Below are 70871 nucleotides of genomic sequence, written 5' to 3' on the forward strand. Positions count from 1 at the left end.
GTGGGGGTGGGGAGAAACCAGGGTATGTCCCTCCCTTCTTTCTGCTCCCTGAGGCATCTCTAACAGTGACTACATCTCCTCCGTGAAGCCCCCTCCTTCTGGGCAGAAACCACCTTGGTTTTAGCTTCTGCTGATGGTGCTAACTCCCAGGATCTAATAATAATGCCTCCTCCTTTGTTCCTCAGGCCCTAAGGGCAGCAGCAGCTTCCTGCTCTCCACTTACGTGTGGGGTGCCTTCCTGTGTCTTCAGTCACCTATGTGACTAACTCCCTGTATTAAATTCCCTCGGTTGGGGAGGACCAAAAGCCATTCCCATTTCTTGGCTGGAAATTGACTAATACCAACCCATTTTACAGATGAACCCTGAAGCGAAGCTCAGAGAAGTTGAAGAAGGCATGGACATATCAGTAAAGGCAATACCAGCTCAGAGCCTGGAGCTAGGTCTGACCCCAACAGGTGCTGGATCTGACATCTGAGCTGTTTTCCCAGTGGCAAATGCGGACGGAGAAGGGTGTTGACCCCGAGCGTATGGAACTGTTGTGAAGAGGAAACCAGCCAATATCTACAATATTTCAAACAAGCAGAAAGACTGGCACGTGGTCAGAGGACTAAAAAGTGGCAGAAATGGGATCCAGATGTCCTATTCAGTGCTCACTTCCCCGTACCAAGTAGCTGGAATCATGCTGCTCCTGAGCTAGATTCCAATAAGGGACTTCACATCCCAACCTCGCCGACCGGATCCTTTCCCCAGAGATTTTCCCAGAGGTACTTCGTCCCCCTTCGTGTGTGATGAAGTCTGAGCTCCACTTCTCTCCTCTGGGAGAAATACTTCCCTGCCCATCTGTGCTGAAGCCCCTGTCATCCACCGTCAGCTCCAGGAATGACCCTCCGGAAACCAGCAGAGGCTTGGACCCAGGAAGGGAGAATGCGGGAACATACTCACTCCTCTACGGCCAGGGCGACCTAAAGGACACCCCGGAGTAGCTGCCCCCTCAAAACAGCCCATCCGGAGCTGTTGGTTTGCTCCCATGGAGGGGGGGACGTCCAGGTCCCGAGAGCAGCTTATGCATGTGGTGACTGACATGCTCGTTCATTCATCAAAACTGCCATGAGTTTTAAAAAAAATTGTCATGAGTCCCAACAGCACCTGACCTGTAACAGAAGAAACGTGTCCTGTATTCTGTTGTAAAAAAGAGAAAAAAAGCACTGCAGACTCAAATCCATCCTTTAATGAGCTGAATCATTTTCATCATTTTGGTGCCTCTTAATATTATTCTAAAAATCACATCCTCTGAAGTCACACAGGAATACTATTAAAAAGCTAATAATCTCCCTTAACTTTCAGAGTCCCTTTGTGTTAATAAGCTGCTAGAGTCGTATGTTCTTTTTACTATATTCATAAAACATGTACAGGGCTGGAGGTTTAGGGAAATGGTTTGTTTTGTTTTCTGCTTTGGTTTTACAAAACATGGGATCCTATTATGTAAATTACAAATTGCTTTTCCCAGCCAAGGGATCATACGTTGCACTCATACGTGATCCCTTCCAATAGCTGTATTCATACGCAGTATCACAACAGATTCAACCATTACCCTGTTAATGAGTGGGAAATACACGTCCACAGCGTTAAGTCACTGACATTTGTAAGCTAAAGCAGGTGGTGTTACTCAAACCTAAGTATGGCTTTCCAAGTATGGTTACCAGACCAACCAGCAGCATCAGGAGCATTTAAGAAATTTTTAGAAGTGCAAAATTTGGGCTCAGTTTCAGACCTACCATGTCAGGAACTCCAGGAGTGGGAGGCAGGGAGGAGGTGTCCCAGCAATCCGTGTTTTAACAAGCAGGTAATTCTGACGCGTGTTCCGGTCGGAGACCCACTGCTCTAACGTACACCATGTCACTCACAGCCTGCAAGGACCACGTCCATTTGTCCCCCACAATTGTGGCAATCCGGAAAGGGTTTTGTCGGGTATAAGGATCCAAGAAGTTTCTAGATATGTAAAGTTAGATGAGGTACGCTAGCAAGCCGCCCAACTGCCCATTAATGGGTTAACTCATTCACTTTTCCAAGATGCGTTGAACTCACAGTTACAGACTTAAAGCAAACATATGCCCCCATCTAACATATTGAGAAAAACAGACAAGCAAATTTTCCCTGAATGGCCTGGATGCCCGACGTAATTCTTCCTCAGGTGCAGAGATGGCAGTTGCTGAGTTCTGTCTGCAAGAGAGCAACCATCTGGAACATGCAGACATGGAAAAAATAACAGGGCCCAAAGTCCCACCACTTATCGGTACCTCTGAACCTCAGCTTTTGCTTCTCCAAAACTGGGGGACGATAAAACCTACCTACAGGGCTGTTGGTCCAAACTGTACTTTGTGGCCCCCAAGGGAAGTTTGTCTGACGGCTTGGTGTCCAACCCATCTCTGGGACAGTCGAGAGAATGAAGAAAGGAGAGGAATGGATGAGTTGTCTCCTGAGAATACCACTTTCCTGTGGCTGCCTTCATCTCAAGAGCCTGTGCCACTGCTGTGTTCTGTAACAGGTCCCTGGGAGGCAAGGTTGGGGTGGAGGTGAGGATGGGGGGGGGTGGGGGTGCGGTGTGCATGAAGCCACCTGGGGGATCCTAAGTCTGGCTCTCCATTCAGGAGTTATGAAAAAGGAAGGTGTATAGGTTGGGGCCGGGGGGTTCAAACTTTTACATGCCTCAGAATCCCCTGGGGGCTTATTAAAACACAGATGGCTGGGCACCACCCAAGAGTTTTCAGATTAAGGAAACCTAGGGTAGCATCTGAGAGTTTGCGTCGCTAACACGTTCCCTGGAGATGCTGGTGTTGCTGGCCCAGGGGCCACACTTCGAGAACCATTGCGTTACAGTGATGCCAGATGTTGTAATAAACAAACTCCAAAACATCCATGGCTTGTCGCCGTGAAAGTTCATATCCCACCGGGGAACTGTCCGATCCAGGTGTTCTTGGTTGGTGAGGCGGGAGGGGGGTGGGGGGTGGCTTCTCCACTCAGTCACACGCTGGAGGCTCTGTGTCGTCATCATTTCCTCTCAGACGCGCTTGGCAAGGACTTGTGGTCACCCCCGCCTTATGCAAAAGGACCCGGGAAATTCAGTCCTTGGACGGGCAGTTGCTTTTCCTTAATAATCCACTCCTTCCCTGGCTGTGCAAGGACAGAACGAGCCAATGGCCCCTGCTGCACAGTAGCAAGTTCTCTCCCATCTCCAGCCCTGGCCTGGCCACTGGCAAGTGGGTGAACCCAGCCACAGCCCCAGAGCTGAAAGCCTCCGGCCAGCAGAGCTACTGTGGCAGCAGAGGGACAGAGGAGCAGAGTCTACAGAGAGGTGGCTACCGGCCCTGCCCCTCTACGGGTCCCTTCCCAATGACAGGGGCATGAGCTCACCGATGTCTCCACCCCCTGCCCTGTCCTCTCAGGGTGCAGAGTGATGCAGCAGGACCACGGGCTTGTGGCCAGACGGAAGAACCATCACCGACCACTGTACGACCTTGGGTCTCTCCAGTCCTGGCATTCACCAAGCGCCCAGCACCCCGGCCCCATGTAAACTTCGCCACTCCCAGTCACTTCGCATGTGGACGCCTGGCTCCCACGCTCAGCTGCACATCACAAACACTTGGAGAGCTTTAAAAACACGTAAAGCAAAAGTTGATTTTAAAATATTGCATTTCGGGGCGCCCGTGTGGCCCAGTGGTTAAGCGTCCAACTCTCGATTTCGGCTCAGGTCACGATCTGACAGTTTGTGGGACGGAGCCCCCAAGTCAGGATCCGCACTGCCAGTGCAGAGCCTGCTTGGGATTCTCTCTCTCCTTCTCTCTCTGCCCTTCCCCAGCTAACTTGCACTCTCTCACTCTCTCTCTCTCTAAATAAAATGCACATTTAAAAAAAAATGTAATGTTACATTTATCCTGAAGTTCTAAATCACTTGGCAACAAAGGAAGCCATCTCTGGGCCCAAAACTCCACTAGGTGATTCAAACAAGAACAGATATTGGAAGCCAGTGATTTCATGGCTGGTGGCGGTGCTGTGGCAGATTTCCACCGAGTGAAATTTAGCTAAGCTGGGACTACATTTAACTCCTCCCCACATAGTTTGGAGTCAGTTCAGGCCCCAGGAGACATCTTGCATGAGGTAAGTGACGCAGTGACAGGCAGATCCCTTTTACACTCAGAAGGTCTGCAAGGGACCCGCAGGGCTGTAGGGCCTCAATGTCGTTGCTGGTCTGCAGGCTCACCTGGGAGATGTGACGTAACCCCCGGACCACACCTCCTCCAGCCCCCAACCAGCTCTCCTACCCCAGCTTCCCCAATTCTTTTTTTGTTAATGTTTATTTATTTTTGAGAGAGAGAGAGAGAGAGAGAGAGAGCAGGGGAGGGAGCAGAGAGAGAGGGAGACACAGAATCCCAAGCAGGCTCCAGGCTCCGAGCTGTCCGCACAGAGCCCAACGCGGGGCTCGAACCCATGAGCCGTGAGATATTGACCTGAGCCGACGACACCAGACGCTCAACCAACCGAGCCACCCAGGTGCCCCCCAGCTCCCCCAATCCGTAGGCTCAGAGCTGGTGGAGATGTTGAGCTCTGGGACACGGGGCCTCAGCTTCTGCAGGAGGTCACCTGCATCACTGAAGTTGGGGACCCACAAGTCCTTGTGTGTTCCAGCCTGGGTTCCATTTGCCCTTGCTCTCCGCTCACGTCTGTCTTTCCCTCTTGACCGCTTGCCCTATTGACTTCAAGCCCAAACACAGAGGCAACAATCTCCTGGAGGCTGTTTCCCCCTCCCCCGCCACCGGGTGGGACCAAATCCTCACACTCAATTCCTTGCTTCACATCCCCCTCAACGGTTCTGCTTCTCTGCTTGAAACTTGCCAGGTGCTTTTCTTTCCATGTGCTCATTTAATTTCCACAACAACCCATAAGGAAGGTCTTGTTCCCATTTTAGAGATGAGCAAAAGGAGGATGAGAGAGGCTAAGCCATTCGTCCAAGGTCCCACAGCCAGGGAGGGGGGAGGGGGATGGGACTTGAGCCTACGCCTCTCAAACTCCAAAGTGCTCTTCACCACTGTGTTATTTTGGGGCCCCACGAGATGGTCAACACTGGGTCCTAACCTACGTCTAGGCCAGGATCCCACCCCCATGGCGCTGGGGAAGGAGTCTTCTGGACCAGGGTCTGCTACCTGCAGAGAGCCAGTGGCCACTGTCTTCCCTTCCCTCTTGCCCCTCCAGCTCTGGCCAGAGTTCTGGGTGGGTCGATGACACCATTTGATCATAAATCAATAGGAGATAGAAAAAGGCTTTTTTGGAAGATCCTAAACATAACTCAAAGCCCAGGAGAGCACCTCTGCCAAAGCTGTTCTGCTGTCATGTGTGAGACGCATACCGACAAGGGATGGGGCCCCCGCGGGGAACAGGTGCAGAGGCCTGCCCCTGAGAGAAGAGCCAGAAGGTGGGCAGAAGGAGAGGCGGGAAGGCAACGGATCAGGCAGACAGCATGACAGACAGGAAAGGAACAAAAACAGCAAAGACAAGAAACAAAGAGACGGGGTGGGAGAGAGAGGGATAAGGCACAAGAGAAAACAGAGAAGGAGTCAGAGACAGTAGAAACAGAAAACAGAATAGAAGGGGAGCACTAGGCCCAGAGGAAGTGATAGAGCTGGAGGAAGGAAGGAAGCGAGAAGACAGAAGAGGAGACAGAGACAGAGAGATAAAGAGGGAGAGAGACAGAGGGACAGAGGGAGACATGCCTGTCAGGATCCTGCCTAATAACACTTCCTCTTGGTTCCAAGTTCCTGGGGGGAGGCTGGGGGGTCTCCAAGACACCGGGAGGGGAGGGAGGGGCTGCGGGGCTCCAGGCCGGGTGCTCTGGACACTGGCTGCACTGGGCACACCTCTCAAAGACAGCACCACTGAGTCAGCTTCTTTCTTCATAGCCCCACCTGCCCCACCTCTGGGGCTAATGTTCCAGGGATAATTACAGAAAGCCTGCCCGACTGGGGATTTATGAGCCCAGAGAGAGCCCGGCTGCTAGAGGGCTGGGCAGGCACGAGGGGGACCATGCTCACAGCCACCCACTGAGCTGGGCACTGAAAGTTTCTGGAATAGGCTTTCAAGCACCCACAGACAAAAAGGGTCTGAGGCCCCAAGAGATAAAGGGAGGCCTGTCCAGACCAAAGCCTGGGCCACAAAGCCAACGCCCCATCATTCTGACAATGGTCTGAACCTTCCACCAAGCCCTCCTTCTACCGACCCCTCGTCTTTCCACTGAATCCCTCGCCCATCTGCCATCTTTGCCACCTCTTTGCCGATCCTTCTTCCCATCTGCCAGTAGGAGACTTCCTATCTGTCGTCTCCTCCGCTGAGTCACCATCCTCCATTGACCTACCTCCACCCATCTGCCAAACCATCAATCCATCCAAAGCCCCATGATTCAGCCCATCCTCACCCATCCGCCAACTGCTCTACCCAACTGACGACCCTTCCTCCACACCCCCACCCTCCCTCATCGACCACCTTTTCCACCACTCCACCAATCGGTTTAGCCTCGCAAAACCTCCAGTCGCCATTTCTTCTACCACTCTGCCAACCCCTTCATCTTTGACTCAGTCCTTGTGTCTCCCAACCCATTCCCCATCTGATATTCCCTCCACCTATGCACCACTCTCCATTTACCTTCCAGACTCCTCTGTCTACCCACCCACCACCCCTCCACCCATCTGCCAGCTTCTCCATACATGTGCCAACCCTCCCCCTTCCTCCACCTTCCCAACTACTAGCCCCTCTATCCCTTTCCAAATCTTCTCTCTCTCCCCCCAAATCTCCAACCTCCCTGTATGCTTACTACCCACTCTTATCTATACCTACACCCACACATCCATTCAGGCACTGTCCCTCCCTTCATCTACGTGTACAATTCCTTGTCCAATACCTACCCTCATCCACCATCCCAGCCAGCCAGGAAGCCAGCAGCCCTTCTATTAATATGCCACTCTTCCTACGATGCTTACTCCTTCACCCACCAAGCCCGTAACACTTCAGCTACCTCTCAGTGCACCCACTAACTTCCCAAAGACCCCAACCCAGCCCTCAGGGCAGCTCAGTGAAAAGAAAAGGGTTCTGTGGAGCTGCACACCTGGCATATGATCTTGGTTTGGCACATGCTGGCAATGGGGCTCGGTCCAGGGCTCCCCCTTGGGAGCCTTGGGAGAGTCCTCAAGGCCACTAAAGAAGCTGGATGGAGTAGAAAGGGGGGTGGGAGAAAGACCCTCTCACCGCTCTTCGGGATGCTGGTAAAGTTAATTACAGCCATCGTCACACCCTCCCAGCTAACTGGACAGTACAGAGGAAGCCTCACCCCACTGATTTCTGCCCTGGCCTGTCCTGCCTGCCCTGATGGGACACATTCGGGCCACAGGCCCCTCCTCTGCCAGAGCTTGGGGCTCTGAACTGGGGCCAAAGACTCTGAATAGGAAAAGCCATGTTGGACCAAGACCTAGGGTTATAGGTGGCCCCAGCACCGCAGTGAGCCACTTAGACCTATATGGTACCATCCACCCTCTTGAATATGAGCCAGTCTTTTGATGACTTATAGACTGGGTTAGACCCAAGACAGATAGACTGCAGGTAACACAGAGTCAGCTACATCAAACCTAGATGCAGGCTAAGGAATCGGCAAGTCGTGCATTTGTATCCTGGTTGCTCTTCCCAGCTGTGTGATACTCCCATATCACTTAACCTCTCTGAGCCACAGCCTCCTCATCTGTAGAATGGGGGTCAGAAAGTCCCTACCTACTGCATGGGATTGTGATTAAAGGTATGCACACATCGGGGAGCGCCTGACACATAGTAGGCACCCATCAAAGATGGGGTTGCCTCCCCCCAACTTGCACTGGCCCTGGGAGCTGAGGCCTGAGCTTCCAGGCACAGAAGAGAAAACAGGACACATTTCCACCCCCAGCCAAGCCTGTTTTGACCACAAAGCTAAACCTTCCCTCCTAGAGCTTCCTGTATCATCATTTCCACTGAAAAACCTCTGTTTTCAGGGAATTTTAAATGCCTGGAAAAATTTCTTTGGGATGAACCATAGCCAGAGCCAGAAACAAATTTCTTTTGTAAATCCCCCCCCCCCACACACACACACACACTTTTGGCATGTGGCAGCTCCTCGCCAAAATGCCAGCTGACAGGTCAGTGTGTGAGTTTCTTTGACTTGAGTTTCCAAAGTGGAGTTCAGCAAGTGATCAGTCTAATTGCTTTTGATATCTAGAAAAGCTAATTAAGGTAATAATACTTGGCAGTTGTATAATAATAATAAATATAATGACCCTTTATATGTAAAGAGCGTCTTTCATCCAAGGATCACAAAGCCTTTACAAACATTAATTAATCCTCACAACTCACCTGTGAGGTAGGTATAATTAGCCCCATTTTATAGCTGGATGAATTGAGGCACAGATAGGGTAAGGGATGTGACCGAGATCACATACTGCATCTACTGCCAAGACTGGGATGGCTCTGAAGATTCCAGAAGCCACCCTGAGTTCCCCATGCTCTCTGATTGGATCCTTCCTCCTGCCTTTGGACTATCTTGGGGAGCTCCCCCAAGAGCCACAGCTTTCCCTGACCAATCACTGAGAAAAGCAGAATACCAGGACCACCTCTAGCTGGGTGGCCTTGAGTTGGCCTCTTCCCTTCTCTGAGGCTCTATTTTTTTCCCCATAAGCCAAGAGGTTGGGCTCCCAGACCCAGTGTCCAGTCCCATGGCTTGTTATCTCATTTCTAGCTTCACTGGCAAGTTTTCCCAGCCTTGAAGTCACCAACAAAGAGCCAGGCTCAGCCTACATCCCACAGTAGTTGGGGAGCCAGATTTCACAAATAAAAACGCAAGACACTGAGTTAGAGTATGCCCCACACAATATTGGGACATACTTACACGAACACATGATTTCTCATTTATCTGAAATTCACATTCAACTGGGCATCCCGTATTGTATCCAGCAGCAACCCTGTTTATTGTCACTGTGTGCCAGGCAACGGGGTGGATGTGTTCATATTCCCAATGTCATGTAACCCTTAGCCTAGCCCTGGGAGGCAGGCACTACTATTCCCTGGAGCCCCCCCTAGAGATTCCCCAGTACCCAGAAAACAAAGTGCAAAGCTCCTGATGGAAAGCTTCCAGGCCCTGCAAATGTTGCCCTCAAAACCTCTCCAGCTTCATGCTGGCCGCAGGGGTCCTCATGGCACGGTCATCTAAACTCAGAATAATTAGCAGGGTCCTGCACTCAGCATCCAACTTTGTGCCTCTTGGGTCTCTGACCTTTACCTCTGTCGCTCCCTCAACCTGACATGCCCTTCCTCTACCTTCTGGAAAATCTCTACACGTCTGCGAGACTCTGCTCTATATCACCATCTCAAGGAAGCCTTCCCTCACCCAAAACCCCCTCTGTTATATCCATCTCTGGGCCCTCCCACAGTCCCCACTGTGTGTGTGTGTGTGTGTGTGTGTGTGTGTGTGTGTGTGGTAGGGGGAGACGGAATATTCTCTGAACTCCAACCACTCCAAACACCCCCATCACCAGCACACCCTTTGCTATTTCTTGGTCCCATGTCTCGGGACATGCTCTTCTCTCTGCCTGGAGTTCCAAAACACCTTTCAAAACTGATCAGGTCATTCATTTATGTAACTAATATTTATTAAGCACTGGCTTTGCATCAGCCTTATAAGCCCCACCCTCATGAAGTTAACAGTATAGTACAGAGGTCAGCAAACATTTTCTAAAAACGTTAAATAGTAAATATTTTATGCTTTACAGGCCATCGGGTCTATGTCACAGCTATTCAGCTCTGCTGTTGTAGCACAGAAGCAGCCACAGAAAATATATAAACAAGTGGGTGTGGCTGTGTTCCAATAAAACTTTATTTACAAAATACATGTGGGCCGCATTTGGCCCACAGGCCATAGTTTACCAGCTCTGGGTCTAGTGTTAGAAACAGATATCACACAAATATATATCACACAGATCCCTAATAACTTTGTGATTTTTTTATGTTTATTTATTTTTGAGAGAGAGAGACAGGGCGCAAGTGGGGGAGGAGCAGAGAGAGAGGGAGACACAGAACCCAAAGCAGGCTCCAGGCTCCGAGCTGTCAGCACAGAGCCCGACGCGGGGCTCAAACTCACGAACGGTGAGATCATGACCTGAGCAGAAGTCAGATGCTCAACCGACTGAGCCACCCAAGCACCACAACAGATCCCTAGTAACTGTGAATAGTAAACTGTGTTCAATGTTGTAAAGGCAAAGATTCTACTGGAGCTCCTCCTCTCCATGAGGCCTTATGTCAATGGCCCTTCTGTTCTGCTCCCCCAGCTCTGGGTTTAGAGCACATATCTGTGGTCGTTCAAGGCAGGGACCTACATTTTCAGCCCAGAGGTCTTGGACCCACGGTTGATGCTGTGCCTAATCCTGCCTGAGATCAGCGCTCGCTGACAGCCGATGGGGCTGGGCTGCAGGTGGGGCCGGGCTGCGGGCCACCTCACTGCCAGGCCCAGGTCCCTCCCTAGCAGAGGGGAAGCTCGACTCGACTCGCGCCTCACCCTTAAAGACCATCCTATTGTCACACCTTCCAACTGCCCACCTCTGATTAATAACCGAGGCTGGGTGGGACCAGGAATCTTATTTTTTTTTTAAGTTTATTTTTTTATTGTGAGACAGAGAGAGAAGGAGCAGGGGAGCTGCAGAGGCACAATCCCAAGCAGGCTTCACCCTGTCAGCACAGACGCCAACGTGGGGCTTGATATCACGAAACGTGAGATCGTGACCTGGGCCGAAATCAAGAGTCGGACGCTTAACCGACCGAGCCACCCAGGCGCCCCTAGGAATCTTATTTAATAGAGAGTACGAGTGTTCATATATTTGAGTGTAAAGTATCACATTTATCCGCCAAGACAGGTGTATTTATAAGCACACACATGGACACACACGAATTCCTGCTTCACAAGTATGCCAAGAACACCCAAACTTGGCCACAAACACAGGCACAGGTAGAGACACACAAACCCTGAATTCTTGTCTCACACCCACACCCCCACATATATGTGTGTGTACCTGACCCACTAACACGTACGTGCAACTACACACATGTACACATACACGTGAACTATACACACGCTTGTGCACACATATGAATGCACTAGAGCATTGCACACACACACACACACACACACACACACTACATCCGCATATACCGTGAAATCCAGCCCCACCATGTGCCTTGCAGGGGGAACTGGCCATGAAAATCATCGCTTTGGCATCTCCAGGCTGCCAGCTCTGCTTAGGTTCCTGCTGCCAGCCTCAGCTCTGAGGAGGGCCGCGGGAAGTTCCCCATTTCCCTGGCTGCCAAATCCCAGCCACCTCTGACCCCCGGAGGGACGGAAACTCCTCCAGCTTCCTGCAAGCCCCCACAGCGCTCTGCGCCCACCGCCGCTAGCGGGCCCGGAGCGAGATGAAGCGCGGCTCGGTGTCCATGCTCCTGCCACCAAGGCAGCTTCCTTGGCCTCCCCTGGGTGTCAGGGCCTCGAGCGCCAGGGCCGACAGGGCCTCCAGGGAAGGACCTTGGGCTCAGCCCGAGGTCAGAACGTTCCCGTTATCTGAAGGACACCGACAACCTTCCTGCCCTGCTTTTCCCAACACATCCAGCAGCCTTGAGGAACTCGCCGCCCCCCCCGCCCCCCAACCATGCCACACGCCCATGCGGCCAACGCCTGCTGCCTCCTGAGCAACCCTCTTCCAGCCTCTGCCACCTGCCTGGCTGGGAGCTGGTGGCACGGAAGGCAGTGCTTAAGAAGTTGCTGAACTGACTCCCAGCCCCTCTGTTGAACCGGTCAGCAGGATTTGGGCTCCCGGTGGTGTTTTCACGCTGAACAATTCGCTCATTCGTTCTTTCATTCATTCAAAGCACATGTGTTGAGGCTGTGCCTGGTGCCGGGCTTCATGGAGAATAGGCGAGCGTCACTGGTTTCATTGAAGGGATCGAAACCTGGTACCAAGGGAACCCCCTAACATGGCCTGCTGCAGTCAAGAAGATTTCACAGAGGGGGTGACATTGGACTTGAGTCTAAAAAGCCAAAGAGAATGTGTGTGGAAGAGCAAGTTAGACAAAACCACCAGCAAGTGCAGAGGGTATAATGTGTATAATGTGTATAATAAGTGTATAATGGGTGCTCCAGAAAGGTCTGTCGGCTGAATGAATGCATGAATGGCCACGGGAGGCGTTCACGTAGCAAAGTGACAGCGACTCTTCTCGATAAATCATACTTTTTACCGTTTCTGGGGACCCCCAGGACTCTGCCTCTCACAGCAGGGCCTCTGCCCAGGGTGGATGGGCCATCTCCCAGGGGTTCACTACCCCACAGACTCCCTGTGCCCTCTACCCACCACACACCTAAGTATGAACCCACGCGGGTCACGTGGCTGAAGACGTACCTGTACACGTGGGCCCCCGACACACAGAGCTGTGCAACTGCGTGCAGTCTGTGTCCATGTGTCTACAAAGGATGCTAATAGCAAACGCTTTGATCACACATTTCCATGGGCCAGGAGACTGGGCACTGTTCTACATTCTCTGCATTTATCAACTCAGCCCTAAGGTAAGACGGGCTGTGGTCCCATTTTTCACAAAGTAAGTAAGGCACGGAGATGCAGGTCATTTGTTCAAGGTTCGCAAGCAGCAGGGGCTGCGATTTGAACGAAGCTGTCTGATCCCAGGGCCCACGGTCTTAGCAAAGCAAAGTGGTCCTGACCGCCACCCCCAGCCTCCCTCTACCCCTACCCCTCCACGCTCCACCCAGCCACGTGTTAGCGCAGCCACACGGCATCCATCCCCCAAACACCCGATTCCCTGACACACCCATCTCTGTCGCACGTTCCCTCCTGCGAGTCTCCAGCGGTATGTGCCTCCTTTCGAGATCTGTTTTTATTATTTGTTTATCAGACATTTGCAAAGCACAGATTATCGTCAGGGCTTAGTGCTAAACATTGTACATGCTTCCTCTTGTTCAATGCTCACTGCGACCTCATGAAGCTTCTATTATTACCTTCATTTTACCGGTGGCTAAAGTGGGGCACACAGTGGCTAGGTCATTTGCCCAAGGTCACAGATGGGCAGGGCTTGAAATAGACCCAAACTCTCTGGACTCACGAGCCTCAGCCGTTAATCTCATCTTGGGCTCCGTCCTGCTCAGTTTGCCTAAATCTAAGGCTCTTGGCCGTCACAAATCCTTGAGTGTGGACGAACGAGGTGGGTAGAGGAGTCTTGCACACTTGTCACATCTATTTTATTGTGAATAGTTTGGAAATACTCAGAAATATAGAAAAGTGGAAAGAACTGTGCCACAAACACTCGTAAAGGCACCACGTAAGTCTGGCGATCAGCATTTCACTCGGCTGGCTTTATGGCATATCTGTCCAACCTCCCGGCCGCTGATCCGCTTAAAACGGGGCCACACCTTGCAGACAAGGCTGAGCTCCCTTGGGAAAATCACTGCAGTGATTTGGGGTTTTTACTGCATCCAAGAGCCCTGCACAGTTCACCTGTATACACACAGGTGTCCACAGATGCACCGGTGTGTCCACGTGTAAGTGCAAGCGTGCACACAGAAAGAACAAGGACACGAAGCATAAGGAGAGCTCTGGGGCCACCTCAGTTGGTCACTTGGCCAGTTCCTTCCCACCCACCGCCCCCCACGGGGGACATCCAGGCCCACGTGGCCCCGTGGCCCCACCGAGGCTGCCAGGAGCCGCCAGAGCTGAGGCTGGGGGTAGGGTGTTTCCCTAATTGGCTCGTTCCCCCAGCAGAGGAAACAGCCGCTGGCTGCAGCCTCCAAATGACAGGAAACGCCACGGAGGGCTACTTGGGCAGTAATTACTACTTTGAGAAAGGAGGGAAAAAGCTGAGGGGGAAACGTTCCAACTCAAATAATCTGCTCATTGGGGGGATGGGAGGACATTTCAAGGAAAAGACATTTTGAAAAGCCTTCAATCAATCTGACAAGCAATTATCTGCTTAGCTGCTGGTACAAATCCCCCCCGTGAGGGGGGGAGGAGGCTGGTGCCCCTCCCAGGAAGACAAGAGCCCCCGACTGACACCCAGCCCCCCAACCCCCGCCGTGCCCCCCAGCAGCCGGGGCGGGTGTGTGGACACAGATCCTTCCCCGGGAAACCTCAGGCTCTGGGGGCAGCGAGTGGCTCGAGGGGAGTGGCCACCTGTGTCCCTCCACCTTTCACACCCACGTGTAAACACACACACACACACACACACACACACGCTCTACCCAGTGTGATGCATGCCCTGCCCCACGTGCTGTGGGATAAGCCTGATTCAGACGCTACTTCCCCGGGGAAGCCATAAGCATTGTCACACTTCGTTAATTCATTCAACAAACTTTTTTCTTACAAAGAAAATTCCCCAGGACATCCGATGAGAGGATGAGATGAACCCATGGCCTTCAGAATACAGTTGGGGAAGAGAGTCATTGTCACCGCTTTGTGGCTCCTAACCCGGTTTGGGGGAAGCCACAAGGGGGACTGGAGAGAGCCTGGCTGTGAGTGGGCAGGAGAGCTGAATTCAGACCAAAGTGTGCAGAGCAGGCCTGCACCGCCCTCCCCAACCCCCCGTCTAGAGCCCTAGGAAGCCAGGCTGCAGTGGGGGCGAGGGGAGGGCGGAGGGTGGTGAGAAGGGGAGTGGGGGTGGGGTAGATCTCCTTTCTTTTCTGCCTGCCCCAGCCCCAGCCCCAGCCCTCCTCCTCCTCTGACTGCCCCCTGGCCCTCCCTCTTGCTCAGAGAATTGTGGCACTTAGCTCTGGAACAAGCCATGCAAGATAGGGAGCAGCTGAGTTTGGCCACTGTCCTCCCAGGAAAGAGTCTTGCCCTTACCCTGCAGTCCTGAGCAGAGTCTAAGAATGGACCCCCAGCAGCATAGAGCCGGGGCCTGACAGGCTAATCCTCTTCCCTTCTGCCCTTCATGCCTCCTCACTCATGTCCCCTCCAGCCTTCCGTCTCCCTCCCTCTCTCTCTCTCTCCTCTCTCTGTTTCTCCCTGCCTCTGTCTCTGTCTCTCTCCAACAGTGTGCTGGGCATATGGTGCAAAAGCCTATGCAGGCTCCCCGTTAACCCCAGCCACCTGTGAGGTTCAAAGCCTGTGGCTACTCAGGTGAGGGGATGAAGCTCAGACAGGCGACATGCCCTGCCCATAGTCACCCGATATTAGCAGAAGGGTCAGAATCTGAACCCAAGCATTGCCAGCTCCCGTATCTATGCTGTGAACCACTTTGAAATACCAACAGCCTGAGTGAGATTCACATTGAACATGGAACCAACATCAACCGATTTTGGTCGTATCTCTCATTGGGCACCTCAGAACCCAGAGAAGGTCACATTGGCAAAGCCGGGCGCCCTGACAGGATATACGTGGAAACAGGGGCCCTGCGTTTTGTACTTGGACGTCAGGTACAGATCGGGAGCTGAGCTGAATGCCCAGCTGGTGGGGTCCATGAGACTTTACAGCAAACAACCCATTTCATTCCAGCCCCAGCCTTGGTGGGCCAGATCCGCCGGCCAGGCACTCTGGCCAGCGCTGGGCGGAGAGACAAATGTTGACCCCAGCAGGCCCTGTCTGATCTTGCAGACCCAGGACGGGGGCTCCTACTTCCCTCCACTGTCTACTGCCTAGAAAAGAGGCTGAGCCCACCCCTCCCCCAGACACGTGGGCCCTTGCAGCACCCGTCACACTCACTAGCTGCTCCCCTACGCTCTGGGACATACGCGGGACACGTTATCTCCCAAGGCCGTCACAGGGAGAGGAACGCATATGTATGTGCAGCAAAATGATCCTGCTCGCCTCGTGCGGGAGGGAGGTGGCTGCTCGCTCTCCCAGGACGTGTCATTTTTCGCCTTCGGTGTCTGGCAGGACGGATCTGATGTACTGGCAGGCACATTGCTCACTGTGTCCCCAATGAGGACACACCCTCGTGTTTTATGACCAGAACAACTCAAGTACAGGATCAGCCCCAAGTTAAACCCAGCTCCCATCGCCCAACTGCGCTGCACAAAAGCAGAAACTCCCTGCTTGCAACAGAGCTGGGGAGGACATCCAGCCATCTGTCCGTCCGTCTATCCATCCAGTCGGTCAGCATTTATTGATGCCTACCCGCACCCAGCCCTGTGCTAGACACGGGAGATGCAGGGGAAGGTAAGACGCTTTAGAACTTGACATCCAGACATGGAGACTGGGAACATGACGATGCCATTTGGAGGTATGGCCCTAGCGGAGCGGAAACTTCGGCAACACACAGAACTGGTTTCAGATTCCGGCTCTGTCCTGTCGTGGCAATGTGACCTGAGCAAGTTACTGTCCTCAGCAAGGCCCAGCCTTCACCCAGTGGAGTGGGGGTCACGGGCACTTGTTGCCAGAACCATTCGATAGGAAACCGCCCGTAAAATGCTGAGCACTGTCTGGGCACGCTGAGATGCTCCATTTGTCAGCTTGTGTCACATGTTACTGCCTTCCGTGAAATGCATGTAACAACTCTCAGGCTAGCTGCCTTTACAGTGTTCATATCAAACAGGTAACATGTGGGGAGAATGTCTTGTAAATGGGAGAGTGCTTATCACTCACTCCTGCGGCAGACGTCCCTTGAGCGTCTGTGATGTGTCCTGGCAGGTGCCAGGCATGGGTCAGAAGGCACAGATGTGGCCGCAGGTCCTGGCAGCTTCTGGGTAGGAGGGCCAACTTGTGAACAGGCGATCACGGGCCCGGTGTGACAAGAACAGCCGTCAAAGTCTCCACAAAGGCGGGCAAAGGAGGGGTCATTTGCTAACTGGAGAGGGCCAGCGGGCTTCCTGGGGGAGGGGGACCTAGCATGGGCACCGCAGGGGTGAACGCGCATTGAGTCTGAGTGAGGTGCTCATCCTCTAGTTAGAGAGTCGGCATGCCTTGGGTGACACAAGAGGGGTGACGAACATGGGTTTTGCTTGTGACCCATCGAGTGCACGGGAGCTCTGAGGACAGCAATCTGAGAAGCTTTCGTTTGAACCAAGAGGAAGAAAACTGTCCAAGGGAAGCCTTGTGAGTGTGACTAAAGAGAGCAGTGCAGGTAAGGACAGTGAGGACACCAGCCTGGGAGGGACAGGCCCAGCTGGGAAGCAGAGGGGGCAGGACATGTTGCCTGGGTTCCTTGACGTCCCTCAGTCCACCATGAACCTTGGTCTGGCTGTTCATATCTCTCTGTTTGTCGGGCCCAGGAGGGATGCTCAGTTCTGGGCTGGGCTATGGGACTCGGCCTGGGATGGCCAACCTGAGCACCAGTGACCCTGCTGCAAATCCTCCCGATGGACCTGTGTTCATGCATCTCATGCAGATTCCTCTCGCTGTGAAGTTCTTCCAGATTGGTCCTTTTCTGCTGTCTGTAGAAACCAGACTCCACCCACCCACTCCAAACTGCACCCCACTCCCTAGCCCCACAAGCATCCTGTCACCTCCCCAAGCCCGCAAACCACTTACATTTGTCACTAGGACCCAATGCAAGTCACAGGGGAAGCCCTTGGCTGACATCCACCCCAGGAAGCCACATTAGCAATTTCATTAATCAGGGTCAGGTTTGCGCTTCTATTGTCTGCTGTAATCATTTGTTTATTTCAAGTTCGGCAGCCCCAGTTTATTACAATTATTACTGTCAGGCGTGGAAGACAATACGGGCACCTAGGAACGGCATTCTTGCATTTTGTAGCAAGAGACTTGTCTTACTCAATACACCAAAAATATCAGATAATATTGAAAAGAGAATGTAAACCCATGAATACATATAACATATATGTGCATTTTTCATTCACAAAGAAGCATGAATTAAAATAAAACATAAAGGAGTCACAATATATCTCCTAGCAAACAAAATCGTCAACAATAACACCTAATGCTGGTGAGGTTGCCTTGAAACTGCTAAACAGACAAAGCAAATTAGAACAGGCTTTATGGAAAGTAAATTGGAAAATATGTATCACAAACCACAAAAATGTCCCTACCCTGAGACTTACTGATTCCACTTCGGGGAATGTATCCTAAGGAAATGAGACCAATAAAGAGAAACACTCTGTGGAAAAAGAAACCTGTTCATTAAAGCGTTATTTAGCATAGAGAGAAATTGAAAGCAAAATTCAACGTCAATTTCATGAAATAATAGGTGTCCACTGATATGATCATCTGTAAGGCCAGGAAGGCAGGCAAAGGTGCTTCGAGATGGGAGGTGAGAAAGCGGTGTTCACGGTTCCCGTTTATTATCAATTAGACCCGCACATACCCACTGTGGGTTAACATAGAAGTCACTGCACTTGCGATACTAGGCTGGTGACCTAATGGGAAGGATGGGTTTTTTTCCCCCTCGCTTTCTAAATTTTCAGTTGGGTCGTATATGGGTTTTATAGTTCCTTTTAACTGGAGCTAACAAATGATCGTGCTTCACAAAAGAACAGAAACAGAGCTTAATTAGACAGCACACGGCTTTCACAAGACCCTCTGCCTGTCTGGGCCCCATTTCCGTCTTCCTTAAGATCATCTGCCCCATAAATGTCATGTGGGCAGTAGGCAGACCTGGGAAGGCTTTTTAAATCTTTGAATCAAGTGCTATGAGGAAAATACTGGGGAAGGATTGTCAAACACTTAATACCAATCCACAGCCACCTCGCTAAGTGGATGGTATTATCCCCATTTTACAGATGGGATAACCGAGGCTCGGATGCCCTGGAGATCTAACCAAGAACAACACTGGCGGTGAGGAGTGGAGCAGGGACTCAAATCCACGTCCCTTTGTTCCACAGTCTCTGCTTTGTTATTGTCTTGTTTCCCAACCCATGTGGGTGACTTTTCTCAAGTGGATACATTTTAAAAGAAGCTGATTCTTTAAAAGAAGCCGGAAGTTGCAGCCTGAAGGGAACTCAAGGCGGCCCATTCAGTCTGCCAGGGAGGACTTGGAAGTAGGAAACAGGGGTTGGCTGGTTCTCTTGAAAGAGGACCAGCACAGCCAGTGGCTGCAAAACCCACTGGGTCCAAGCGTTCCGAAGGAAGGCAAACACGTTCCCAAAAACGTACGTTGACAACCGCAGAGAGAGGCCCTAGAGGAGACAAAAGGGCAGGGGGAGCCCCCAGCTGGCGCCCAGTGATGGCAGGCCCCCACCCAGAATGCCCGTAAGAGCGGCCTGCTCTGGAGTAACTTTATGGGGGCCCTGGTGTCTGCACCCTCTCTCCTTGGCAGCCAGGCCGGCGTGAGAGCTCCTGCTGGCCGGCACCCCACCCGCCCCCCTCACGTCCCCAGCCTCCCTGCCCTGGGCCTCTTGCAGCCTATAATTACCCGCAGGACTGGCTTTATGGGCTCCTGGAGATGGGGGACCAGACGGCAGGAGGAAGCTCCTTGAAAGGGACCCAGGAATCTTTTCAACGGGGCCCCTGTCCCAACCCCACTGTTGGGGGCTCTAGAAAAGCAGAGCTGGCGGCCCGCGACGCCAGACCCCCGCAGACCCTCTCCCAGCTCCCAGGCCCTCTAACTGGCCCCATCAGCACACATGCCCCGCCCCCCAACAACAGGCCTATGGGCTGGTCCCCAGGGACAACATCCAAGTCTCTGTGTGGTCTGGGGTCTGCCTCACCTCTCCCTGCTCCCCTGCCCGCCTCGGCCATTCCTGGCACACCATGTGCCTGCCCCAAACCTCCCCAATGCCAGTGCCTCTACCTGGAACAGTCCTCCCCTCCTGCCACCCTCCTTAGTTGCTCACTCCCTACTCTCCCTTGAGTTCTCAATGTCCATCTTTCTTCCTTCGGGGATCCTTTCTGGACCTCTGTCCCAGCTAGGCAATGTGCCCCTCTCCTGGGCTGGCAGAGTCCCCCAGGTTTATGCCATCACTTAGTTATGGAAGTAGGGAGTGAGACCGGGGATGAAGGCAGCCGGGAAAGGGTGTGCACCCGGGACATCACCCCTGCCGGCGCTGAGGGTTCAGTCGGCAGCGTCCTGGACCATCTGCCTCCCCTGGGGGAAGGAGCCCAGTGTCCACCCACCAGGCCTGTTGTTGTTTGGGCCTCTCCCCCTTTCCGGCCCTTCCACCTGCCCAGCCATTGCCTCTTCCCTGCTGTCCTGTCTGGTTTGTGGCTGAATTCCCGAGCCCAGCGCAGTACTGGGCAAGTCAAAGTTGTGTCCTGCTTAGGGAGAGTCCCCCAGCCCAGCAGTGGCTCAGGGGTCCTATCAATTGAACAACTTTCGTTATTATCAGCATTGGCCGGAGACTGCAAGGGTCATTCCTGCCCCTGTCAGGTCCTGAGGCAAGGACAATAGTGAGCAGAGCCAGAGGCCTGGGTTCAAATCCCAGCTCTACCAATGACTGTGTGGCCTTGGGCTTGTTGCTTAACCTCTCTGTGCTTCAGTTCTCTCAACTGTAATCATCCCATGAGGTATGCAAAAGGATTAGCACTGAGACCAGGTTCAAATGAAATGATGTATGTGAGATGCTTGGTCATCATGAAAATAATTCCTACCTCCTTGGCAATTGAGGGGTTACCTGGATCCAAACAACAATTCTTTTTTTTTTTTTTTAATTTGAGAGAGAGAGAGAGAGAGAGAGAAACAGCATGCACACGAGTGGGGGGCAAGAAGGGGCAGAGGGAAAGAGAGAGAGAACCCCAAGCAGGCTCCACACTCAGCACGGAGCCAGATGCAGGGCTTGATCCCACGTCCCTGGGATCACGACCTGAGCCAAAATCAAGAAGCAGACACTCAAACCACTGAGCCACCCAGGCGCCCCTAAGCAATGATTCTTACTGAGCAACCAAGAGAGCTCTGATCCTGAACGGCCCCCGAGTGTGAGCACCTGCTCAATGCCAAGCACAGCGCTGGAGGTGCTATGCACACCCGACCACTCATCTGCTACAGACCTGCTCTCAGCAGCACTTCTAGCCCTGTGCAGTTTGAATACCCCCCGTGTCAAGAAGCTCACTACTTCACAGGGGAACCAGATCAGCTTCCAGACGGCTCCAACTGGCTAATATCAGGTCAAGTTCTGCCTCTCGGTGAGCATGGAGCTCTCTTTGGCCCCCAAGTTCCCCTCGGAGATTGAGGGAGTAATCTGCCTCATTGGCCTCTGTCTCCCATAGAGTGCCCACCCCCATGCTTTGAGGTCCTATGTCTTCAAGGTCTTTCCCGTTCCCTCCCTTGGATGGACTCCGGCGAAACTCAGTGAGAACCACCCCTTCGAGGGATCTAATAGCCATGGAACACAACGAGTCTCTGCCATGCTCAGGACACTTCACTTCCGTTCATGCAGAGGCTGCATTAGCATTTCGGCAGCTCCATGCCATGTGGCCCTGGACGAACCACTGTGTGGTTTCTGTGAGTCTCAGGGTCTATCTATAGAAGTGGCACAATACAGGGCCCTACCTCATAAAGCTATCAGTTAAGTGCTGCATGAACAACCTAGCACAGTACTGGAGAAGCAGTAGGTAGCATGGGAAGCCAGCTAAGAGACATGGCTGTGCCTTATTCACAGGGGATCTTCTTGAACTGGCTTTCTCCCATCTTTGGTCATTCCCAATGACGTCAGCAAGCTGTCGGACTCTGATGAAATGGGTGATCAATACGTGGACTGAGACAGGACCAAAGGAGACCTCTGCCGTGACCCAGGGTCCACGGGTCCAGGGGCCACCGCGCTGTGGGAGTGCTCTGCACCACCTGCCCCCCATCTCCCCTGGGCCCTGGGTGTGGACGTCCCAAGCTCTGTTGCGGTCATCTCTGTATCTCCAGATCCTTGTGGAGCGGTCCGAGAACAGAAGTTGAATTCACCCCTAAGCGTGGATGGCAGGAAGCTTGTAAGGTATTATTCTTACTGTCATTTACATACAAAAGCATCCATGATACCAAAAGGTAGCCGTTGTTGACCACTGACCATGCATTAGACCCTCCTCTATTAGCTCACTAAATCCCTGCTGCAGCACCAGCCTGAGGAAGTGATGACACTCACCTCTGTTTTTCAGGTAGGAAAACTGAGACTCAGCCAAGTTAAGTGACAATCCCAGGATTTGAACTCTGGCCTATGTAGGTACAAGCCTCTCCCATCCTCTGCCCGGCAGAGTTCAAAGTCCTTCTCAGATGCAAAGTTTCGAGGGAGACATCACAGTCTGCTCGCCAGCCAGAGAGTCCCCCAGATCTGCAATTGCACTGTGGTTTTATTTTTTTAATGTTTATTTATTTATTTTGAGGCGGGGGGAGAGGCAGAGAGAAAGGGAGAGAGAGAATCCCAAGCAGGTTCCATCAGCATGGAGCCCAATGTGGGGCTCGATCCCATGAACTGTGACATCATGACCTGAACCGAAATCAAGTGTCGGATGCTTAGCCGACTGAGCCACCCAGGTGCCCCAAGGTGTTGTGGTTTTAAAACGCAGCCATAAATACTCTGACACAACTCCCACTGAGATGTGGGGCCCGGGCTCCCTCCCCTTGGAACAGGGACTTGTGACCACTTTTGACCAACAGAATATGGCAGAAGTGACACTATCTGACCTCCTAGGCTGTGTCATAACACTTCATTCAATTGCTCTGGGAGTCCTGCGACACCGTTAAGAAGTCAGACTGGCCTGCTATCCTGAGACCACACTGCTAGAAGCCACAGGCAGGTGATGGTCCCAGCTGAGCCCAGCCTCCGGCCAGCCCAGCCCCAGCACCAGACACGGAGTGAAGGAGCCATGTTGGAAATGGATGCCATTCAAGTCATCCAGGCTGAGGCCCCAGATGTCATGGAGCAGAAGAGAGCTGTTCACCCTGTGCCCTTCCAGAATTCCTGGCCCACAGAACCTGTGAGCCCACCGGTAGGTTTTGTGAGGGTTTATTCTGCAGCAATAGATAATCAGAACACCTTCTGGCAATGGTTCCTCATTTCTCTGTGCTCTGAGCTTGTCGGTGGAAATGCACGGTCATTTTCAAAGTCGCAAGCTCCACACGGACCACGCACAAAGACATGTCTGACCCAGGCGTTTGGGTCCAGCCAGAGGCCAGGCCTGCTGGAGACCTGGACTCCGGCGTCCTGAGGATTTGGGGGGCTCCTCCATTCATTCCTCGGTGGCTATTGCATCACTGCATTGTGTCTGGCCCTGTGCTAGGGATGAGGATACAGTGACAAACAGAATGAACACAGGTCCTGCTTTCAGGAGCTCACTGTCCAGGGCAGGAGACGGACCTCAGACAAGTAATTGTAGGTTAGAAACGGAGACACATAGCATCTAACCTTGTCTGGCGAAGGGAGCAGGGAACACCTACAAAGGTGACCATCTGGGGTCCAAGGCAGAGCCCATCTCAAGGAGAAGAGGAGGGGAAAGAGAGCTGCAGGTGGAAAAAACAGCCTGTGGGGAGATCGGGGTTGGGAGCAAGGGAGTGAGGGGGCATTCAAGGGTAACCCCCAAATTTTAAGAGACACTATATGAAGTCACAATACTTCTGAAGTCACAATACACGAGCATGTTTCACCTGAAAGAAACCCCAGCAACTTCAATAATTCAGCCTAATATGAGCCGATGTCTCTCTCAAGATACTTTGCACAAGGTGCAATTGGCAAATCGAGACTCCACACTCGTTACTCACTGGGGTTTGCAGTCTCAAGTAATCTTCCAAATACGAAGTTGTTTCACACTTTCAAATAAAATTCTATAATATGCACCTTCTGAATTCCACCTTGCCCCTCCAGTGACAGCTCCCAAGAGGGTGACACCCCGTCTCTCAGGGATGAGACTCACTGCTCTGCTTTGGAGCGGAAGTTCTCACTCCCGGCCCAAGCTTCCGACCCCACTTCTTCGAGGTGAGGGGCACGCATCCCGGGAGATCCCCCAGGTGCACGAGAAGTTCTGGAGGGGCCTGAGGAAGACAGCAGGCTGAGAAGGTTGGAACTCAAATGAGTTTGGGGGTGACCCCAAGAAAGGTGGGCAGAGATGAAATCTGAAAGAAACGCCCGTGTGTTCGTCTCCACCCCAAACACAAGAATTTGATTAAAGAATTAAGGGGCTAAAAAGACTCTAAGGTTTGCTCCTCCCGGCAGCCAGCCAGACCCTGGCACAGCCAGAGAAATTGAGGCCTAGAGGCAAGAAGGGATGTGCACCAGATCTGGCCTTAAGGTTAGGGCTGGGGTGAGAACCCATGCATCCAGGCGCTCCGTCTGTCCCTCCACCCACGCAGAATGGGGGTAGGAGTCCTGAGTGGCCAGCTGGCCGTGTCCACACCTGAGGCCAAACGCTGCTCACATGCGCGGCTGTTTGCTCAAGGGGGCAGGCCGGTGGCCCTCTGGCCACATGTCGGGCATCCAAGTGTGAATGGCCAGGCAGAGGCGCAGGGGTGGGGGTGGGAGGAGCTGCCCCCAGAGATTCTGAGAAATTGGGTGAAAGTGTACCACATCTTAGGCCGCAGCCACCACGGGGCAGAGACTGGGCACACCCCGCCCCAGGACAGCCCTGCGCCCTCCAAGGTCGGGGAGTCCTGGATTTCTGGCACTTGTGTTCGTCCCTAGCACCAGCCTGCTCAGAGATGGAGAATGGCACTGGGACTTGGAAGAGCCTGTGTGGTCAGGTCAGGCCAGCTCTGACCAGGTGTGTGTGTCAGAGAGAGCCACAGGGACAAGCACAAAGAGCCGCTCTGTCACCCTCAGTTTATTGTCGCCTTTCCTGTGCCCAAGGGAAGAGAGAGTAAATGGGAACCTCCTCTACGCCGAGAAGAAATTGACAGTCCAGTGAGGGAGCTGGGGCCTGGGCAACAGCTATAAGCACCTGCCGTGCACCGAGCGCCAAGATGAGACTTCTAGAAGAATCTGCCCAACAACACCCTGAGGGAGGGGGTGTTTCCCATGTCCCAGCTAGGGAAACTGAGGCTCAGGAAGGCTAACCGACGTGTCTATAGGAAATCCTCCAAGAAGCAGCCGCCGGTCTGCCTTTGCTCACCATTTAATTCCCGGCGGTCGGCACATCAAATGCAGATGCCCAGTGAATCTTTGTTGAGTGGATGAGGGAAGAGTCAACTCAAGATGAGAACCCAGGTGCCCAGGTTTGCTTCCTGCAAAGACCCAGGAGCTCTCTGACTTGCCAACGTGTCAAATGCTCTAAGAGAAGTCCGTGCAAAGGAGTATGGAAGCGTGGCTCCCAGGGGGACAGGGGTGGCGCAGAGAATAAGAACATTTGACTGAGGTTTTGAAGTGTAGATAGGCATTGCCCAGGCTGACCATTCATTCATTCCTCAAATATTTAATGAGCACCTATTGTGTGCCTGGCATTTCCATCAATGAAGGTCAAGAGGATCAGAGAGAGAGGAAACCGGAGGCAGAAGGAACCACACAGGTAGAAGTGGGAAGGCGTATCTTGGGGATGTAGAACATGGGGTTCACTGGGCGAGGTAGGTAGAACCGAGACTTGAGAAGACATGACTGGAGCCGTGGGCCCAGGGGCCAGAGCATTCTGGGTGCCTGACAGCAGACGGCAATGAAGGAAGGGTTTTTTCAACTCAATGGCCTGGTGTCTTTGACTGTGTCATTGGTTACCTTTGTATTCTTAGTTCATGTGTTTTTCCCCTAATTCAAGCCACGGATACCACCATGGAACCTCTAGGGTTCCAGAAGTTTTTAGTGCCATTTAAGAAAAAAGAAATTATTCATCTTTTCATAGTTTATATTGATTTCTGTATTGAAAAATATTTACTTCCACATTTAAAGCTGGAATCTGTATGTCAGGTACCCAGACTCCAGCACGGGCAGTTACGTTGCTTATAAAATATGTGACATGTTTTAATTTCTTTAAATCAATCAATCAATCAATCATTCGTGATGTCTTTGGCAGCAATAAGATAAAAAACAGGCTTTTATTTTATTAGGAAGCTGAGCTTGTCAACATTTCAAACGGGAGGTTGCCTGACCTCCGTTTCTGCAGATTGTTGGGGAAAAGTGAACATAGACAACTCGGGAGCTGAATTTGAATGCGGCTCTATGGAGGAGGGTGGGCAGGGGGTCTCGGGTGCAGGTGGGACCCACGGGCTCACTGGGGTGGGGGGACAAAACTTGGGACAACTCCTTGGCAGGTAAGCAGAAATCCGGAGCACATAATCCACCTCCACTGAATTCAGGTTGGTCGAGCTGCGCGGTCAGATCACGAAAACAATTCCAAGGATCCAGTGGCAAACAGGGAGGTAGAAGAAATGGAAGGAAAAGTAGGCAGGAACCATCAGGGTCTCTGTAATCCAGGAATGAGGAGTGTGGTGAGGGCGTTACAGACATGGGTGGGGTAGGGACCAGGGTATTCAGAGGCCAAGGAGCAGGCAGGAGCCAAATAATCAGGGACCAGCACAGAGCCTAATCCATAGCAAGTGTTCAGCAAAAATCTATTAAATGAGTGATCTTGAATACCAGGCTGATGGCTTTATTTATTTTTTAAGCTTTGATAAGGTGGCTTTTTATGTGCTCAGAGGTAACCTAGCTAAAGGCCTTCATTCGTTCATTCATTCATTCATTCATTATCTCATTTTACAGGTGAGGAAACTGAGGCTCAGTGACACTAAGTGGCTTAGCCAGGGTCCCAAAGCTGGCAGGTGCGAGAATCAGGACTTAAACCAGTTCTGTGTGAGTCCAGAGAACCCAAGTTCTTTGTCTCCTGGGACTTTGTCCTGCAGGAGAAGAAAGTGAAAAGACAAGGCTACATCATGACTTTCGTGTGACCTAGGAACCTTTGCTTCAATAGGATCCTACTTTCATAAAAATATACTAAAAATTATAATTTATGACTGTGTTGGCATAAAGGAAAATGTAATCCAGGCTGAATTATATTCATATTTTTCATCTGAGTTTAAAGAAATTAAAACACATCCATGGGGCTCCCAGGGGCACCTGGGTGGCTCAGTGGGTTAAGCCTCCGATTTTGGCTCAGGTCATGATCTCACGGTTCATGAGTTCAAGCCCTGCATCAGCACAGAGCCCACTTCAGATCCTCTGTCCCCCTCTCTGCATCTTGCCAGTTCATTCTCTCTCTCTCTCTCTCTCTCTCTCCCCCCTCCCTCTCTCTCTTTCTCTCTCTCAATAAATAAATAAACTTAAAAAAAAAAACATTATCTGCCGTCTCTGCAGGGCAGGGAGCAAGGTCTGTACCAGGATGTCTCAGGGATGTGATCTCTGCGCCTAAGAAACTGGTCCGTCCACTTTCAAACTAACCAAAGCCACTCTTTGGGGTGTAGACCTTGGAAGCTACCCAGAAGGTCAGAGGAATCCTCCCCTGGCACATGCCGGAGCCCTGCAGGGGTCTTCCCAGACCTTGAAACATGTTCACATCTTCAGCTGGACCGTTGAAAGGGAAAAGCTCAGTCAATGGTGGGGGCGGGGGTGGGGGTGGGGGGGCTCAGACCACGCCAATTTTATGCACACGGAGAAACAGAGGGAAAATCCAGGCTGCCCCAAGTCCCGGCCCTGCCCTTCCCCCAGCATTGCAGGTGGGGAGATGCTTGGGCTGCCCTCTGCCCTCCACCCTTGCCTGGCTTCCTGGAACTTCTTCCCTGGGAGGAGCTACAGGCCCATGGGTGACCTTCGGCATCTCTGACCTCTGTCTTCTGTACCTAGCCCCACCCCTATTCTTTAGAGCTCCTGGGCAAGAACAGGGGACACGGTGGGGAGGGGGATCCCAGAGCCTGCCCAACCCCCTCTCAACGTCCCCCTCAGTCTCCCTCAGCATCTGTACTTCTCTTCTAGAAATCAAAGCCACCCTTCCTGGGGCTTCCTGACAACTCCCCACCTCCCTACCAGCCCCAGTCCTTAGCTTTCTGAAAGAAAATGTGAATGATTTTCAATTTAATCTATGCCGGGCTCTGTGCTGAACACTATACTTCCTCAATGCCCCGAACAACTCCACAAAATTGGAGTTTTGCCGCACAAGGGAGTCCTATGGGTTAGGGGACTTGCTCAGGGTCACACAGCAGTAAGTCGCCTGGTCAGGGTTCAGACCCCCATGGCTGGCTCCAGAGTCCTGGGTGCTTCTTCAGTGTCTCCTTAGTCCCAATTCCCTAGCCTGACTCTCATGCCTGTCCTTACCTGGCCCTTGTCAAGCCCTATGAAGGCGCCTCACCACAGCCCCCGCCCCCACCCATCAGGCACCCTCCCAACATTCAGAGCCACCGATGATTCTTCAAACTCCCGTGTCAATTCATCCTCCTGTGCCTTTGGGCCCACTGTTCCCCCAGCCTGGGACACCCTTCCAGACAGAGGAAGTTCTCCAGTGGATTGAACGCGGCGTTTTGACAGTCTGGCCTGAGTCTGAATCCCACCTCTGCCCCTGGGTCCAACATGTGTGACTTTGGGGGAGTCACCTTCCCTCTCTAAACACTGATTTCCTTTAACTGTAAAATCGGAGCCACAAGGCCACCTCGTACTGTTTGCGTGAGAATTCACTGAGAAAGTATAGGTAGAGGTATAGGCACAGAGTGGGGATTCCAGGGACATTCTCTAGGCAACCACCCCTCCACCACCTGCCCCCCCATCACCATGACTACCTCCTACCCTTTAGGCACATCACCTCCTCTGAGATGCCTTTGGGGAGTCCCGCAGACAGTGGCAGTGGCTTGCCCTTTGGGCTGTGAGCTCTGGGAGGATCTGAGTCTCCTTTGGACCCCAGTCCAAAATGTGGGGCTGGCTGTGTGTGTTGTGATGTTTGTTGGAAGGAGGGAATTGTTGGAATGAGGAGACAGAGAAAGGAGGGAGGGAGGGAGGGAGGGAAGGAAGGAAGGGATGGAATAAGGAAAGAAGAGACAGGGAGGAGGGAGGGAGAAAGGAGAGAAAGAAGGAGGGGAGGGAGGGGGAAGGAAGGAAGGAAGGAAGGAAGGAAGGAAGGAAGGAAGGATGGAAGGAGACAGGGAGGAAGGAGGGAAGGAAGGGAGGGAGGAAGGAGGAAGGAAAGAGAAGAAGGAAGGAAGGAAGATAAGAGAGGAGGGAAGGAGGGAAGGAGGGAGGGAAAAGGAGGGGGAAGGGAGGACAAAGAATGAAATGCATCAGAAGAGGGCAGTTTGGGGTTGGTAATAGGTCCGGACATGGAGATTAATAGTAGAAACATGACTTGAGCCTTAATTATTTTGCTAATTAGGCCCAAAGTGTCTGGGGGCAGGAAGAAGGCAAGTGCACTTAACCTGATTACCCAATAGCCACCGGTCCCACTGCTGCTCAGGGTCCCCACTGAGTGGACCCCGTGCCCCCTTCACCCAAGGCGCCTCAGACTTGGAGCTCCCAACACCCCTCACTGGACCAAGGGGTGGCCTCAGGAAGCAGAGCTGGGCTCCCTGGGATGTGGGGGATTCTCGAAGTGGCCTTCCCCCTCGTGACAGACCAGACCCCGTGCTGAACCAGGGAACAAGATTTAATCCTTCTCCTGGGACTAGAGGTGGGGGAGGGGTGGGAAGTGGGGAAACCTGCAGGCCAGGTCACAAATGAGCCCAGGCAGAGCCCTGGCCCTCCTCCCCCTCCTCCTCCTCCCCACCCTCCTCCTCTGCATCCCCAGCCCCAATCCCCCGTCTCCCCCACTGCTCCCCATCCCCCATCCCTGTCCAGCCCTCCCCCTCACCCCTCCAGCTCTCCATCCCTTCCCAGGGAGCCCTGGTAATAACAGCCTCCAAACCAGCCAGACAGGTTCTGGGGGACCCAGCCCAGCCCCAGAGGCAGGTAAGGAGGTAGAGCGGTGATCCCCCCCACCCCCCCAGCTGCCGGCTGCCTGAAAACACCAATTATCTCTGCAGTCCGCTGGCCTGCTCTGCCGGCCCAGCTCCATGGCCTGGGGTGGGTGGGGGCGGGGTAGAGAGGAGGACACCCTGGATGCAGGCTCTGTGCTTCCAGACCCCGCGGTCCCCGAACCCGCCAACCACGGATGCAGCTTCAGAGAGCTCTCTTCTGAGACCTGACAGTCTGCGGAGTTCTGCCCGGCCAGACACACTGACTCACATTTAATTACACATGGAACCAATCATCTGGTTGAAATGAGTGAAGTCTCAGAAAGGAGGTGTGAAATTGGGGGGGGGGGGGGGATTAGCAACTTTTTTTCTTACAAATACCTTGTTTGAAGCTTGGACATGAAAACAACCCATGAAAATCCCTTTGATAGCCAGGGTTCCCAGACTCGATTGTCTCCACCTCATGCCCCTTAGCCAGTGATAGGAGAGGAGGAAAGGAGAAAGGTCAGAGCAGTGGCAAGTCACTGTGTATTTTGAGTGGGAATGCGATGGACGTGTGTGTGAGCATATAAACGTAAGCCACGTAGCCTAGGTTCAAATCCCACCTGCACCTCTTCTTAGCTGTGAGACCCTGGGCAAGTTAATGACCTCTCTGTCTCAGCTTCCCCATCTGTAAAATGGGCAAACGAAGTGTTACCTGTCTCCTGGAGTTGTCATGGGAACTGAAGGAATTCATAAATGCACTTGGCAGAGGACCCATGGTGGGCCTCATTTCAGTGCTTCCTGTCACTCCTCCCATTGGTATCATCAACCGGGCATGTTTGCGTGCGCGCGCACGCGTGTGTGTGTGTGTGTGTGTGTGTGTGTGTGTGTGTGTGTTTGTGTCATATGCCCAAGGAAGGACCCCGCAGATGAATAAATGGATCTTCATGGACAAATGGAGAGCGGATATGACAGCTTTAATTACCACTCTATAGATTGCAAGTTTGACGCTAAAATCAAGTTGCGGGCAGGAGGCTCTAGGAGAGAATCTATCTCCTTACCTTTTCCAGCTGGTGGAGGCCGCCTGCACTCTTCCTCCCCTTCCCGAGCCTGCTTCCCTACTCATACCTCTTCTCTCTGCTCCCGGCCACAAAGGTCCTCCACCTTTAAGAACCGTTGTGATGACATTTGCCCCACCCAGGGCACGAAAGATAATCTCCCCAATCTCAAGGTCATTACCTCTCATCACATCTGCAAAGTCCTGTCTTCCATGGTAAGGTAACATGTTTACAAGTTTTGGGGATTTGGATGCGGACATGGTAGGGAGGCCATTATTCTGCCCCCCGCCCGCAGGAAAAGCACCCCCCCCCCCCCCCCCGCCGCCCGCCGCCCGCCGCTCTAAATGTGTCTAAATGTGTTGAATCACACTGTAAGCATCTGTCTGTCTTCTGGAGCTCTGGGCACTGCCAGAGGCTGGAGGTAGGCAGACTGGCAATGCACAGGCCACCATCCCCTACAGTTCTCGGGTCATCTGGCCAGGTTGGGGCAACTCTGAAAGTGTGGCGAGGTACAGATGGGGCTCTGCCCTCACACTGCCCTGTGTGTCTGTCGGGACAACGCTCCCTGTCTGAGCCTCCAATTTCTTCCTCTGGAAAGCATTCTGAGGACCGCGCACAATGGCACATGACATTCCTGGGACAGTGTTGGGCATAGAGCAAAAACTCAATTGGCGTTTCGTTACACCCGTTCCACACCCCTGGGACGTGAAGGTCGGGCTCACATTTACGACAGCAGTTGGAGTGTGAGACACGGTTGTGTGTGTCTGTGTGTGTGTGTGTGTGTGTGTGGATGTGTGTGTGGAGGAAAGCGTGTGAACGTGTGAGCGTGAAGGTGTGTAAGAGAATGCTTCCCTGCACGGAGAACTTAGCCCTGTGCTCTCTCCTCCGGGCCAAGGCCTCCCGCTAAGTCGGAAGGCCCAAGCAGGCGTACCCACAGACCCCATCCTTCTGGGAGCCTGACCACCGTGAGATGCCCCGGGCAGGACACTTTGAAGTTTCCTGTCGCACACATTCTGCTCCACGTATCATCCACTGCTGCTCTGTGATAAAGAACAACGTTTCAAGCGGCAGCTCTTTGGAACACTATGCAACTGTTAAAAAGGTAAGTCAGACTTTGTACAGGCGAGATGTCGAAACCATATGAAGCAAAAGGAAAAAGGGAGTTTCATAACACTGGGTATAGGTTGGACCCATTTGGGTTTTAAAAAAGAAGTGCCCCTCTTGCCAAGTGTCAGAAATGCAAATGCTTTCAAGGTACAAGGCAGAAAGTGGGCGGATAGAAGACTCCAGCGGCGGGGGGGGGGGGGGGGTTAGACCAAGTCATGTGGCGCAGGGGGCCTCCACATCAAACATTCGAATGCCAGCTCTCAAGGTGGACAGTCAGCTTTTGGCCTCTGGAGTCTGTAGAAGGGTGTGTGTGTGTGTGTGTGTGTGTGTGTGTGTGTGTCTGGGAGGGGTATAGAAATGACGGTTTTACAGTGGGAATGTCGGGTTTCAGTGCCTCTAGCCCTTTCCTTTTCTGTTTACACTTTGCCTTTCCTTAATCTTTTGAAACAAGCTTACACAGGTATCACAAAAGTCTCAGTACGGTTTTAAGCTTAAAAACCAATATTTCTCTAATCATAAAAAATGAAGACACAGAGGTAAATACACACTCAAATATTTGTGCAAAGATGGTACACCAGGAAACCCGATGATGCTGATGGGGCGAGGGCACCTGATGGGGACACCGACCAAGGCTGGGCAGGAATCTGGGCTGCCTCCTCCAGCCTCAGGGGCGGCTGGGCCCTGCCCACGCAGTCACCGTCCGGCCCTCGGGGAAGGTCAGCAGGGTCTGGAGCTGAGACGCGAGTGTCCCAAGGCCTGCGCACTCCAGTGAGCTCACGCTCACACACCCATGCGCGGCTCCGCAAACAAACACCCTGTGTGATGCGAACGTTCCGTCCTCAGCGGGCACCGGCCTAAGAGACGACAGATCAGGCATCTGTGGCTGACTCTGCCCTTTGCCTACTGAGACGTGCCATTTTCACTCTCTGACCTTTGATTTCCCCATCTGCCAAATGAGGATAAAAATGATGCATGAAAAATGCCCAGCGCAGTAGCTGCCCAGTTGATAGGGTTTCTAAAGAAGCAAGGTCCTAGCCTCTCCCCGGGCCCTGGCCTCCAGCCAGGTAGGAGTTCGTCATCAGAAGTAGGCGGGTTGCCCAGAGAGAGCAGAGTCCGCTGGCCTTATCAGGCCAGCCTGAACCGGCCCCACAGAGAGCTGGCCTCTGCCCTCTGACTACCTACATCTGAATAGTTCTGGGACATGTACCACATGATCCCGTGGCCCTAAGGCTGAGGGTCTTCCCTGCCTGCCTGGAGGAAAGCAAGATATCCCCGTTTTGTAGATGGGAGCTCAGAGAGGCTCTGTAACGTCTACTCATACATCTGTCTTCATTCATTCGTTCATTTGGTGTTTAAATGAGATACTAATAAGGACCAGGCACTGTGTTAGGCCCAGAGCAGGGGGAAGAAGCAGTAAACCGCACCTACAACGTCCTTGTCATCACAGGATCAGGACCAGCTTCATGGGCATGGGACCTGTGCCGTCACAGGGGGCCCTGAAGCTAGAAGGGGCAATGCTCACTCTGTCGCCATCTTAAACTTCTTCATAATTGTGAAACAAGGCCCCCCCGCCACCGCCATCCTCATCTTGCAAGGGGCCCTGAAAATCACGTAAGTGATGGAGTCAAGAGGTCACGAAACTGAATAACCAGTCCCCAGGAGATAAAATGTACAGGGAAAGGAACCTGAGCAAACCTTGGAGAGGTTGGGGGGGGGGGAAGGTAATGGGTGGGGGATGCTTGAGCTGCGCTGTGACTTTCCTAAGAGAGCACCTTTCTGGCTGAGCCTGACAAATGAGTCAAAACTGACCTGGAAAAGACGTAGAAAGAGAAGATGAATGATAGTTTTCTTAACTCCAAAAAAGAGTCCTGGTCTTACAGGACCTTACAGTACGGACCATTACGAGGTTTCGTTCAATTCATTCATTCATTCCATTCATTCATTCATTCACGCATTCGGCCAATATATTTCAAGCACTCACTCCGCAGCAAGTAATGAGCAGGCCAGCAGAACAGTACAGGACAAAACAGACCAGACCTTATGACACACGTGTCCTAGCAGGGAAATCGCCGTTAACACAACTTATTGCGCAGAATTATGTATCTATTCCTGGGATTTGCGTGAGGAAGATGTACAGGATACTAAGGAGCACATGATGGGGACTGAGCTGTGTTGGGGAAACTTCCTGCCCCACCCGGGGCCAGGCACAGGGGAGACCCTGGGAGAACGTGGCCTTGGGGGGTCCTGTCTCTGAATTCTGTTCCACTGCGGACATCGGCTGGGCCCTGCTGACTCCAGGAGGCACCATGCCAGCAACCACCTGGCGGTGCCCTGGTCCCAGAGGCAGTGGGTGGACCTGGGGAGGAGCTAGCCCATGGCTGGGAGAGGGCAGGAGAGCAATAAAAAGTGTAATTAAAGGGAGATAGCTTTCAGAAGGAGGGCGAGAGAGAGGCTAGGCCTTCTGACCAACAACAGTGTGTCTGGGACTTCTGTCACAAATGTCAAGCCACCTTCAGAGCCCTCTAAGCAGGTGCCCCATGTTACAGTAGAAGAAACGAAGTCTCGGACAGGCTAAGCAACCACCTAAGGTCACAGTGAAATTGGCAGCAGAATCCAGTCTCTGACTCCCAGAGCAAGATGCTGCCTCCACTCACCTCCTCCCTGACCAGAATCTCTCCAGGTACGTGGCAGTCCTCCAGGGAGATTTCCCTCCAGCCCCAGAACCAGCAATGCCTACATTTCTCCTGAGCAGTGGGTTTCTTTGTGTTTCTTTAAGGAGCACTGTAGGGTCTCAAAGTTGATCTTTTTTCCCTCTTCCCATTGGCCGCCAGGAAGCCCAGAGTCCACATGGGGGCCCATCACAACACAACTTTATATCGGATGGGAACCGTAACGTCACTTCTGTTCAACCTCACTCTTCTATGCTGCTTTTAATTTCCTATTTTTTTACTAATTTGTGATATGGTTTGGCTCCCCGCCCCGCTACCCCCAGCCATATTAAGCCGCCTTCAACCTTTTCAGCATTCTCTACATGACTGCTTCCTCCCCACCTGTCTGCAGAGAGCATTCTCTGACTCCTCCCGCATGAGGCCCAGGTGATGTCGCCTGGCTCCCTGTCCTCACCCTTTCTCCCCGTTCGAGCTCCCACCACACCCTGACCGGCAACCCAGCACCCAAATTCTAATTTCCGGGGAAGCACACGCTTCTTGGCCCAGCTTGGGTCAGGTGTCCACTCGCAGTTCAAGCAGCCGCGTCCGCGTGCTGGACCGTGCAAAGGGGCACATGTGGGGGGCTGCGTGTCCCAGAAGCAACATGGCAGCTAACACCCTAACTCGTCATCATAGTCAACCCCTTAGGACCTGCGTGCGGCCTCCTCTTTCCAATCCTAGCCATCTTCCTGCACCTCCCTCTCCAGCCAAATAGGGCACCTGGATAATCCAATTGCTGTTCTGGAAACTTCCTCCGCTGCCGCCTGTGGGATTTCACCCAGGCTGACTCCTCTCCCGGGGCAGCCCCTTCCTCCAGCTCCGTCTGTCTGTCCCGGTGGATCACCAGCCCAAATGCTGCCTCCTCCCTTTCCTGAGCCGGCTTGGTCCAGTCCAGCAGTTCTGGTCCTCCCCCTGCTCCCATTCGGTGCCATCTGTCCCCCCTGTGCTGTGCTGTGCTGTCCCCTATTTCCACCCTGCACCACGAGTTCCCACAAGGCTCTGACAGCCTCCTCAAGATGCTGGACTGCCAGACGGCAGGGACTCCAAAGCAAGGAGGCAAAGCCACGTCCCTTGGGGACAGACGGACCTCAGTTCAAATCCTGACTCAGCCACTTCGCAGGAGGACCTGGGCACACCCCTGCTGGCTGGGAAGGAGCCAAGTGTCATCACCAGGAGGCAGACTCTGGGGCACAGGGCCCATTGCTCACCCCCTACCCAGAGTGCCTTCAGAGGGACAGGCCAAAGCTGACAGTGCTTTGTGAACAGAGGGGCCAAGGCAGGGGCCGTTGGGGCAGGACTTGAATTCGGAGCCATGTTACCTTGGGTGATGCCTGGAGACTTCACCGGATATTTCTCGAAGGTCTGAGCTTGGAGTGCCTTAGAAATCTCCTAACCAGCCAATTTTCCTCTGGAAAAGTCAGTGGGTACCGAAAATGGCGGACAAGGTAAGGATCATGAGAGTGAAGATGGAGAAGATGATGGTGGTGATGATAGCGGCCATGAGCTAACACACAGAGCACTACGTATCCACGGTTGTAAGCGCCTTCTGACACAACCCTGTGAGGCGGGGGCAAATATTATCACCCCATTTTACAGATGAAGACACTAAGACGGGGAGCAGTGAAGTAACTGGTCCAGAATCACACAGCTAGAGCATGTTGGAACGGGCACTCTGGTTACAGAGTCTGCACCCCTACCTGTAATATGACTAACTAGATTTACACTACAGTGAAAATAGCTATCGCTATTTATCAAGCCCCTACTATGGTCAGGAACCGTGCTAAGCACTCTCTGCAGGCACAAAAGAGATTCAACTCTGACAGGATCAGAGTTCCTGTTCAGCTGATAGAAAATCTGAAACCTCCAGGTGAAAGCAGCCTTTCCATGGGGCCAGTAAGTTCAGACGTGGCTGTCATACCCAGCCAGCCTGACGCTGGGTCCCCCATCTTAACCACAGACACGCAGTGGTTCTGCAGCTGTGTATACGTGTGCACACACGCTCTTGCCTAAGTCCACGTGCACATGCACACATGTGTACCAGGCCACACTTGCCCCACGCAGACTGATGGAAACACAGCTTCCAAAACGCAACGGTGCTGTCACCATGTGAGGGACCCCAGCCCTTGGCCTGAAGACTCAAGATGTTCTCTCCAAAAAGTGGCTCCCTAAGTGGGAGGCAAGTTTGCATAGCGACCATGCCAGAAAATGCTGGCAAGCCCTGTCAGTCAAGGCTCCCTGGGCTCTGAGCATCTGGAAAAAGCCGGTGGGGGTGAGAATATTCGCACTCGGGGCTGAAACTCCAGCTTCTTTCCCACAGTACGTTCACAGCTGTAAAGCCTACTTCCCAGGAGCTCCTGCTGGGGTTTGCACACCGCCTTCCAGGGGCCTTCCCTGCCAATCAATTTCAGTGTGAATTCAGCCAGAGATCCCGGCCAGCAGAACCGGTTAGACCTGCCTGACAGTCTCCGTGTTGCAATGCAGGAGTCTGGGCTTGCGGCTAAGTCTATCCTTCCAGATTGCTTCTGGGAGCATTTCCTGAAGTCCCACCTCCTTCCCAGCCCTCTCCCGAGCTCGCATCTTCCTGGGGTGACCCCTGACCAGACCAGCCCTGCCTGCGGTAACCACAGCACCCACCAGCCACCAGACATCTCTGCACATCCCTCCCGCAGCCGGAAGAAGAGGGCAACATATTCTCCACTTTACCAAGAGGCAACGGAGGCTCAGAGAGGTGAACTGAATTCCCCAGGTCCCCAGAGCCAGGGAGAGGAGGTGCTGGGTTTACACCCAGGTCTGTCTGGCTCCACAATCCGAATTTCTTCTAGCCGCCCCCACCCCCCCACCCGCTTCAGCTCCAGTGAGGGTTTCAGAAACCAGACAAAGTCTTCCTTTTGGCATCTGTGACCCAGAAGCGATTGAGAAGGAGATGGCCTAGAGAGGGGTGGATTAGGGGTGGCAGAGAACTTCATGGAGAAACAGCTCAGGTCAAGGGGCAGAGAGGCTGGAGAAGCCAAGGCAGGTGCTGGGGTCAGTGTGGCCAGAGCTCAGGATGTTGAGTGAAGAAGAGAGGGGCAAAGGCTCACAACGCAGGGCACTGAAGGCCAGGCCATAGGATCTGGAATAGGTCCTGGATGTGATGGAGAGCCATAGATGGTTTCTGAGCAGGACTAGTTGCCAGTATCTCAGAAAAAATAATGTGAAAGCAAAGTCTCTCCTCATCCCCAGAAAAGAAAACTATACCTACGTACCACGACAGATGTTAACTAGACTTACTATGGTGATCGTTTTGCAATATATACAAATATTGAATCATTATGTTGCACACCTGAAACTAATATAAAGTTACGTGTTAATTATACCTCAATAAAAAGAATTTTGTGAAAAAGCAATGTCCCTAGTGGAGCCCAGGTGGCTCAAAAGGATGGTGGAGGGTGGTCTGGAGGGATGGGAGGTGCTCTCTTCTCAGAGTCAAGTTTTCACTGAATAAAACCCCAGAAGCATTTTTCACCCAGTTACAAATTCTACCTCACCTATCATCCAACCCCCAGGCTTAAGAGCATAATAGTTAAAAGCACAGACTCTGGATAAGAGCCTGCATTTGAATCCCAGCACTGCCACTTACTAGCTGTGCATCCTTGGGCAAGTTGTTTAACCTCATCCAGCAGAATGCGACTATCTCCCTGCCTCCTAGAGTTAGTATAAGGGTTACGTGAGCTAATAGCTGCAAAAGCACTTCACTGCCAGGCGTACGGAAAGCGTTTGGAAGATAGGGACCTTTGGGGCCACAGCCCCTGGTCTGCCCCTCAGAGGTGGACACAGGATGAGCCTGACATGGAGCCTGACCCGGGTCCTGGTGACCACCGAGTGCCTTGCTACCCACATACCATCGCTTTAACAAGTCCTGGCAGAATCCCAGGAACCAAAGCCAGGCTCACAGGTCTGCAATCTGCAGAATGAATCCAGTTCATGGCAACAATTTCATCGGATTCAACCTAATGCTTCCACTTTTTGAGAGCAGGATTTCTGGAGCCTTCTTAGTCTGGTGCACTCTCCTCCCACAGGCAAATGGAGCAAGGAAGGCAGGCCATCCAGGAAAACCCAACGGAATCAACCTTTTTGGCCATCTCGAGCAAAAGAAAGGTGTTTTAGATATATGAAGCCTGATTTCCAACTGATACGTGACTTCCCTACTATATAAAAGTATACAACCCAGGGAGTGGTCACTCCCTGCTGACTCTGAAAGAGACAGAAGCTGGATGGGCAGGCAAATACGGGTTCCCTTTGAGGTTTTCATCTGAGGGTCAGGACAGACTCTTCCCAGGGGCCTCTGTGCTTTGCTCCTGCCCTTTGACCTTCCCCAATTCGCCCCAGAATCTGGCTCAGCATCTTGGACTGCCAAAGCCACGGTGTAGGTGGAACTGAAATTTGAAGCATTGCTCTCTTCCGGGACAAGGACAAACTAGTGGGGCTGTTGATTTTGCAAACAAGACAGTGACGAGACCAGAGGTAAGTTTTTGGAAGAGGACCCTGGCAGTCTGCGAGGGGCCAGTGCTGGGTGGGGCCTGGAAAGCGAGTTTATGAGACTCTGGGAACTGACCCAGAACAAAGTGGGGACATTCCAAACTGAGGTGCGGTGGTGGAAAAAGCCAGAAGCGTGCATCACAGAGGGGATATGAAAGCAGGTCTGCCCCCAAGAAACTGGCTTATTTCTCAAGAACTAGAACAGCACGAACTTGGAAAGGCTCACTTGCCAGTGGTCTTAGCCATCACCTGGAGACACACTCTCTCCCAGCTCTGCCCGGAAACAGGAGTTCCCCTGACTCTATTTACCTAGCTATGAAATGGCCCCGATGCCTGATCCTTTCCAGGATGAGGTAAAGAGCCAAAAGTCTTAAAGAATGCAAGAGGGTGGGGTGGGGCCCGGGGCTGCTCACAGATGTATATCAATTTCCCAGCCCCAATTATCCAAAAGAAATGTCCTCTGGAATCATGTCAACCTCTCTTCCTCTATATTCCGCTTTTATCTGTTGTTGTTGGTTTTTTTGGGGTTCATTTACTTTGAGAGAGAGTGAGCATGAGCGGGGAAGGAGCAGAGGGAGAGGGAGAGAGAAAATCTTAAGCAGCCTCCATGCTCAGCACAGAGCCCAATCCAGGGCTCGATCTCATGACCACAAGATCATGACCTGAGCCAAAATCAAGAGTCTGACACCTAACCAAACTGGAGCACCCAGGCCCCCCTGCCTTCCACTTTTAGAAAGCCTCTTCCTGCATCAATGAAACACAAAGCAAGAGCTCGGGGGAGGTTGATTTTGACTTGAGGACACTGAATACAATCTTTTCTGGATGTTTACAAAGTGTTTACCAAGCAGCCGGCTCTCCAAACCCTAGCAATTGCTTAAAACAAGAAAGCTGTTGATTTGCGCAGTGTTTTCTTTAAAAAAAAAAAAATCATCACAAATGTTAGATTTAGAGACATTATTTCTTTTTAAAAATAACTTGTCAAGGGTACAAAGTATTTAGGAGGTTTTCTTCTTAGCTCAGAAAGCAACAGGGAAAGGAGCCTTTTTTTCTGCATGAGATTAAAAGGGAGGGGGGGAGGGAGGGGTAGATAAATTGGAGAAGGGAGGGGGATCAGAAACAGGAGTGAGGCTGTTAGTTCCCTGCCCTCTGAATCCCAACAAGATTCATCTCTGATCCACCCACCCCTGCCTTTTTCTCTTCCAAGACCCTCCAAGAATCTAGAGGGAACAACCAGACTGAGTTCCATTCTGCTCCCCCTCCCAGCCTTCCCTCCCTCCTGTGCCCCCCCCCCAACGCCCAGTGCTCCCTGACCTGCCTCTCATATCAGATGTCAGCCTCTCTCCTCACACACAGATACCAGAATGTGTCCCAAAGGGTACCACTGAGGGATGCAAGATTTTAGTGGATGATACACAAACAATGTTGTTGTTTTTTTTTTTAATTAGCAGTATGTATTTCAAGGAGTATCAAAAAACTAGATACTGATAGATGATAGATAGATAGATAGATAGATAGATAGATAGATAGATAGATGAGAGATAGCCAGGACCTCAAAGCCATGCTTTCACAGACATTACCCCTTTCCTTTTTAAGTACATTTTATTCAACACATATTCATTCAACCAACTACTGGGTTATTGGGGTCTTACTGAGTGCCAGGCACCGCTCATAGTGCTTAGGGACATGGGTGAACAAAAGTCATCAGACTTTGACCTCACAGGGCTTATGTGCTGGCAGGAAAAAGCAGAAAATAAGCCCTAGATGAGTAAATAATCCAGTGTTCCAAGGTGATTAGCATTAGGTGGGGAGGGGTGAGAAGAAAAGGGTCAGTAGAGCAGAATAAGGCAGGTCGGGAGTGCCCAGGGAGGTGGGAGGGAGCAGGTTGCCAGATCAGGTAGGGTGGTCAGGATAAACCTCATCAGGAAGGGGAGACAGATCTGAGCAAGGAAGTGAAGGGGGTGAGGGAGCTGGCCACAGCTCTCTCTGAAATAAGACGGTACAGGCAGAGGGAGTACCAAGCACATGTCCTGAGCAAGGAGAAAGAAATTTCCCATTCCAGAAAGAAATTTAGACCTAAAATGTTCTTCCCTTACCCATCCGACTTGGATAATGCTTATCCAGGCTTCATATCCTAGCTCGAATATCACCCCCTCCAGGAAGCCCTCCCTGATCACTCTCCCCAGGCTAGGTCAGCTTCACTTTAGTACAGATGCTCTCAGAGATCCGGGGTGCTTTCTCCTTCTGAAACTCTACACCGATTCCTGTTACATCTAACTGCTCGCACGCTCTCTCTTTCCTGCTAGACTGTAAACTCCATGAGGATTGTTTGCTGGGATTATTTCTGGTTTTGTTCATTGTTGTATTGCCAACCCCTAGCACAATGCCTGGCATATGGAAGACACACAACAGATGTTTGTTCAGCGATTGAATGGATAGTCTTAGGTGGCAGGCCCGGAAGCAGATTATTCGCTGAACACAGGATTGTAGCAGTTGTGGAGAACTGGGACAGTAGGTTCCTTTGGGACCCAAAGTTTTGGTGGGCCAGAGCAGCTCCAGAAGCTGGAGCCCCTGCCATAGCAAAGCTGGATCGGATCAGCCCAGGAGCCCCACCTCTCTCTCGCACCCACCTGTTCACAAGCCGCCCCCCACAGGCCGTCTTGCCAGGATAGCTTCTGTCTTCACTGGAGAAGCCAAGTCTCAGATATTCAAGAAGCTTTTGCTCCGCCTTCAACTCTGCACCTGCAGCAGCAATGTTGAAAGGCTTCCTTTTGAAGCATGCAGGAGAATCCTAGGAGTGGCGACCAACCTGGCACATCTGCTGGGCTGCTTGGCCAGGCACAGAGTGGGCCCTGTGCACCAGCATAAAAGTGACCCTCACGGTGGTCATACTGTACAATCATATCGTATGGCTTGGCTGTGACAGGTAACATGCAGCAGTACATGATTGACAGGGGCTTGTGGGGCGAGCTTTCCTCTCTTGCTTCCAGAGCTTTCCTCTCTTGCTTCCAGATCTCGAGTGCTTCATATAAATATTTATGGGAGTCTGGGCCTCCGTTAACCCCGCCACTGCCACATTTCACTTGTTACATGGTGCTTGGGGGGCGGGGGCAGTGTGAAGGCCAGTGCCCGATACACAAAGCACGTATGTCTGTGGATGAGAACATGTAAAGACGATCATGGACCCAAATGCATTTTGTCAGGGTGTTTACACGTATGTAATCCTTGGCTTTCAATGCAAGCATAAATCCATACAGGTATATGCACAATCGTGTGCCTTTCGTGCACACGGTGTGAGAGTGCAGATACAGCAGATAAGCGCATGGGGATTTAAGCGTGTGCACATACATGCCTGCCTGCCTCTGTGAATTTAAGAGCGAGCTGCATACGTGTTTATGCGCGTGCCTGCCTTAAGAGTGTAAGCACATCTGTGTGCAGGTTCGAAGTTTCCATACTGCACCAGAAACAGCTTTGGTTAAACTAAGGATGATTCCATCAAAACTGCCTCACCTAGAGGCTGCTGCTTTTATAGACACTTGCTCTGCTAATTATGATCCATTTGCTGGAAAGTTCAACTGAGAACAGATGAAAGGTGAGGGGTCTGTTGATTATGAAAAGCATCAATGTCCCAAGCTAGCAATGCCCAAGTGGGCCCCACCACACACACACACACGCACACACGCACACACACACACACACACCCCAGGACCACCATAAGCTGCTGGCTTCTCCGTGAGAGACTGATGCTGTAGTTTCCCTCTGATCCCCTTATGTTTGTCCTCCTGTATCTCCAGGAGCCCATCGTCCATCTGTGTGTCCGGGCAGGGAGACTTGTGGGTGGAAAATGGTAATTATACCCCCAGGAAAGAGACTACCCTGTGCAAAGGGAATTAGAAAGGAAACTCTCCTCCACAAGGGCTATTTGCCACCCCTCCATATTTTCCCCCACGCTCTTCACCACCACCACCCCCCTCAGGTGTTTCAGATAAGGGATGTGAACTTGTGGAATCTGATGCCAAAAATACAAATTTTGGTATGGGGTGGGGGACTCAAGTTTTCCATCTTCTGCTGGGCAAGAGGTGCCTGGTCTGGGCCTACTTCTCCATCTTCATGGACAATAGTAGCCCACACTTCAGAGAATTAAGTGAACCATTTTAACAGGACTAACGTCATGATCTGGCCACACCTCTTGTGCCCCATGACCTCGTGAACTCGCTGCCCCTTGTCCGTGCAAAGGGACATGTGTACCGGGCTCCAGTTCCCAGGACACCAAGGAGGGCCAATGCCAAGCCTTGCATTGGGAGATGCAATGCCCTGAGGGCTGCCCACTCAGGGAAAGCAGAGCTGAGTCCCCAAGACCAATCCAAGCCCAGGGCCTCGCCTGAGTAGGAAACAGGTGCACGTAACCCTGGCAGGGTCAAGGCAGTGAAAGTGACACGAGAAGAAAGAAGGGGACTTGAGAGTGAGCTCCTGATTCCCGATGGAGTCACAGGCCAGGCTTAATGCCTGCCTTGCTCTCTCCAGCTCTGAAATGAGCACCCCTAAGCTTCCCACCCCCCTGCCTGTTTACTGAAAGAAGTGTAAGCCCCTGTAAAACGCACAGAGCCCCACAGGGAAGGCACGGCGATAGAAGTTTTGAATTTGTGGACTTCTGCCCCTTTCTCACGCCAAAACTGGCTTCTTCCAGAAAGTATCAGGCCTCCTCCCATTGCTTCTGCGGCTGCCCCTCCAGCCTGAGGACAGGATCCCCTTTTTTGATACAAATAAAAAGGAATGTGTAACAAGCGGCTGCTACTTTACAGGAAAATAACTTCACAGGCAAAGAATGCAGAAAGGCATTCTGAATTTTGCCTCGGAACAAACCCTTATTAATAATTTAGGTGGTTTTCCAAATTGGAGCAGCAACTTATCTCATACATTTAATTTCTTGCAGGTGAGAACAGTCAGCTCTGATCTTCTTATCTAAATTCATCTTTTAAGGTAATTTGTGTCGCACGATGGAAAAGGGGACTTTAGATGCTGGAGAGACATAAGGTGTGGAAAATGCATGGGGAACACAGCGAAGGCGTTCAAAGCACAGAGAATGTGTGCTCCCCAGCTGAGAGGAATGCTCTCCGTGGTCTGGATGCCTGCTCCTAGGAGCAGACACAGAAGAAGGGGCAAAATTCTAGCAGCAGCCTTCTCCAACAGAAAGCTAGTCCTCTGAGCCAGGTAAGCGCCAGCCTCGGAAGCCTTATGGTGACTTCCTCCGACAAGCCGGTCCACCCTGGATCAGGGACTCTCCCTTCGCTGCAAGCTGGCAAGTCTCCTCAGAGGATTGCGCTGGGCCCAAGCTTGGGAGCAGCTCTAGGAACCAGACTGACTTCTTCTAGGAGGGCTGCTGTTGGAAAAGACGGTGTCTGCAAAAGGCGCCTTTTGAGGACTTTTATTTTGGTGGGGGGAGGAGGAGCAGAGTAAACCTCTAATCCTCCCTTCCTTACATAACAAATCCAAACACTGCTATCTCTGGGATGGAAGGCCAGGCCAGCAGACAGCAGGCTGTACAGGGAAGGGTTACGCAAGAAGCCACTTCTGGGTTTTCCTTTCTGAAAACAGAGGGGCAACGAAGCGGGGTTTGCATCTGCAAGTCTGCAAGGGCCCCGCTGGAATCTCCCAAGCCAGCTGTTTCCAGGGCCCTACGAGACCGAGCTTGAGTAGGGGTGGGTGGCAGCAGGAGTGGAGGGTTTGCCTGGCATGGCAAAAGCTGTGACTCTAGTCACAGAAGAGCCCAATAAATGACCACACTGGTGTGGTTCCTGGCACGCCCACGCTAGGCCTAAGAGGACCTAAGAGTCCTCTTAGGTCTCCTAAGAGGACCAGGAGAGTGGGTGGCATGGAGGTGGGCACCTCTGCCCGGGGCTGGGATTGGCCCTGCCACAACAGTGCCCAGAGACCCTGGATCTAAGGAAGGCGGGCTGGGACCAATAGAGGGATGTGGGTCTAGGGCCCAGCCCCAGCTGCGCCGGCTTCTGCCACGGAGGGCCCGGCTTGGCCGGCGGGGATCCTGCAAGAGGTCGATCCCCACCAGCCGGGCTGCGGGGCGGACGACGCGAGGGAAGGCTGGGGAGTTGAAGCCGTCCAGGCGGGAGAGCCCAGAGCCACTGGCTTGGCCCGGTGCCCCACGGAGGCTCGGGGACCCCGGAGCCCGACTCCACCCCCTCGCCGCCGCTGCCCGCACTTACCGGACACCGCGGCCCCGGCTGCCTTAGCCCTTCCTCGCCTGGCGGAGTCTGAAGGCAGAAGGGACGTGGGGCCAAAACGCAGGGAGAAAGTTTTCTGCAGTGAAGAGTTCGCCAAGGAAGGGCTGAAGGAAAGGGAAATGGCAAAGAGAAGGGCCGCGGGAGACCCCACCGAGCGGGGCTGCAGCCGCCGCCACCCCTGCGCGCGGGCCGGGACCCCAGGCTGCAGGTCCGCCGCGCCGAGCGCCAACCCGACCCCTCGCGGAAGGTGGCGGCGGCCGATCCCGCCCGCACGGCCTCCCGCACTTTTGTGCCACCCGGGGGGGGGGGGCGTGGGGGCTTCGCTCCCGCGACCCGACGGGGGCCGCCCCAGCCAGGGATTCGGCCCGGAGCGAGCCACCGTCCCGGGGCCGTGTGCGTCTCACTCGGCGTGCGTCCCCGGCTGCAGGCGCCAGCGTGTCTACGTGGGACCAGTGCGGGCAGGGACGAGTCCCGGCGCAGGGAGATGTGGCCCCCGGGGTCGTGGAGGAGCGCGAGGACCCCGCGAGCAGGGCGCAGCGGCGGGAACCGAAGAGGAGCCGCGGGGCCGGGCCGGGCCGGGCCGGAGGGCCTCGGGACCCAGTTCGCTCTTCCTGCGCTCGCCGGCGCCGGCTCCGCGGCGTGGTGGCGGGTCGGGACGGAGGGCTGCGGGCTGAGACACGGCCAGGGCCTGCCCGCCCCGGAGTCTCTCGAGGTCCCGGCCCCCTCCGGTGCGCCGCCCGCTCTGCCCGGCTCTCGCCCGCGTGCGTCCCGGGGCCGATTGGTGCCCAAACAGCGGGTGGGTGCTGGGACTGACCGCGCCCGCCCGCGAGGGCGTCGGTGTGGGTGCTGTGTGTGTGTGTGTGTGTGTGTGTGTGTGTGTGTGTGTAGGACTGCGAGGTGTGGTTGTAGGCTTCTCAGAGATGCAATTGGTCACTCTGAAACTGCCTGACCCACCATGTCATTCTAGATGCTGGTGGCTCACTGGGTTGGTGTCTGTGTTTCCGTGCTCTGGGGAAGGGAAACCAACGCCTTGGAGTCTGTGACCCTCCCCGGCCCAGAGGCTTTTTCAAGCAGAGTCCAGGTGGCTCTAGAAGTGGAAGAAGCCAGTCCATTCGGGATTATTCCAAGGGGAGTCAAACCTCCACCAAATGGAACCCAGGTGATCCCCCCTGGTCTCCAGGTTCGTACAGCGGGGTTTCTTCAAGCTCTCAGCCTGGCCAAAACCGCTTTCGCCCCACAGGGGATACACTTGTACATTTGGCCGTGCTCTTATCAGATTTGTGGACGTGCCCTTGAACACACAATTACCCAACTAATCACACCCCCTTGCTCCTTCATCCATGTGCACTCAGGTAGAGCGACTTCACAGGCAGACGCGGCCACCATCCCTCTCCCCGGCCTCAGCCGAAGCCTTCTGTGCCAGGCGTATCTTTGGCTTGGTGAAATGACCTGGGCCTTGGAACTTAATTCAAGCTAGAATTCTACTAAACAACACCAAAACGCTATTAAATGGATATCACTGCCGGTAGTATTTGCATCCTTACTTTCCGGATTTTTTTCCCCTGGTCTGTCCTTACCAGACCGGGACCACCACGCCCAGGATTCCGGGAATCCCAGGCCAAAATCTATTCCCTGCTAGTTTCAGCCTTCCCTTCCTTCTCCCTGGCTCTTCCCAGCTCTAGTTCCAAGATCTGCTGCTGGGGTTTCTGGCCTCTCCCCATTCAGGTCCTGAAGTTCCATGTTAGGAACTCTGGGCCACAGAACCCCAGGGCTGGAAGGCTGAGTCTCTTGGACTATAGATATAGGGTCTGAAGATACCAGAAGCCCGTTGGACCCAGCCACTGCCAAAGGAGCAGAGAAGCTTTCTGGATTTGGGGGCAGGGGGTGGGTAATCCCACTCCCACTCTCAGAAATATCTGAGGCCAACTCTGAATTATAGACAGGACTGCAAGAAGGCTGAGAGGGGTTTTGGGTAACCTAGACGGGAGATCTTGACTCTTCTGAGCGTCTGGAAAAGGGAAGGTCTGGGCCCACCTCCCAGTCAAGGATGTCCAGTTTGCAGGGTGGCTACACCAGAATGATGCCCCAAGCCCCCTCTACCTCCCAGTTTGGCAAGTCACTGAAATCCTGGTCAGGACATGCAGTGCCCTTCTGTGGGTCTGAGGGCTCCAGGCCTGAGTGGCATGTGTGCCCAGGGCACACCACCCCCCAGAAAATAGGTCCGCAGGAAGGGCTTCCTGTCTGAAGAGCCTTACCCTGAAAGCCCTGGTGCTGGGTTCCACCTGCTTCTCCAAGTCCTGGGGAAGGAGGCACAGGCCTCCACTCAGGGCAGGCAGGCGTTCTCACTCTGGGCAGCAAGATACGCTGGGCAGGAGAAAGTTGAGAGCCTTGCAGCCCAGGGAGGAAGGCCAGAGTGGCAGGGCCAACTGAGCCTGATTGCCAAAAAGACCCCTGTTTCCCCATCAGGAAGCTCCGGCTTCTGGGCTTCTTGGGATCGGCCGATCTGTACCTCAGAGCCCGCAGGCTAGCAGGCCAGTCCTGATCCTCAAGCCTGAAAGCCTCCCCAAAATGTGTCCCCTCTCAGCTCACAAACCCGCTCCCAAATGAGGTCTCTACCTAGAGTGAGAAGCAGGAACATATTTGGGACTCATGTACATACACACTCACAAGCAAGGGAGAGAGTTGCCCAGACCTGGTCTGTTTCTCCATTGGCCAGGGAGGGTGAGTGTCCCCAAAGTGATTCGACTCTTGAAAAGGCAAGAGAAGAAAGTCAAAGTCAGGCGCACGCAGAATCCTCTAAATAAACACCATTTCCATGGGTTTAATAAGCAAAATAGGAAACCATTTTAATAACCAAAAAACAGAAACCAGTCTGAATAAAACTACAATAGACTAGGTTTTAATATTTTCATATCATAAGCAGGGTTTGAAATTGATCCCTTATTTTACATGAAATAAAAACAAATTTCTGTTGCAGCAAATTTGATTTCAACACAGTTGAATCCGTAAAAACCGAAGCTCGTTTCTGATGCAGGACGAATATCCACAATATTTAAAACTGCAAGCACCATGCGGTTCATACAATCTTGTTATTACTGTTAATTTATCAACTAATACAAACTCAAAAATGCATCCGGCCAGCAGCGCCAGCAATCTCAAATGGGAACTAAAAAATACGCTTTCGTTTTGGTATTTTTGTCAGTGCAACTTAAACCCTTTTACTGACCTGCAGGAAAAAAAAAGGTAATAAAGAAAAACACCCAGATTTTCCCTATAACTACTATACAACTGAAGGGGGTGGGGGGGGGAACTCACCTGCTAGCTCAAAAGCAGGGAAAGAAACACACAGAACATGTTGGTCTAAAGGACGCGCTTGAAAGTTGCAAAATTACTTGCCAATGGTTGGGTTTCTGGTACTTTCTGAGTGTGGCGGTAGGTTCAGCACACGTTTGGGTCACCATTGGGCAGTGTCCGGGCTGGTGAAGCTACTCACCCTAAGAGCACCGCAGCCACAGCAATTAGTGGGGATGGACCTGGAGGGCTGTGAAGGGACCCTGGGGTGATTCCGACTGCATTAAAAAGCACATAAGATCTGTTTTCCTTTCCGTTCTTGTTAAGGGTGTCAGTTTGGGACACCCAAATTAGCAAGGTAGGAGTGAAGACATTCCTGGGCCGTGCTCCTCCTGGGTGCAGAACTGGGCAGCTACCCTCTCCTGATATTCAGGAACTGGGACCCGGGTCCTCTTTCTGTCGACACCCACAAAACTGAAAACTGAAGCGGAAGGGACAAGAGGACCGAATGGAGACGGGGAGAGGGGAGAAAACATGCAACTTCCAAGGGTGCCCCAAGACAAAGTTGTTTTCTGATGCAAAATGCCCAGAACTATTTTTTTTTTTTTTACTTACAAAAAAATAATGCCATAATAATAAACCCAAACGAAGACACTCAGCTTGCTGCCACGTTCTCTAAGCTGTTTGGCGGGGCGGTATTTACAAGCCGACAGCCGGGACTGAACCCCCGGCAAGCAGCCGCCGGAGTTTCTGAACTGCCATCCCTTCTCACTCAAAGAAACAAGGGGGTTATGATCCATGATCAACAACATGCTAAAAGTTAAACAAGAAAATGGTACAAAATAGAAATTATTACCATACATGTCCAGCATGCAGGATTAATATTTTTAATGCAGATTTTCGTATTTTTTCTATATAATGGAGCAGGCAATAAAACTGATGAGAATTGCGCGCAGAACGTCCTAACTGAGGCCCGCGTCTCGGGGCTGAGAGCCAGTGTTCTCCGGACCCTGGACAGGTCCGTCTGTCCTTCCTTCCTTCCTTCGCTCAGCCTCGCCTCGCGCCTGCCGGACGCCAGGGTCCCTCTCCTCTCCTCTCCTCTCCTCGCTGCTCTCTTCCTGGGTTGGACTGCGCTCCGGGCCGCGACGCAGCGGCCCCGGCTTAACGCGCGAAGTTCAGAAAGCCAGGAGTCTCCAGACGGCCTTGGCGACTCCTCGGGACTATGCCTCGCCGCCCTCCAGCCTGGAGGAAAGTTGCTCCGGGACTTCCCACCCCCTCGTCTGGCTCTGGCTCTGCTCGAGTCTAGGAGGCGGCGCTGGCGCGCGCCGCTCTCCTCTTGGCCACGGTCCCCTGCCTGCCCGCGCGCCCTCCCGTCGCCCGCGTCCCGCGCGCCCTTCCTCCCTCTCCCTCAAGTCAAACAGGTCAAGGCTGGGGCCGTGGCAGGGACAGGGTCCGGGGGGAGTCCGGGGCGGGGGACACGGGACGGGGAGTCCGGGCCCGGGGCATAGGGCGGGGGCCAGGACCGGCCACGACTCACAGAAAGAACTCGGGAGAGGAGGGGCTGTCGCTGGTGGAGCCCGCCTCCCTGAAGCCGGAGTTGGCGAGTTTCTCGCACTTGACCTTGTAGGCGTCTCTTTCGCGGGCCAGCCGGGACACCTCCTGCTTAAGCTGCTCCACCTGCTGAATGAGCTGCGTCTTCTCATTCTCCAGGTGGTGTTTCTGCTGGACGCGTTTATACCTGCACGACTGGGCGTAGCCCCGGTTCTTCAGGGTCCGCCGCTTCTGCTTCAGGCGGATCACCTCGTCCTTGGTGAAGCCCCGCAGGTGGCGGTTCAGCTCGCGCACGGACATGGACACAAGCTGGTCGTCGGAGAAGCGGTCCTCCACGCTGCCGCTACCACCAGCCGCCGTCGCCGCGGCGGCCGCGTGCGGCCCGGGCCCGGGGTGGCTGGTGGGCAGCTGCTGCGCTGGGCTGGCTGCGCTGGACGGCGGCGGCGACGCTTGGTGATGGTGGTGGTGGTGCGGGTGCGCGTGCGGGCCCAGCTCGTCGTGGGGCACGCCGGCGCCCGGGTATGCGTGGTGCGGGTGTGGGTGGTGGTGGTGGTGATGGTGGTGCGCGCCGCGGAAGCCGTCGAAGCTCTGCAACGGCTGTGGCACCGGGTGCGAGCCGATGAGCGCCTCCACCGCATCCTCAGGCGTCAGGTTGAGCGCCTCGGGGTTCATCTGCTGGTAGTTGCTCGCCATCCAGTACAGGTCCTCGAGGTGAGTCTTCTGTTCGGTCGGGCTGAAGCTGGGCGACGAGGGCACCGAGCTACACGGCGTGCTGAGTGGTGTGGATGACACCGAGCCGGCTGGCTGCAGGCGCGTGCAGGGCCGGCCCGGGCGCTCCGCGCGCCCCAGCGGCTCCTTCTTTACGTCGAACTTGAGCAGGTCGAAGTCGTTGACGTACTCCATGGCCAGCGGGCTGGTGGGCAGCTCGGGCCCCATGCTCAGCTCCGAGGCCATCGCTGACGCGAGGCGCAGCCGCCGCTGCCGCCCGGGAAACTTTGCGGCCGGCCGGGGCGCGCCGAGCCGAGAGCGGGGGCGAAGAGCCGCGAGCCCGGGAGGCGGGGAGCCGAGGGCGCAGCGGGCCGGGGCCGCCGGCCAAGCCTTTGTCTGGGGACGCGGCGGCGCGCCGGAGAGTCCCGAGGCTGCCTGCGCCGCCCCAGAGCTCGGGGCTGTGGCCGCGCCGGGGCCGGGCCGAGTCGGGAGGGGCGGAGAAGCAAGCGGGGCGCGCGGCTGGGCGGAGGGGAGGCGCCGGGCAAGCGCCCGCCGCTCGCTCTCTAGCTCTCCTGCTCTTGGGCTCTCTCGGTCGCAGCCGCTCGCAGCCCGGCGGCGCAGCTGTGCTGGATCCGGCGCCGCCGCCGCCTTTTATCGCCTTCCTGATGTCACCGGGGCGCGGGGGCCAGGGCGGCCCAGAGCTCTGGCCAATGGCTGCACGGCCCCCGCGGCCCGGCGGCGCAGGGCGGGGCGCGCCTGACAGCTCCTCCGCCCCCCGCGTCAGCTGACTGGCGGCCCGAGCCGCCGGAGAGCCGCGGAGGCCTGGCCGAGGGCTGGAGCCCAGTGGGACGGCGGGCCCCGGCCCAGCCCCCAACACCCTCCAGGTCCCGGTCCCCGCCCGCTTGCCTTTGGGGCGCGCCCCCCCCCCTCCGTGGGCCTGGCCGCCGCTTCCACCCCCTTCGCGTGCTCCCCTCGCTCTTTACCCCTCGCTCCCCACCCCCAGCCCCTGTCACCCCCAAGGAGGCTCAAAAGGAACGCCGGGACGACACCTCTCGGGCCCTTTGTTCCCCAGCGTCCCCCGCCCAGTGGGGGACGTTCCGTGCGCCGCGCGGCTGCGGGGCCGTACGAGTGTGTGCGGTGGTGCCTGCCTGTGTTTCCGCAGGTCTGCGCGTAATTTGTGTGCTGGGGGTGGGTTTGCGGCTCCAAGAGTTGTGTTCAAATCCAACTCTTAGCCTCAGGGGACCCTCGGGCTAAGCAGGGGCAGTTCCCCTCCTGGCGGCTGCAGGGGCCGAGACCCGAGATGGGACTCCCTTGCCCAGCCGCTCCCCCGCGCTCGCCCCACGCACAAAAGCACAGGATGAAGGAAGCGGGAAAGAATCGGCCGTAAGGCTCTGGTTTCCTTTCCCCAGCCCGACGCACGGAGCCCTGAGCTCCGGAGGCTGGGGGCTGAGGCCAGCTCAGGACGGTGCTCCGGGTGGCTCTCGGCTGCTGGGGAACCGACCCTGTTTTTGTTTGAACGTTTTGTAACGATTTAGCAGATCTCGGCGTCAGCGGGCCGCGAGAGGCTCAAACAGGCATAAAGTGCGACCCCAAGTGGCCACTGTGCGCAAAGGCGCGCGGAACAGCCCGGCCCGCGACTGGAAGGCTTGGACGACGCTTCGGACCCAGCTGGGTCTTCCTAACCTGTCCAACCCGGGCCAGCCCAGAACGGAGGCTGTGTGTGCACCGGGGCCCAGGACAGGTTCCCCTAGAGCCACTCACGGTCCCCGGGTCCCGTCCTGGGACTCAGCCGCGAGTTCGGCGCGGATCACGGCGCTTGAAACTCCAAGCCCCAGCTCAGGGCGCGGGGGAGAGGGGCTGGGGGTGCTGGGATCCCCCTCGGCAGTCCCCTGCGCGGGACGGTCCTGGGCCGAGTTAAGTCTGTGGCTGAAAGCCGAAACGCCACAGCGAGGGGGCCCAGGGCTGTCCATGAGAAACCTCAGAGCGCAGACGGGGAGCCCACAGCGCACCGCACTGGGGATCCAGGCAGGGCTCGGGCGCCGTGCACCCTCCCAACTCGGACTCAGTCTGGCCCGAAATAAGAGCCTCTTCCCCGAGACTCCGGCCCGGGCGCAGAAACCGGATAAATCGCAGATTCGCTGTACCCGGAGACCCGACCCGCCTCCCGCGTCGCCTTCTGCTCTTCAGCTTTGGGCGCGCGCAGCGAAAGGCAGGAGAAGCGTGCAATGGGTGAGTGTGTCCCAGCCGCTGCCTGTGCAGAGCCAGCACGACTGACGGCGCGTGTAGGGGCCAGGTGAGCCACACCAGTGCGGAGACAGCCAGGTTTTTTTTCAGTGTTAGAAGGTAAAATAGTTTGCCTCCAGCTAATCTGAAAACTCTCTTCTTTTGCGCCCTCGGTCAGGCTGGGGTGGGGTGTGGTCTTGAGACGCCCAATTTTTAGTAAAATGAATATATTTGAACCAAAACTTGGACTGAAAGGTTTGGATCAGCAACTGTTATTCTGCAAGAGCCCGTCTTCAACCCTTTGCGAGAAGCGTGCTCTCCGCAGAAACGATTCGGCGATCTCCGGGGAGAGTTTGGGCCCTGCGGCTGCTGCGCCCCTGCCCTAAGCTGGGCTCCAGGGACGCGCACCCTCCCTGGCCCGGTAGTGTTTGGAGGCGGTGAGAGGACACTCGCACCGCGGCTCAGCGGGGGAACGTTTCCAAGCCGTCTGGGGTCTGCACAGACTAGGGCTCCGGCTTGAGGCGGACAGGGCGTGACAAACGCACTAGGCTCTCTCGGTGCCGACTGACCCCCAGCCGTCGGCGACCTCCTTCTGGGCACTAAAGAAACCCGGTGGCGCAGAGGAAACGCCTGACTCTGTGGACTTCTGCGTTCGCACCGCGGCGGCCGGGCCAGGGTCACCCCCGGTCTGCCTGACCTTGGCTGTCGAGGACAGAAACCGGAATCTCAGCAGTGTGGCCAACTAGGCCCTAAGGGTTCCTTCGGCCCGGGCTCCGCGGTTCCAAGCTTCCCCGTCTCCTGGGGCGTCCCGCCGCCGTCTCAGGGTCTCTAGAACTCGGGCTTTGTCTGGGCAGATGCTGTCCTCTTTGTCCTGTGTCTCCGTCTCCGTTGCGGTCAGTCCCCTTCCCTGGGCTCGGACTGCGATATCTCCGTCCAGCCCTAGGTCCACCGTCCCGCCAAACGCGGTTTTGTGCTGCTGTCCCAGCCAAACCAGTCCTTCCTCTCTCACCCCACCCCCAACCATCTCCAAAAAATGTTGGAACTGAGGGAGTAAATGAGGCACGAAGATTGCTCCGGAGTGAAGGCCGCTGCAGGACAGCCGACCCCACTTCTCAGTGATACCCCAGGCCGGCACCTGCTACGCTCCGCCGCGGAATCTCGGCGCCCCAAACCCTACGGCCTCCCGCTCCCGACAGCCGCTGCCCGCCGCCGCCTCCCTGCGCCTGGGGCGTGCGGGGCTTCCGGTCAATCGGTCTACGGGCAGTTCCTGGAGGCTGCACTCCTTGCCTAAAAGACTAGCTGGGAGAGAGGCGGGGGGGGGGGGGGGGGGGGGATGGAAAGAAAAGAAAAGGGATGGTGGGAGAAGTGGAGAGTGGAGGAGGAGCGGCAAAGGGAAGGAGGCCAAAGACACAGGAGTAGCGCGCGGAGCCCCAAGCCTCTTTTGAATTGGAGCCGAGGACTATCGGCGGCGCCCAGAGCCCTCTACCGAGCAGTTTGCTGTCTTTTGCCCCCAAAACTCCAACCTGAAGTTTTCACCCTGACGCGACCTCCTCCCGCTACCCACCCCAAGTTGGGCCAGAGGGGATGCATCCTGGGCGCACCACCTGGGAATTCTTCAGCTACAGTTAATGAGCGAGGAGGCTCTGCGCGGCCCGTGCCACTGCGCGACCTTGGGGTGCTCGGGGTGGGGGTGTGCGAAGAAGTTATTCCTCAAGGGAGCACGGGGTCCACCGCCAGCCGCCGGGTTCGAGTTTGCTGCGCTGTTCCCACCCTTCCTGTTCAACCATCCCGCTAACCGGAGAGTGGCCCCGCGGCGCGTTCCGCTGTGCGCATCCAGCCCAGCGCGGCGTTCCCGGCCGGCCGCCGGCAGCCCGGTTCAGCCCCAAGATGCATTGTACACCCGTCGTTCCCTGAGAGCGGCAGGGTTTTGGTGCGTGAGTGGGCGTCTCTGTGCGTGCAAGGGTGAGGTGGGAGGTGTGCAGGAGGTGTGTGTGTGTGTGTGTGTGTGTGTGTGTGCGCGCGCTTGTGTGTTGAGTGGGGAAATAAGGCATGCTTCCAACCCAAGAGCCCGGAAGCCCCTGACCTAAGCACCAATTGTACTATCCGGGGTCTCCAAAGAGGCCCATGTTCCCAAACGCCTCAGGATACTAGCTCCCTGCTTCGGGCATCACCCAGGAGGCCGAACACTAGTCTCCTCCAAGGAGCCCTGAGGCCTCTGCCCCCTTCTTCCAGGCCTGGTGGAAGGGAATTCTGTTGCCCTCACTCCAGGATTCCCAAGGCCCAGGGCTTCCGAGAAAAGGAAGGAACGTTTTCTCCCTCCTCTTCCTTTTTCCCAAAGGCACCTGTCATTTCCACTGCCCCCTGCCCCACACAATGCCCATCAGATTCCAACCCAGTGCTTCCAAAAAGGTATTCTTGGGCTTCTGGATCCTGGTAGCCTTGAGCACCCAAAGGACTCAGTGAGTCTCAGTAGGGGGCCAGAGATCCCCCCCTCCTCTGCAGAGCCTTTTTCCCACTCCCTCCCTTGGAAACCAGAGACACCCCCCCCACACACACACACACACACTTGGGAGTGGAAATTTTTTATTAAAATTATTTCACCTGCTTCTTTTTACTTTGTTTTAACATAAATACTAGAAGTTGTTTTTTTTTTTTTTAATTACATTTGTGCCTTACATTCTATTCCTATTGGACAGCAATGTGTTAGACACCCCCGGGCAGTATTGCCTCCAATAGAGATGAAGCGTTTGATCATAATATTCACTCCTATCTCTATGGGGACTTGCAAAGCCTGTAGCATTCACTTTTTCCTTTAATTCTCACAACTCTATAAGGTAGCAACTATTGTTATCCTTATTTTACAGAAATGTGTAGACAGGTAGGTAGGTAAGTACAGATACATAGCAGTGTCCTAAGAGTATCAACTCATTCTGTCCTCGCCACCGCACTTTCAGGTGGGGAGGATTACCCCCACCTACACAAAGGAAGCTCAGAGAGGTTAAGTGATTTCTTTAGTTGCACAGCAGCAATATTAGCCAGAGCTTCTGGCCCCAAGGCCGGTATTCTGAATACTATGTAGTACGTGGTCCCTGTCTGGACCCGGTGGCATCCTGGGGACCCAGGTGTCAGCACATTTCCCCAGCTGCTCTCTGGGTCAGGATTCCCAGCTCTCCAGACTCCACGGTGGTTCCATTCAGGTCACAGCAGAGCCTCTGCTCAGTGCCAAGTCTTTGCTGAGGGCTGAGCTAGAAGGGCAGAGATGAACTTGCCCTCTTGTCAAAGGCCAGTCAAGCATCCTTGGGCTTCTTCGCCTTCTATATCCTTCTATATCTATCTATATCCTTCTATATCAGGATGGGAGAGAAACCAAGGCTGCATGCAAGCCAAAGGAGAGAAATCTTGCAGAGTCCTCTTACCCTGTCCTTTACCCTTGGCCTCAGCATGACCTTCAATCTTGGCCTTGATCCTTGGTCCTACCTCTCTCTGGTCTGAGTTTGACCTTCAGCTTCCATTCATTCATCTCTTAAGTGTCAGAAGAGAGAGAGAGAGATGGCCCAATGCTGATGAAGTTCGTTACCACTCAGAGCTGGTGAGGATGGCCTTCCCACCACTACCTGCCCAGGACCCCAGGACCAGCATTGGAGATCCTGAAACCTCATCATTGTTCTTCAGGACCAAGGCTTTCACCTCCCGAAGCCCAACCATCACCTATCTGCCCATCCCTCTACCTCAAGATCTCAGTTTCTCCATCTCTTGCCTTTACCCTCAGCTTTTGCTTCAATGACTACAGAGGCCTTGGCTCAGACTTCCTTCTTCTCCACAGTGTCATGGAGCCAGATTTCATGTTATATGAATCTGATCACCTTCACCCCCTGCCCCCTGGCTTACCTACAAATTCCTTCAGTACTTAGACAAAAACCCAAATGCTTTAGCATGGCCTTCAGGCCTTGAATGACCTGCTCCTGCTCACGTATCCCACCTCATCTCTCCCTGAAATTCCCCTCACAGTGTGCCAAGCACACTGCTTTCTGTACATTCTTCCACAGCCCAAGCAATATTCTTCCACAGGGCCTTTGCACATGCCATCCTCCCTGCCTAGAATGAGGCAGTCTCTTTGTTCGAAAAGACTTAGAAGAGGTGGTCTGTGGCTCTTGCCAGGCCTCAGAGGGACCTCGCTGGGAACAGAGGTGGGGAGAAGAGTCCAGGAGCCACAGCAAGGTTCCAGTCACTCTAGGGAAATCTCACATATTGAGGTCTTAGGCAGAGCTCTTACCTCTATCCCTTCCCTCTCCAAGCTACATCAAGCAGACCTTAGCTTTGGGAGAGGACTTAGAAGATAACACGGGTCAAGGAGAGGCTTTGGCCAGTTAGTCCTAATGCTTTCCACTCGAGAAAATGTGTTTAAGACACAGATTCCTGAGCCACAGTCTGACTCTATAGGTCAAAGGAGAGCCCAGGAACTTGCATTTTAATAAGTTCCCGAGGTAACTCTGATGGTTGGGGTCCAAGAAATACACTTTGAGAAACTAGATGCAACTTGACCATGAGCTCCTGGAGGGAGACACAGTGATGGAGTTGTCTGTGTCCCCAGTGGCCATTGCAATGCCCATCCCAGGAGGAACTCAGTTACAGTTGTGGAAGAATGAATGAATGAATGAATGAATAAATGAATGAATGAGTGAAGGCAAACACCAATGCTTCCTTGCAGTATGACCGTCTCAGAACCCTCAGGTCTTTTCTGCATGCCCTCCAGTCCTCTCCTCTCCCCTAGTTAACAGTCATTCCTGAACCAGTCCTGCCTCCTTCCTCCTCAGACTGAGGAACAACTCAGAGGACATCGGTATGATGAGTGGCCCTGCCCTGCTGGCCTTCCCTCTTTTCTCCCCCTCTATCTGAAAGTTCTTCGGGGCCTCAGGGGTCTAGCTTCCCACCGAATGCTCATCACAGCTTGGGGAGCAAGCCTTTGGGTACAGGGGCGTGGGTGGCACTGTCCCACCACTGGGACCTGCCGCCTGGGGCTGATGGAAAGAATAACGCTGTTTGGCTGTGCCTGAGCCCAGGCTCATTTCAGCCCAGGGCTGCTGTGGTCATTCAATCTCTTTCTTACCTTTCGTCTTTTGAAAATGAATTCTACAAGACGTACAAGCCTCCTTTCTCATTGTAAAAAATGCAACAATGTAGTTTTAACATCTCTGTCTAGAGCTACAGCTTGCTTTTTATTTTTACTCAGCAACTTCTGCGTCAATACACAGAGATCTTCTTTCTTTTTAACTAATGCATGGCAATTCGTCCAGTGGATGCTCTGTAGTTGTTGGGTTGTTTTTTTTTTTTTTTAGCCAGTCTTGTATTTATGGACATTTAAGCTATTTCTGATATTTCACTACTGCAAACAATCCTGCAACGAATAGCTTTGTACATGCTCCTTTTTGCATGTGGGCAAGTATTTCTCTAGAAGAGATAGCAAGAAACAAAATTTCCCGATTGAAAGATGAACACAATCTGTAATGTTCACACTGTCAAATTATCCTCTAAGAAGGCTGTATCTACTTAATTTCCCATCCAAAATATGTGAAAGTAAACTGTTTCCCCACAGCCACACCAACAATGGATTTTGTCAAGATTTTTCACTTTTGTGCCAATTCTGTCTACGTCCCTTCAATGACCAGACTGGGAGATGGCTTCGTTCTTCCCCTCCAGGGAATTGCAAACTTTCCCGCTGTAGCTGGAGTGGTGGCGTAATGGAGAGGCATCCATAATGCTGGTGGATCCCCAGCAAATGAGCCCTTGGTTCAGTGGGGGGCGGGGAAAGGAGTTGGCTGATCTGGGTTGCAGAGCAGAGGTAACACTTAACTAAGGCTTTGAAGGCCAAGCAGAAATTTGTCAGAGAAATGCAAGAAGGCCCAGTGGTAGGCTCAACCCAAAGGCACAGAGCAGAGGCAACGTCTCGGGCACTCGGGGAGCTATTTCTGAGAGGCTACAGATAGACCTTCATGCTTCCGCAGGAACCAGTGTTTAAAGGACCTGGAATGGCATGTCAAAGAGTAAGACCCCTATCATTTTTTTTTAATTTTTAATGTTTATTTATTTTTGAGAGAGGGAGACAGAGACAGAGAGCAGGTAGGGGAGGAACAGAGAGAGAGAGAGAGAGAGAGACAGAGAGAGAGAGAATCTGAAGCAGGCTCCAGGCTCCAAGCCTGATGTGGGGCTTGAACTCTCAAACCGCGAGATCATGACCTGAGCCGAAGTCGGACACTTAACGGACTGAGCCACCTGGGTGCCCCAAGTCAGACCCCCGTCTGAAGGGCTGGAAGATCCTTTCCACATGGGCAGGCATCCTTTCTGGTTTACTATCTGTCACATACTAGGTGCTCAATAAATATTTGTAGAAATGAGAAGGAGCAACCCAAAGGCATTTAAGCAACATGTTAACTGGCTTTCATTTCCCTCGGAGACATGCTGTGCTTAGTGCCAGGGACTGTGAGTCTGGCTGAGTTCTGCATGCCAGAGGTATGGCATAGACAAGCTGGGCTCAGGAATCCATTCCTGGGCCTGAGCCCCCCATTCCGGCCTGGTGCCAGGTCCCTTTCACCTCTGCCTGTTAGAGATTGCTTTTGGTTTCTGTGTTGACAAGCCCTGTTTCTGTGTTTGGAGCGGCTGTTCAGTGCCATTTCCTGATTTAATATCAGAGCCAGCACAGAGCAAGGATGCACAGTTAGCACTTTTTGCTCCAAGTATTTTTCAAGTTCCTTTTTGATGTAAGGGTTGGGTTTGCAGCTTCCCTGATCTTGCTGAGCAGGGAGGGAGAGATGGGGGAGAAGCTGGGAGCCGGAGGGGAGAGGGGAGGGGAGAGGGCCCAGAAAAGATTCATCCAGTAGAGCAGAGCTGAGAGAGACGCTAAGCTCCTTTCTAGAGAGGGGATGGCAGAGGGCTCAGCAGAGACAGAGAGGCAGACTGTAAGGTGTGCTGGCCGGGGCAGCCTCCGTGAAGCCAGGCTGCTGTTTCTCCTCTGGGTGGGCGTAAAGACGTATACATACGTTTATATGTATGTCTCTGTCACACACACAAAGGACTAAAAAGCTTAAATAAGCCAACGATGCAATTCAAAATACCAGAAAATGAAGACGAAGTTTGTTCAAAGGAAAATTTAAGATAGATACAGGTCCCAGGCACTCAGGTATTGTGACTGAACATCTTCCATGCATGAGGCCTTCTGCAGGACCATGGTCTGGGAACAGACTGAGGAGCTCATCTTCTTCTGGTGGAAACAGATTTTTTCACTGCACCGTAGTCAATGCAGGGATGGAAGCATGCACGGGGCGAAGGGGGGGCTGTCCACACACACACACACACACACACACACACACACACACACACGCATACACACACACGTGTGTGAGCGCACACGCACTTCAGGACAAGACCTGGGAAGAGACTGGAGTCTTTGAAGGCCTTGACCCACCCACCCCCACCTACAGAGAGGCACCTGTGTGGCCTGGTATTGGGTCTCACTTCTTTTTTTTATGTCTATTTATTTGTTTTGAGAGAGTGTGTGTGGGTGTAACAGCAGGGGAGGGGCAGAGAGAGCAGGAGAGAGAGAATCCCAAGCAGGCTCTGCACCATAAGTGCAGAGCCCAATGCAGGGCTCGAACTCATGTACCATGAGATCATATAACCTGAGCTGAAATCAAGAGTCAGGCACTCAACCAGCCGAGCTACCCTAGCACCCCTCTCCTTTCTACCTCCGCTGCCACTCACCTCTCAGACTCTGCCTCTGACCCTCTGTGTCATTTTGGGTCTACTGAGAAGCAAATGCCAAAATGAGATCTGACATGCAAGAGGTTTACTGGGGAAACACCTGTGAAGGATAAAGTGCTGGGCGCAGGGGGAGGCAGGGAGAGCCTTCGGACCAACACCAGGCCTGACATCTGTGGGAGGGGCAGGGGAAGAAGGCGGCTTGGGAGGGAAGCCTGTCAGGCTTCAGGCTTGTCTCAGAAAGTGTCAGCCAGGCTCATGGGACAGTCCTGGGCCAAAGTCACCTCCTGAGAACCCCACATCTTGTGGGAACGGGCCAGCACGAACACCGCCCTCCCACCACGTGCTCAGTCACTGGCTGGGAGCACCTGGGAGGAAGTGCACAGTGGGGGAGTGTCCATCAGCGGTGCTCCCCACAGCAGTTTCCCTTGAAAGAGACCTACACAGGGTATTTCCCTGACCATCATATGCTCTCTTGTCCACCCAGTCTTTGCAGGCTTTCCAGGTAGTGAAATCATAGCAGCAAGCATCTTAGGGAGCATTTTCTCAACCTGAGGGCCTGTGCTATCTAGGGCTAGCATCATCTCACTTCAGCCTCCAATATGACCTTATAAGATAGGAGCTATTGTCATTATCATCCCCCATTTTACAGACAAGAAGGCTGAGGCTCAACTAAACGAAATCACTTCCTAGAGGCCACACCTCACAAATGGCAGAGAGGAAGCAGGCTCTAGACTGTTTTGGCCAGGAGAGGCTTAGAAAGGGTAAATGGGAGGCTCATTCCTCTCTGTATCTGTCTCACCTGCTGCTGATTCCTGTGATATGTTAACAAGACAGCCTCCAAGAAGACCCCTCAGGTCTCATCTGGGGTCACTGCCAACCCATTCCAAGCTGGCCTTTGGATACCAACCGTCTGCCAGCCAGCTCCAAACAAAAGGCCCAGAATGCTCACCTGAGGTAGGCACTCTCCAGCAGCCATATAGCTATCTGCCTTTTTCTCACGCATCGCCTCCTCCAGAAAGCCTTCCCTGACTGGCTCGTGTTTCCACGGCACCTTATGCTGAACTCCATCAGTGCATCTATCACACTGTGCCCAGAATGTCTGTTCAATCTGTTTCCACTACCAAATCGGGCCCCTCCAGGACCCAAATCAGGTGTGAGTCATGTTGGCGTACCTGGTACTCAGCACGTAGGGCCCCGGGACTGGACAGGTGTCAATGCATGGAAAGGAAACTCTGGCAAGTGAAGACAAGTCCAGGCCACCAAGAAGACAGCCTTAGAGGGCATGGGCCCCTTGTGACAACCAGACCCTGGCCTTCAGAAGAGGAGTCTGCATTCCCCAGCCTGGCCGCCAGGGGCCTCGTCAACCCCCAGGCAGTGTTAACACTGGTCCTTGCTTCTTGGCAATAAATCCATGCCTCCCACCCCACCCCAGCATCTCTGCGGGGGGCCCAGTCCCAGGCCGTCCAAGACCTGGGCATCTGCTCAGCCGCCAGTGGCCCAGTGGGTAGCCCCAGCCGAGGAGGAGAGTTATTTTTATTTATTTCTTCTTAATCGTGAACTTAATTTAGCCGCTAATCAGGTTACCATGGTGACTTGCGCTGGGTTTACAGCAGTTTCCTAAAGCGCCTTTTCCACACTCTTTGGGTAAATGAATAAAATTTGGGCGATGAGCGAAGCGCCTAAGTATTGGGTGTCCTAGAAAAAGGTCAGATGCTTCCGTTTTGTATTGCCGTGCTTACGGAAGAGCCATGACTCTGGGCTGACTCCAGTTTCCTGTCTTCTGCCCTCCCTTTGAAACCTTCAATGGATCCCTATTGCCAACCGGGTAAAGTCTGAGATTTTTGCATTCCTCCTCTAGCTTCACCTCCCTAATGCCCCATCTTCCCTTTCCCCTGGGTTGCTCTCTGTGTGTTTGTGCCTCGGTGCCTCTGTCTGTGCTGTGCCCTGGGCCTGGAAAGCCAGGGCGGTCTCAGGGGTGGCCCAAAGGGTTAAGTTCTCTCCCCTCTGTCTTAGGAGTAAAGGAAACCTGGCTTGTCCTGGGACCACACTGCGCCCCGATAAGGTATCTGAGGACATCTTTGAGCACTGTTCCTGGGTCCACTATCACGGGGACAGTGGTGGAGAATAACAGCTAGCCAGCCCACGATTGTAGAGCAGAGGAGCAGCAGGGAGGAGAAATGAGGAGCCAGGATTTTGACAATTTTCTGTATTTTACGGTCTGGGAGGGTCATTTAGTTTTCTGCCCTGTTGCTGGGGGGCACACTGTTTATTTCCCCTCACCCGGTGAGCTCAGAGGCACTCCTGCTTGGATGCAACCAGAAGCCCCCCTGTGGCTCCCAGAAGGGAAAGTGTCTCCAGGCTGGAGGCAATCCTTTCCAGGTTTCCCCTGAGGACCTTGAGGCTGGCGGCCAATCAGACCCGGGATCAGCCACAGTCCATTAGCGAGTGCCCAGGGCTCAGGGCGCCAACGGAGACACCAGGCATTGGTGCCAGATCCTGCCCAGGGAACCCAAAGCCATCTTTAATTATCATCTTGTCCTTCGTAAGCAAACTGCACCTACAGACTGTAGGCTGGCTCACTGGGCTCAGAAAGCCCCCCAGCTACCAGCCCCAGTACCCTGAGTTCACCGGACACCCTCCGGGTCTGGATGTCTGCCAACAGGGACCACTCTGTGCACCTCCAGGGCTATAGGAAGAACAGCCAGCCCAGGCTGCAGCCCAACTGCAGGCAAGGCTGTGTGAGTTCACCGCGAGACCTCTGGGCCTCACTTCCCCCATCTAGAAGATGGCAGGCATGCTGGCCTCACTTCTGGCCCTGCGGAACTGGGAGTCAGAAGAACTGGGTTCAAATCCTGGCTCAGCAGGGTTGGATTTTGCTTTAAGACTAAGGCCAAGGGAGAGGACAGGTCAGTTCCGGAACGCCTTTGGGAGGGTGAGGTCAACAGGCAGAGACACGTACAGTGGTGACCAAGAAAGGGATGTCTATGATGTACCAGAAAAGACCGAAACAGCTACAGTGACTTCGGCAGGCATGTTTGTCCATTTTCACCCCCAGAGAGTTCTGCCCACATGACTCAGGGAGCGTGGGAGAGCCCTGGCTACACAGGCATGGGAGGACCTGGAGATCCAGACACAATAGCCCAGGGCTTGAGAGATCCTAGCTCAGTGGCAAATTTACTACGTGGCCTCAGGCAAGTCGCTTAACCTTTCAGGGCGGCAGAAGAGTTTTCCTCTGGGTGGCTCAGTTGGTTGAGCGTCCGGCTCTTGATTTCAGTTCAGATCATGATCCTAGGGTCGTGGGATCGAGCCCCACGTCAGGCTCCATGCTCACTGCTTGAGTCTCTCTCTCTTTCTCTCTTCCTCTGCCCCTTTCCCCAACTCAGGCGGTCTCTCTCATCAATAAACAAACAAATAAATAAATTTGTTTTTTTGTTTTTTGGTTTTTTTTTCAAAAAGGAAGAGTTTTTCTGGGAAGATAAAATCCTACCAAACTGAAGGGGGGACCTTACGTCTCCAGACGGCTCTCCAGCATGTGAGTTTGTCAAGCTGGTTCTGGCCCATCTCAAAGTGGTGAAAGGACAGAAATTATGACTTTGTAAAGCTCAAAGAGCAAACCGCCTTTGGCCACTGGGGGTACCTTAGTTCACCCGCATACACACCTTAGCATAGAAACCATTCCCTGCAATGACCAGACAAGCATCTAGCATGGGAGAAAGCAGGGAACCTCCCACCGACTCGGTGGGCATTATACAGCATTGCATTGAAGAACACGGGCTCTGGAGCCCACTGCCCGGGTTCACATCCCAGCTCTGCCACTTACAAGCTATGCTGCCTTTGGGCAAGTTACCCAACCATTGTGTCTCCCCCACCCACACATGTATAATGGGGCTAATGGCACATACACCCCATGGGACTGTTAGAAACATTAAATGAGCTAATACACAGGAAGCACTCAGTTCTGGGTGTCTAGGTACCAAACATTTCCCCCATGTGTTGGCTCTCAAAGCTGCTACTATTAGTCCCATTTCACAGTCAAGGAAACTGAGGGGCAAATAAATTAAACGTCTTATCTGGAACTGAGACTTTAAATCAGGGTATTTGCCACCAGACCTTGCCTCTCCCACAGCTGCTCGATACCATCAATGTTCTCGACTGACTTTTCTGCAAAACAAGGTCATATAGCAGCAGAAACAGAGATGGGAGCAAGAGTTCATTGGGAAGGCAGGTGAGCCGCTGATCAATCCTAACATCTTTAAAGAACATATGGTTAGGACAATGGGAGTGCAGAGTGCTCTCCCCGACAGCTTCTAGCCGAAGTCAGATGTGACTGCTGGCTTCCAGGAAACACAGGGGACAGAGGAGCATGCTAGATGACACCATGAGGAGGCCCTCAGCTGGCACGGGGGACAGTATGCAGGATACATGACTCAGACTTACCAAGAAATAAATGTTATTTTAAAGAGAAAGAAGGGCTCCTGGGTGGTTCAGTGGCTTAAGCATCCAACTCTTGCTTTCAACTCAGGTCACGATCTCACAGTTTGTGAGTTCGAGCCCAGTGTCGGGTTCTGTGCTGTCAGCACAAACCAACTCGGGATTCTCTGTCTCCCTCTCTCTGCCCCTTCCCCCCCCCCTCTCTCTCTCTCTCTCTCTCTGTCTCTCAAAATAAATAAATAAAATAAACATTTTTTAAAAAAGAAAGAAGGGCACCAGGGTGGCTCAGAGAGTTTAGCCTCTGACTTCAGCTCAGGTCGTGATCTCGAGCTTGGTGAGTTCGAGCCCCGCATCGCACTCTGTGCTGACAGCTCAGAGCCTGGAGCCTGCTTCGGATTCTGTGTCTCCCTCTCTCTCTCTGCCCCTGCCATGCTCACGCTCTCTCTCTGCCTCTCTCAAAAATAAATAAAACATTAAAAAAATTAAAATAAGAAAAGAAAGAGAGGGTAACATTTTAAAATGTGGGGACTGTTATAGATTAAAAGAAAGTTAAGAGATGTATTAACCAAATGCAGGGTTTATGGCCTGATTTGAATAACCTAAATGTTAAAAAGACATTTTTGAGACGGTGGAGAATATTTGAATAACGACCAAATAGTAGATATTAAAGGAACGGGGTTTTAAAAATTATTTTTTTGCGGTGTGGTAATAGTATTGTGGTCATGAAAAAAAATTTAAGTCATTATTCATTAGCAATGTCCCCCTAAAATATTTACGTATGAAGTGAGATGGTGTTTGGGATTTATTTTGAATACTCCAGGAAGGAAGGGTGGGGGTAAGGAGTGTGCAAGGCTTGATTATAATTCTCTCTACTTTTGTGCTTATTTGGAAATGTTCACAATAAACAGTTTAAAGGGAAAAGAAGGGCAGAAAATGGAACAGGCCACTATATAGGAAGAGCTCCATGCACAGGTCTCAGCAACCTTGGTTTTGAGTGAGATTTGGTCCCCCTGGAGATGAGAGGGACGGGGGAGACTCCCTTTCCCCCTGGCTCAAGATGGGAAAAACAGGTCTTTGCACACGACCCTAAAAATCATTCATTCATTGGCTCACTCATTCATTCTACAAGCCATTCATTCATGTGCTCACTCATCTACTCTCCAATTCATCCATCCATCTGTCCATTCATTCATCCACCTGTTGAGAGCCTACGATGTGCCAGATGCTAAGAGAGGCACTGGAACAAAGGTGACCACCTCTGTCCTGGAGACACGGACAGTCAGTAATGGGGAAGGGGTTCAACTTGTAAAATCACACCAATATATCTGCAGAGACCATTGCATACTAGCCGGAAGCATAATGTGGAGGGATGCGGTTTGTTCCGGGGTGGGGGATGGTCAGGGAACGCAGTCGGTAACATTCTAGCTGAGACTTGAACAATGAGGAGACGACCATGTGAAGAGCCCAGGGAGGGGCGTTCAGGCCAACAGGACAGCACGAGCACATGTCCTGGGGCAGGAGGGAGTCTCAGGACGGTTAAGTCTGGGAGGGTTGGCAGGACAGACAGCAGGAGCAAGGAGACAGGTGTGAGATGATGGGGAAAGTCTGGGAGTGTCAACAGCTTCGCCTGAACCGAGAGAAATTTCTCCCCCATAAACAGAACATGCCATGTAGAGACGTAGCCTTGGGCCAGCTGACAAATGCAAGTTATTGACACAAGCGCTGGGAAAGCTGGTGTAAGTGCCATCTAGTGAAAATGCTCTACTTACTTAGAGAGTGTTAATCCAGGAGCCTGGTGGAAAGGAAGGGAGGGAGCCCGCCCTGGGGCGGAGAGGAGGCCACTACAAAGGGAACCACTGGAATCGCTGAGTAAGGAAGACTCCCAATTAGAGTTTTAAAAACCCAGGGTGAAAAGCAGCCCTGTGCCCCACTCAGCCCCTCCTTCCGTCAGCCAGCCCCGCCGGGGGAAGGAAGTCCCGGCCAACTGTGGAGACAGTTGTCCAGTGATTTATGGCCCCGAGACAAAGCCTCCCAGGAAAGGCCCTGGGAAGCGTACACGTGTTGTTGAAACAATCAGAGCCCATCCATCTGCCGACGTCAGCACCGTATCCGGAAAACGGGCCCAGTCTTCCCGTGGACTTTCCATGTGGTCGACGGGCACAGAAGCCTGGGAGCTCAGGGGGACACGTCCCGCTTTTCAGATGAGGTAACTGACACTTGGAACAGTGACTTGCTCAAGGTCACTGGGCAGGAGATTCAAACTCGCGTCCCTTTGCGTTCCTGAGTTCTGACGCCACACTCTTCTTGTCGTATCTGGCTGCCGCCCCAGCTGTTTCTGCAGCTGCCTGGGATGGCTGGTCCCGTGCGGGCCACAGGGCCTTTCCTCCGGGTTTCTGAGACTGGGCTGCTGTTGCCCATGCGGGAAAACTTGGCTCCCGGCTTCCAGTCCACCCTAAAAACCAAGCTGAGCCGTCCAAAGCCATCAGCAGCCTTCTCTCCTGTGGAAGCAGGGACCTCACTTCCTCCTTTGAAACTATGATTCTGCAGGGACTTTGGAGGGGTCATGAGGGACAGGCCTCCGCCTCCAAGCCATCTGCAGAGCTCTGAGCCATCGTGAGAGGTGAAGTGGTTCCCTGCAGGGCACACGCACATCCCTGTGAGTGGATGCCAGCCCCTCCCCATCGCAAGTGCTGTGTCTGATTCAGCTCAGAGAACCCAGCACAGGCCCTGGCCCAGAGGAGGCACGTAGCAAGCATTTGCTGAATAAAGAAATGCGCCTTTGGCATCGGAGGTGTTACAACAGACCCAACTGAGAAAGGAAAATGAGGGATGGCTATTACATTGAAGAAGAGGTGGGGGGACACGCTTACAGTATGGTGTCCACTGTAAGAAGCAGAATGCAAAACCGCAGACCCCAAATAGCCCATGTAACTCCGGTCTGATTTGAATTGTGTCAAACAGCATGCATGTGTGCAAAGAACTCCTAGAGGAGAAGGCAGATCAAAAGACTAACAGTCGTATCACTGTGCCGTTGGCTTCTGCGGGGTTTTACCGGCTTCCCTCATTTTTCTCCAGAATGTACTAACAGAGCATGTGCAACTTCCCAAAGAATAAAGAAAGGCCGTACCTAATTATTTTTTAGTAACATAGTTTTAGATAAAGTTTAGGGCACCGTCTGCCTCTCTGAACCCAGAGCCAGCTGCTGGGTGCCAGACAAGGCTTCGATGTCCTGCGGGCTTGAGGACAGCCGCCCAGGGCCTGCAGGACGCACACCGTGGCACCAGGAGCTGCCTGTCACCTGTCCAGGGCCCTCGGGCCAAGAGTGTGGATGCCGGGCCTGACAGCCATCTACCAAATCCTCACCACAACCAGGCACGTTTCCACAACTCCTTTCCCCTCCAGCAAGTCAGTAAATCAAACCGCGTCTCGTACGCAAGGTGGGCCCTTTCTGGTAAAACACAAAAAAACTTAATCTTTGGTCCAGAAGCAGTAGATTGTGGCGGTAAGTCAGCAGCCAAAACCATTAATCTTTGCCGCGTTCCCCAACCGGCCCGAGTAGTAAAGAAGATAATACCCCAGCAGAATCAGTGACCCACTACAAATTGGTCCTGAAAGGTCCACCAGCATAAATAGACTTTTGCTGATCCAACACTTGTTAGGAACCCCAACAAAGAGACTATTGGCTCATCTGATGAGCCGCTTGCGATGGGCCCTTGCAATGGCTGGTGATGGATGACCACCCTCCCTTGGAGGGGAAGATGCAGCTCCTGGTATGGGGCCCTTTCTCATCTTAAATTTGTCCTCAATAAATCACAGGTGCAGAGGAGCCGGCATCAGTTTCATTACACCTACATGCTCCAGTATCAATCATGCCACCATGGCGGCCTGTCTGGGCGCAGTTCATTTCAAGTGGCTTTTTCTGTCCTGATTCCGTTTCCACCGCGATCCAAGGGGCTAGGGGCCCTGAGGGCGAGAGGAAGAAGCTTCTCTCTGAAGGTCTGTGCTTCCTTGGGCTCAGCTCCTAATTCCCTCCTCCTTCTCCATTAACCATTTCCCAGACGGGAGCCATTTGAGCTCTGAGGCCACAGCCACGGTGCAGACTTTGAGTCAGAAAGACTGGTTTGGGGACAACGGCTCTGACACTTGCAGACCGGGAACACGTGGCCTTACTTTACTGAGGTTCCGTTTCCTCCTCTGGAAAATGGGGCTAATAACAAGGACCTGCTGAGACTGAACAGAGTAACGCATATCAGGAGCCTAGCAAAATGCTGGGCACAAAGGGGACCCCCAGCTGATCTTAATCCCATGCTCACCCCTGGCTTGGATGGTGGCTAAAGAGAAAATACTGCAGGGTGGCTGGTCCCGCTTTCCCTTCGGTACCCAGGCCCCATGAGAAAATAGAAACCTCGCTGTTCCTTTCGCTGTGTCCACCTGCCTGGACCGTTCCCGGTGCCAGCCAAGGTGTGTCAGTCACAGCTCAGAATTTATGAAGATGCCACCACAGCTCATTTTTTGTCTTGTCCCTTTCATTGTAGGCAGTTAAAATACACTTAAAACTAAGGACACCAGACAGCTCTCAGACCTCTTCTTAATGCAATAATCAAATACTTTGATGTCATTAAATGCATGTGCAAGGCTCGTCATAAAAGCCGTGAACTTCTTTTTTAAAGAATCATAAATGAGAATAGATCGTTTCTTTTTAGGCAGGCCCTAAGCCGGTCTGCCCACCGCCACCAGAGGCAGGGCCGACACACCCCGCCAAGACGGCCCTCTGCCTCCTCCGAAGGGCACAGCCCAGCTGCCTCTGCTCTGGGGTGGGGCACTCAAGGCCCAGGGGGCAGCCCTGTAAATCTTTAACCACATGAGCAAATCTTTGAGCGGAAGAGAGGAGAGTGCAAAGGACCCTGCCCCTGAGCTGGTCAGGAATGTCAGACAGAACAAGCTCTTCAAAAAGACACTTCCATTCACTCTAAACCTACAGGAGAGCTGGAGTGACAGGGCCATTTATTTGCAGAAGAATTGGGGAGGGGGTGGAAAGGAGAGGCAGAGGAGGAGGAGAAAAGTAGGGACAGGAGAGAGAGGCAGGGAGAGAAGGCGGAGGCTCCTAGAGCAGGTAGGGAGAGACAGAGACGGGAAGGGAAATGGAACCGACTTTCCCCAGCACCTGGCGTCTCACCAGCACGGCACGCTGGCTCGGTCTGGAGCCACATATACACGCAACACACGCCAGAGAGGAGGCTCGCAACGACAACTATGGCGATGGTGATATGGAGAACTTACTGTGTGTCCCGAGTTGTGTCGAAGTCCTTTCCAGGTACTGCGTTCAATCCTCCCAGAACCCTGTAAGGTGGCCACCACATCTCATCAATTCTAAGATGGACACTTCCTTTTTCCCATTTTCACATCCCTGAAGCCGAGATGCTTTTTGCAATCACTGTCAGCCGGGCAGCAGCCTCATTGTCATTGTCACATCTGGGAACACACATCAAAACTTGCAGAACGGGTATCTGCGGCTTAAAGTCCCGAGGAAAACAGAGGA

General features: G+C 53.3%; 2 protein-coding genes across 2 annotated transcripts; both read right to left on the reverse strand.

Annotated features, from left to right (window-relative positions):
• Positions 1–44544: 44544 nt before the first annotated feature.
• Positions 44545–49536, reverse strand: LOC147582737 (uncharacterized). Its single transcript, XM_086702811.1, has 3 exons — positions 49521–49536; positions 45356–46286; positions 44545–44719 (listed from the first exon to the last, which is right to left on the reverse strand). The coding sequence occupies exons 1-2, from the start codon at positions 49534–49536 to the stop codon at positions 45379–45381; spliced, it is 924 nt and encodes a 307-aa protein (XP_086558937.1). The 3' UTR covers positions 44545–44719; positions 45356–45378.
• Positions 48194–51560, reverse strand: MAFB (MAF bZIP transcription factor B). The gene has a single exon (XM_086702194.1). The coding sequence runs from the start codon at positions 51167–51169 to the stop codon at positions 50198–50200; it is 972 nt and encodes a 323-aa protein (XP_086558320.1). The 5' UTR covers positions 51170–51560; the 3' UTR covers positions 48194–50197.
• Positions 51561–70871: the final 19311 nt, after the last annotated feature.

The sequence above is a fragment of the Puma concolor genome, chromosome A3 (assembly GCF_028749965.1).
Source record: "Puma concolor isolate L17-30 chromosome A3, mPumCon1.1.hap2, whole genome shotgun sequence".
Taxonomy (NCBI): domain Eukaryota; kingdom Metazoa; phylum Chordata; class Mammalia; order Carnivora; family Felidae; genus Puma; species Puma concolor.

Excerpts from the sequence above, each read along its gene's own strand:
- MAFB (XM_086702194.1), bottom strand. The coding sequence starts at position 51,169 with ATGGCCTCGGAGCTGAGCATGGGGCCCGAGCTGCCCACCAGCCCGCTG.